Raw genomic sequence first — 72089 nt, forward strand, 5'->3', positions numbered from 1 at the left:
GGAAAGGTACTAGAGTGTTGTGTCCCCCCCCGGAGATATGGAGTAACTATATGATGTGTTTAAAGAAGTGTAGTCTGTGCATTTTTGACTTACTGAAACCATGTGCCAACATCTGCTGCTATTCCATGCTTTATTCTTAAAGAAATGTATTTTATTAAAACAATTTACAAATGATTAATATTCCTAGTATTGGAGAAAAGGCTATGACTTTTTTTAAAAACAAATCATTATTTACATACTCGTTTAACAAGGTATTAGACACTGCGATGTTTTTACAAAGGGAAGAGTAAAGGACTTCTGGATTGCTATTGTTATATGACACTTAGTGGACACTGCAGAAGAATAGAAAAAAATCACACTGATGACAAGGTTTCTGAGAAGGCAAAAAAAAGTTGATTGAAATTTTTATTCAAAATGAACTATAATTAAACAAAAAAGCATTTTTTTTTGCTGGCATTACATCTTTTTAGTGTGCTCAGGAATAAGGTGTTTATACATTTTAGGTAATGCAAGTAGGATTTTTTTGGTCTGGCAGTGAATTATCTATCATGTCATTGTAAGTGTTTTTTTAGAATCTGTTGGCAAAGTCTTCTATGTTTAACTCCTGATCCTCCCATGCATGTGCAGAGCTTCCCTTGAACATCTTTGGTGTTGGCCAGTGGAAGTTTCATGATAGTGAGAAATGTGTAACGTGGTTTCTTTAAATGATTGTCTCAACTTGGAATTCTCATTTGTGGTGTTGATATTTAGTACTGTCTGTCTTTCCAATATTACCTGAAAATACTATAACTGAAAGGAATGGGTCAAGTTGCAAGAAAGGGTTTTTTTTGCCCCACTCATTATCTGCCATGTGCATTTGAGAATAGTTTGAGCACACTCAGTTTTATTGTTTCCCTATGTAAGAAATTACAGGCTGTGTGATTACCCAGTTTCTTGTTCCCTGGCATCTGGTAACTGCTGCCATCACCAAGCTTGTCACTTTATCTTGGTCACCCATCGTTTTGTTCCCTTTATTTTAGGACTGCATCTCTGAGAAACACTTCATTGATTTTTTTTTGGGGGGGGGGAGGGGGAGCAAGTGATATCTGAAGGTCACTTGAAGAATACATAGTCACCACAACTTCATCTCAGATTGTATTAGGAAGCCATGACTTCATTAGCTACAATTAACCAGTCATTGTTGACTAATTTATTCTTCACCTAGAGATGCCGTGTTTGTCTTTACCAGTCCAAGGAAGCCTAATTAAGCATTCCAGGTTAGATTTCCCTTTAGGAGAGATTTGAAATCCTCTGAACTTTTTCCTCCAAGTGACCTCCAGCAGGCCAGGATAAACTAGCCTTCAGAATCATGGGAGTGACTTTCTGATACTTTCAGCAGTTTTCTTCCGTGAATGCCCATAGCCCTGTCTCTCTTCTGCAGCCTGCGTCAGCTGCTGGCACTGGCACAAACATTGCATGGTGGCTCCAAGCATTCTTGCTCCTTCACGGCATACTCTGATGCTAGCTCTGACTCATGTCCAGCCATGGATTTGCCTTTCCACAGCCTGAACAAAGCATAGCATTAACTTGCCACATTACTTAACATTCTCCACAGGCTGATTCTGCAAATACCTCATAATGTGAGCAGTTTATTCATGTGAGATGCAGGAAATGATACTCATAAACATAAAAAGCTTGAAAACCCCTTATTTTTTAACAATTAAATATGAAATCAGAATATTTTTTATGAAGTCAGACTCCAAAATATGATTGATGGTAATAGATCAGATTATATGTCATCTTTGTGTGTAGTTTTCAAAGTCTGCGATACAATTTGGATGGATTCTCAGTTTTGTTCTTTGCAGCACATGAAAAATTATTGGATGCATTTGCCCTGTTAGAAGTGTTTGCCTAGACTTTCACAAAGCCTAAAGTTTAAATATTCTGCTCCTCTGAGTAGCCTGTACAACTTAATGTTCATAGAGCCGTACCTTATAATGCCTAACTATTAGAAAACACTGTATGCAAATGTAATTGTAATGAGTAGCAAGTATGTGTTGACATTTGCATTATTTTCTCAGGATGCCCAAGAAAAAATATGACTATGGACTCTTTGTATACTGCTACTACTACTGCTGTGGTTAGAATTGGGAAGCTACACTTTATTTGTCCTTGAATCTGCACATTAATCCCCAATATTTGATTGGTTCAGAAAAATGTGCAGCACATCTCTCAGTGGCCATCACGATGTTTCAAACTATGAAAGAAATGTGCTAGAACAGGTCTTGCTGCAGGGGCATGTGACTAATCTTGCTGTTTCCTAATCATACTCTTTCATCTCGGCTTTCATAAGACAGTATCATAAGAAGGTATGAAGTGAAAAGTTTGTGGAAATCTTTTTACATTCAGAGGTGGCATGAAAATATACATGTTTTGTTTTCTAAAGGTTTGAACTTTTCCTGCCCGTAAGAGATCTAGATTATGTATCTGATTTCTAAATAATACGTATTCTTTGTTGTCGTCTTAATTCCATCCTCCCTGACGTTCTGGGCAGGTTAGTTAAAGTCTCTAGGAAAATACATAGGGAGAGACACATTACATCCCAAGAGCCAAATAGCGCATATCTCAGAATAAGAAAGAACCACTCTTACTCTATGTAATGTCTGAGAGTGCTACTTCTGAGATAAATTGTTCTGGATTCTTCAGCAGGGTGGAGACTTAGGACCCCTCTTGCATATATTCCCTCTTTCAGACTTTGACTCTTCAATTCTATGTGTATAGTAAGCTCAGCTTCGGGAGCAATGGCTCAGGATGTTGTTATAGGGCACTCATCTGAGATCTGGGAGCTGTGGTTCAAACCTTTTCGGCTAAGAGGAGTCTGAAACTTTTATTTCCCATTTCCAGGAGGGGTGCTGTGGCTAAAAGCTTATTAAACAAGTTGTGCACGCCATCCTCCGTTTATGTTTTGCACTGGAGTTGATGGTACTGAAGTGAGTTAGGTGTGTTTAGATGTCCAGGTGACCAGCTCCCCCGTTTCATTAAAACAGGATTTAAAATATACAGGATCCTCTCCTTATGTAGGTAAGGAGCTCTGTGGCCCTAAAGGTGCCGGCTGATTTGAGGCACCTCCAGGGTTCAGGCAGACATTTTGAACTGCTCTCTGAGGCTTAGCTGCTTAAAGTGTTCCTAATTATGAGTGATGCAGAATTTAAAGAATCTGGAATATCAAGCTCACAAAAACTAAAAATCTAAATCTAAGGAGATATAAATATGAACTGCCAATAGCCTTAAAATTTTTTTTTTTCATGTACATAAAATATTACATTTTTTGCAGGGCACTCAGAGCCAAAGTCATACAGTTGTGCAGCAAGTGTAACAAACCTTTATCTGTAAAGAAGCAGCATATAGTATGAGTCCATGGGACAGGGTGATTAAAATGAACTAAATTACTTAGAAGAGGAGTGACTGGAAAGTGCAGCTGCTCCTTTCTGCCACCTGAGGTCCTCTTTTATCCCTGATCAGTAATACACTACTGATAACGCACAAGAATAACAGTTGAGATGTTTCATTACAAATCCAAAGGTGAAAAATCTTTCAGAAACATTACATAAAGCTGTTTGTATTGGCTTAGGTTTCAGTTACTTTCTGAAATCTGCATATGATTGAGAACTGTGATTGCTGCCTACTAAAAACCCAATTTATCTCTTTTCTTACAATGTCCTATACTGTGCTTTGTTGATGCTTTATCTGCTTTGTTAATGTTAAGCAAAATCTGCTTTGTTAATTGTATTTTCAATACAATTTTCTTTTCCTTCTGACTTTTAAAATGCCTAATGGAGTGTGGGTTTTGTGCCTAAAATTAACTTTCAAGCCTGTTTTAAGTGTGATGAAAAAAGGTATTAGAGAGAGGCAAAGGCTTTAGCAATTTGTAGTCTGATAACCTTTAGAATCAGAGAGGTTCCGGTCTTCCTCAAAGACCTTTCTACACTATGTTTCTGATAGTGAAGAAGATAAAAGTAACTATAGGCATACCTCGGAGATATTGCGGGTTTGGTTCCAGACCACCGCAATAAAGCGAATATCGCAATAAAGTGAGTCACACAATTTTTTTTGTTTCCCAGTGCATATAAAAATTATATTTATACTATACTGTAGTCTATTAAGTGTGCAATAGCATTATGTCTAAAAAAAATTTACATACCTTAAATAAAAAAATACTTATTGCTAAAAAATGCTAACCATCATCTGAGCCTTCAGCGAGTTGTAATCTTTTTGCTGATGGAGGGTCTTGCCTCAATCGATGTTGATGGCTGCTTGACTGACCAGGGTGGTGGTTGCCGAAGGTTGGGGTGGTTGTGGCAATTTCTTAAAATAAGACAGCAATGAAGTTTGCCGCATCGATTGACTCTTCCTTTCACAAAGGATTTCTTTGTAGCGTGTGATGCTGTTTGATAGCATTTTACCCACAAGAGAACTTCTGTCAAAATTGGAGTCAATCCTCTCAAACTCTGCCACTGCTTTATCAACTAAGTTTATGTAATATTCTAAATCCTTTGTTGTCATTTCAACAGTGTTCCCAGCATCTTCCCCAGGAGTAGATTCCATCTCAAGAAGCCACTTTCTTTGCTCATCCATAAGAAGCAACTCCTCATCCGTTAAAGTTTTATCATGAGATTGCAGCAATTCAGTCACATCTTCAGGCTCCACTTCTAATTCTAGTTCTCTTGCTATTTCCACCACATCTGCAGTTACTTCCTCCACTGAAGTCTTGAACCCCTCAAAGTCATCCATGAGGGTTGGAATCAACTTCTTCCAAACTCCTGTTAATGTTGGTATTTTCACCTCCTACTGTGAATCGCGAATGTTCTTAATGGCATTTAGAACGGTGAACCCTTTCCAGAAGGTTTTCAATTTATTTTGCCCCGATCCATCAGAGGAATCACTATCTATGGCAGCTATAGCCTTACGAAATGTATTTCTTAAATAAGAAGATTTGAAAGTCAAAATTACTCCTTGATCCATGGGCTGCAGAATGAATGTTGTGTTAGCAGGCATGAAAACAACATTAATCTCGTTGTACATCTCCATCAGAGCTCTTGGGTGACCAGGTGCATTGTCAATGAGCAGTAATATTCTGAAAGGCATCTTTTTTTTTCTGAGCAGTAGATCTCAACAGTGGGCTTAAAATGTTCAGTAAACCATGTTGTAAACAGATGTGCTGTCATCCAGGCTTTGTTGTTCCATTTATAGAGCACAGGCAGAGTAGATTTAGCATAATTCTTAAGGGCCCTAGGATTTTCGGGCTGGTAAATGAGCATTGGCTTCAACTTAAAGTCACCAGCTGTATTAGCCCCTAACAAGAGAGTCAGCCTGTCCTTTGAAGCCAGGCGTTGACTTCTCTCTAGCTATGAAAGTTCCAGATGGCGTCATCTTCCAATATAAGGCTGTTTCATCTACATTGAAAATCTGTTGTTTGGTGTAGCCACCTTCATCAGTTCTCTTAGCTAGATCTTCTGGATAACTTGCTGCAGCTCCTACATCAGCACTTACTTGCTGCTTCACCTTGCACTTTCATGTTATGGAGACGGCTTCTTTCCTTAAACCTCATGAAGCAACCTCTGCCAGCTTCAAACTTTTCTTCTGCAGCTTCCTCACCTCTTTCAGCCTTCATAGAATTGAAGAGAGTTCAGGCCTTGCTCTGGATTAGGCTTTGACTTAAGGGCATGTCGTGCCTGGTTTGATCTTCTATCCAGGCCACTAAAACTTTCTCCATATCAACACTAAGGCTATTTTGCTTTCTTATCATTGGTGTGTTCACTGGAGTAGCACTTTTAATTTCCCTCAAGAACTTTTCCTTTGCATTCACAACTTGGCTACCTGCTTGGCGCAAGAGGCCCAGCTTTCAGCCTATCTCAACTTTCGACATGCCTTCCTCGCTAAGCTTCATCATTTCTAGCTTTTGATTTAAAGTGAAAGATGTGCGACTCTTCCTTTCACTTGAACACTTAGAGGCTATTGTAGGGTTATTAATTGCCCTAATTTCAACATCATTGTGTCTCAGGGAATAGGGAGGCCCAAGGAGAGGGAGAGATGGGGAACGGCTGGTCAGTGGAGCAGTCAGGACACACACAACATTTATCGATTAAGTTTGCCGTCTTATATGGGCACAGTTTGTGGTGCCCCAAAACAATTACAATAGTAACATCAAAGATCACTGACCACAGATCACCATAACAGATATAATAATAATGAAAAAGTTTGAAATATTGCAAGAATTACCAAAATGTGACACAGAGACACGAAGTGACACGAAGCGAGCACATGCTGTTGGAAAAATGGCGCCGATAGACTTGCTCAACGCAGGGTTGCCACGGACTTTCAATTTGTAAAAAATGCAGTATCTGTGAAGCGCAATAAAGCGAAGCGCAATGAAATGAGGTATGCCTGTATATGGCTCCTCCCTCTCTACAAATTAGCCAGTACTTTTCACAGTCTACAGTGTTCTTATGTGCTTGATATTTTAACCATCAATTAAAAAAAAAGGCAACATGAACATAAAAATGGAAAAAAAGGACAGTCCTGCTTAGAAAAAATGCCCTTTTGATTTGTCAAGGCCATTGAAAATGACTGCGGTTTTTAATTTTGGTCTAACAGTAGTTAAGCTGGTTGATGCATTTCCCACCCCTCACCAGTTCTGGTTAATTGTTCCTCTCCTGTGTGTTGGCGGGAGCATTTGCATGTGTGGTGAGCCAGATCAGGAAATTGATCTGGCTGAAAAATAAAAACAACAATAAAAAAAAATTAAGCCAGTGTAGTTCTTTGATCTAATTTGCTGTCTTGCTGCCCAAATGCTTGTACTAGCACAAAAGAAAGGATGGCAGGAAGGCTAGGATTAAGGGGCTAATGCTGGAGCTGCTTACACTGTCTTCATCCCTGAGACGATGCTTGATGAACCATTCCCTTCCAAATTGATGTGCTTTATGGAAAATGAAGCATTTTTGCATTTTGTAAACTCAGTCTTCAGAAATAAAATGTGGACTTGATTACATAACATCTGGAGACTTGTATAGTAGTTTACAGCTAGTGTTAACAAAGGGGATATTTGTACCTTCTTGGGGCTGGAACTAAGGTGCACACTGTTATAATGGGCATTCTTCGTGTGGGGCAGTCTCTTTTGGCCGAAGCATACACTCCATTGTTTAGCAGGTAGAAGCAGAAAACAAAGTCTCTTTTGTGTTTCCCTATAGATTTCTTTGCAGATCTAATTTTAAGGGTCAGAGATTCTAGTTGTGCTTTCAACTATGCAAAAACATTCAAACCTTGTCAAGCTTACAGTATTATTTCCTTTACACTTATGGAAGTTACAGTCTATGGAAGGATTTGTAAAGCAAAGTAATATCTTTGATTTCTGAGTAACAGAGTCAGAAAAAAACACATAAACCTTTATTTAGGTCCAAATGGCTTCAGATACAACCAGACAGCGAGTGGTTTTGTCCTGCCTTTCTTTAGATGCGTATCAGTTTACCGCTACAGAGGACAAGAGAGAAGATTTCGCCTGACCCAATGAGATATTTTTGTGAAGACATTTTCATTATGAACTAGTGTTTTACACACTTTTTACGGTCAATGCAGACAAACAGGCACCTCTAAAGGCATTGTTCCTCTCAATCCAAAATTAAAACAGATCAGATGACTTGCAACTCAGTGGTGCCCCCACTGAGTTTAAGAGCTTGGGGTGACAAGCACAGATGTAGGATGTTTGAACCACATGAGAAACTAAAACTTGCTTGTACTGCTTTATTTTATCACACAGATTTTTGAACCAAGGTGGTAATGTAAAATATCTGACAATTGCTAAGATAAAGATAAAATGTTGGAAATAGGAAAAGTGTCAGAGATGAAAAGGCAGGAAGTTCTGGAGAAATAATTTCAAGGACAGAGAGTGAACAACTCTAGAGAAGAATCCCAAATAATGAGGTCTTGTCCTATTCTGATACATTCTTAATACATGACTTTTGAGGAGATAATTCATTTTCTTACTGACTCCATTTTCTTCTCTGTAAAACAGGAGTTAGCAACATGCATATTTTATTGCAATGTAAATTAGCTGCACTTGTACATTTTGACTGGTTCACTGAATATGGTAAAGGTCATCTAAGAAAACAAGTGTGATCAGTTCATGCAAGACTATCCTAATGCATTTCTTCAAATAGCAGAATTACTTTAAATCTGGCATTTACTTCTGAGTCCTTGATTTTCTTTTAACTTAGCCTCTCGGAAGTAATTTACTTTCTTTTTTATAGGTAATTTCAATTATCTTCAATTACACATGCAGTGCTGTAGCAATCTTTTTTCATTTGCGTTTCAGCCGCGAGTAGAGCAAGGGAAGGCTGTTATCCCTGAAAGACTGAGATAACGAGCTCACATGCTAAGCAGCAATGACCTGCTAGACGTCTTTTTCCTCCTCTGCCTCAGAGATGGGGAGCTCCTTCCCTGTATGCTGCAAGGAGGAAAAAGAGGGGTGGGTTCATGTGCTGGTCTTTTAGGAGAGGGAACAATAGGGGGAATGAGCTAGTCTCACCTAGATCTTTCCTACCTGCATGCAGCAGCTGCTGGCCCCTGCGTGTCCCCACTATAGAGCCTGCTGCTGCTTTAAGGTTGACCTGACACTTCTGTGCATTCAGCTTGCTTTGGCAGGCTGCCATTTTTCTCCTTAGAAGCAGGAGGGAGATGACAGAAACCGTGAATTCTTTTAAAAATAGTTTGTAATTTGGCTACACTGAAGTGTCATTTCACGAGACAAAAGCAGGGCGTTTCTCTCGCCCCAAAATTGTCTTCCCGGCCCAGCTGCAAGTACCTGCTGCAGCCGTGCCCGCGCGGCGCCCCGCTGCACGGCGGCGTGTATGCACGTACGCCTACCGCAGCACTGCCGGGACGGCACGGGCCAGTCCGCGGCGCGCAGGGCCCCGGTGAAGCGCCACCGCGACGGTTCCCGGTTCAGTCCGGAGGGGAAACCGGTCGGAAACCGGCCTCCGCCCATCGCTCCGCGGGCGGGCCCGCTGCTCTCGGGGCCCAGGAGCCCGTTAAACGGCGCGTGCCCCGCTCGGGCCGGAGCCCGCCGTCCGTTAAACGGGCTCCAGACGCGGAGGGGGCGGTTCCTCGCTCGAGCAAGGCTGCCGCGGCCGCCGGCGGAGGTGCCCTGCGGGGCGGGTCGACGCGGCACAGCCCCGGCAAGGTCTTGCGGTGGTCCCGTGGCCCCGCCCTCCGTCTCCATTTACCCAAACGCATCAAGCCGTGGGCGTGGTCCTCACCCTTCGGAGCCAATCAGAGCCACGGGTGACACAAAGTGGTGTTCTTTGCACGCGCTTTCAAGGCCAGGAAAAACTGGCACCGGCAAAGTCCAGTCAGAGTGAAGGGAGGCGGGAGTGCTTCAGCTTTTTGCCCAATAGGAAGGCGAGAGCAGGTGGGGAAGGAGGTGCGGGGCCGGTAGGAGGAAAATGGCAGGTGCCTGATCCAATAGAAGAGCAGAACTTGCGCTCTCGCAGGGCAGCTCGAGCCAATGGGTGGTGCCGATGGGCGGGGCGGGAGGTGTCCGTGCTTGGGCTCTGTGATTGGGAGAGAGGGACAGAGGGAGCCGGGCCGGGCAGGGCAGTGTGCGCTGCACGAAAATGCACTCGGATGCCGCCGCTGTCAGTGAGTAGCGGCGCGGCCGGGCTCCGGCCCATGCTCTCTCTCCCGCCCCGTGGCGAGCACCCTGGGGCACTGGCCCAGCCTCTCCGCCGGCGGTCGCYGCCACCCGCGTGGGGGCGGCTTCTCCTGCAGCCCGCCAGGGAGGCTCCGCCGAGTGCGCGGACGGGGCTCCCGGCCTCGGGGGAGGGCGTTGGGGTGGGCACGGAGCCGCCGACGGGGTGGGCGTCTGTGGAGGTAGTAGCCCCATGGGGAAGCTGGGCGCCCCGTGGCCCTCGGTGGGCTCCCCCGCAGGGCGAGAGGGGTCGAGGGGGAGCGGGGGGAGGTTGTGAGATGGCGGGGGCTGGTGAGGGAGCCGGGGCCGGTGGGGGCTGGGGGCGCTGAGCGGCTGTGACGCAGTTTCACCGACCCAGCTTGCAAACGCAGCGAGCTGGTGAGGCCTTGGTGGGCCCTCGCGGCTGGCCTGAGAGGGAGACGGGGGCGCTGAGGGGAGAGAGGGGTGCGGGCTGCGGGGCTGCCCGGCGGCCTCGTTCGGTGAGAAGTGGGGGAGAGGGGGACGGTTAATTTAACGGATTCCACCGGGCCGGTGCAGAAGAAACGGGCTGTGAAGGGGACTGGGGACCGCGCTGCATTGTGGGAGGTGGAGTCTATTCTGCTGCCGCCCCGCGCGGCGGTGCTGGGGCGGGGATGCTGGGGACTACAACTCCCGGCGTGCACGGCGGCGAAGGGGGGCGGGGGCGGAGCCCGCTGCCCCGCGGGCGGCGCGGAGCGGAGCGGAGCCGGGGGCGCGGCCCCCGCGGGAGCGCTGGGCCGCGGGCGCGGCCGGGGGCGAAGGCGCTTGGCTGCGGGGTGGGAGCGGGGCGCAGGCGGCCCTGAGCGAAGCTCGTGTGCCTGTTTCGGGGGAGCGTAGGGAGGGCTTTGTCTCTGACGCATGGTTTCTGGCTCTGTTGTCAGAGCGGGCAGGACCGTGTTTCATGAACAGGTTGCCAGGTGAGGGTGGGGATTGCATCCCCGCCTAGGTGTAGGGTGGGTGAGGAACAGGCTCTGTCCCCCTCTGCTAGAGATGAGCCCTCATCCTGAGCGCAGGGCTGTCTCAGCAGAATGACGGTCTTGATTTCTGTGGGATCTCGCAGGAAGATGTCCTCACTGTGCAAGGAGCTGCAGCTCGGAGACACTTAATTACTGCAGAACTTACCTTATGGAAAAGATAATGAAAATTGAAGCTTTGATCATACATTAATGACTGATGTTCTGACTTTTGGATAAAGTCCTCAAAGTAGTTATGGGAAGAAATGCTGCATAAGGCCTGGATTTTCTTGAATCCTCTTGTGTTTCTCAAAATGAGAAACTGGACAGGGACAGGCTGCTAAAAGCTCAACTCATAAGGCTATATAATTTCTTTAGTAGTTCTGATTTATTTTACTTTTATGTTTAGAGATCGTTATATGTTGGTGGTTGAGGTTGCTATGAAAGCACAAATAACTCCCTCATGTTGGAAATGGAAGGATAATTATTCTAGAACATGCCTTCTGTTCAGGCTCTTTAGAATATGCACTATCCAAAAAAAAGGTGTAGGCCTTTATTATGCATGTGTAAGCTGCAGTTACAGATACTCCCACGCTCTCTCATGTAGGGTGTTGAAGACTATAGGGTGATCATTTGTATCTTTTTTTTTTTTCCTAATTTCTCTGCAGAAAATGAGAAGAGTAGTGTTTCTCATCCCTCACCTGTTACAGACTTCCCTTTCAGAATGTCCTTTGAAATAATTGGATTTTTGACCTTAGGCCATTTTTTTTGGCAGTTCATGGCCTTGTGTATGTGGTATTTTAAATAGAAATGTTTTCCTAAATTAACTTACTTCATTAGCTGTAACTAGCTTTTTTCTTTTTTTCTCAGTAGTAGAGATGTTTGAAACAAGAAGTGTTTGTAGCACATCTTTACAAATATGGAAGCTGGCTTATCACTGTTTCTGGATTTTTTTTTTTTTTGAACCTTCTTTTTAGCCCTTCTTAAATTCTTCTCTGTTCTTGCTATAGAAACTCTGTTAATCCTTTTTTGCCCTGTCTCAATTTTTCTTTCTGAACCTGAATATATATTTTCTCACATAATGTGAGAAGCATCGATTTTCCTTTTCCCTTAATGCAGACTTTTGCTTAAAAGTTTCTTGCAAGTCCAGTAAGTATAGTCAGAAATGTCTGCTATGTGCAAGGCCATACAATGAGTTCAGTTAGGCAAGTAAACAGATTTCCTCTTATTGCTTCTCTTCAGTCTTTTGTGGCAGGATGAGATTCTATTTGTGTTATTTTGGCACTTGATATAAATTTATTTTTGTCTTTGAGTAACTTCTTGTGCTAACTTTTAAATGAATTATTAATTCTCTATACATTCTCTTTACATTTTTCCCTCACTTTGGGGATATTGGAAAAAAAGACTTGTTTTTTTTAAAAAAACATCATTTCCTAGTTTTGTGTGCATCTTCAAGCACAAGAGGAAGACTTGCGTAGATTTGTCTGTCCTGTGCTTTCCAAAAAGCACTGTATTAGGAAGTACCATACATCCCATGAAAATGCACAACTCTTGTATCCAGTTTAAATATTTGAGCATGTAGGGGTGATGTGATATTCCTCTGCAGTAAGAAAGACTAGCAAGGACTTAAAGCAGAAACCCTTTTTGAGGTTTAGAAGCGTGCACATTTAAGGGAAGCATTTTTCTTATACTATCCATTAAGAAGTTTTACTTGAAATCATAGGCCTGAGTTTTAACAGAATTTCTCTTTTGGGCTCATAAAGAGATCAAAAGTTACTATCTTCTTACTCTTTTTTTAATGTATATTGTTATGGTCGGAGCTACAAGGCTTTAGTCTGCCCTCGGGAACCAGCTGGTGTGACACATGCTTTTGCRTCACTTGATGCAGAAGTGTGGCTGCACAGACCCTATTTAGTTTGGGACTGTCTACTGCAGCTGCTCATTACTGCCCATTAGCTGAAGACTACTGCTTCCATGCTCTACTGGTAAAGTGGTTTGCAGGAGCGCTCTCTAATCCACTCAGTCAAATTTATCTGAGTTAGCTCTTGCCACTTTTTTAAATTGTCTAAACTAACATGGTTGATTTTTGCCTGAAGTGGATTAGAGAGTGCTCCCATGACGGGTGCAGCTGGCAGAGCTGTGAGAACTGTAACCTTTGGCAGGGAGGAAGAAACCAACAGCTGGGGCAGTAATATCTTTGACTGGCATAACTGTTTGTAGGCTGTTGAAGCTCCATAGTGATGTATAACAGATCCGTATAGTGCTGGATACCCTGGTAGTGCGTACTTGATCTGGACAGGGTTGCATTTCTGCTGAATTAGCTAGAGCACAAGATACAAAGTTTTTATTGGCTTTATGCCCATTGTAGGATGACAGATGACATCTAATCTGGCATGAAGTTAGAGTACTGTGGACAAACTACTCTATGGCTGCAGCACCTGCTGTTACAAAATTAACTTGTTGACCTTTTTTGAATGAATTTGATGACAGAGTGAGATTTAGACAGATCAACAGTTTGCATCAAATGGCTGTAAAATCTTGATTCTGTATTAAAAACCTTGTAGGTAGACTTACTGTGTTCTTGAATTGTAGACTGAAAGAGGGTCAGTTCACAGCTTGAGTAACATGAATCACTGAAATGCTATTTGGTTTGGTAATGTATGCTTTAGAAATGGATTAAAATTAGTTCTAATTATCCACTGCTTTTAGTCATTCTTATCCAACTGTGGCCAGTCATTCCAGCTTTGTTTTATTCTGGCAAGAATCTCCATTAGGAATGCTTATCGAATATATTTAGTCAGTACACAAGTTGTGGTGTTTAATAGTTTAAATCACTCTTTATTTTTGCTTCAGAATATTTCTAGTGTGTAGTAATGTACCCAAATTTGCAAGTATGGGTTAGGATACCGTTGGCATCAGCAGTAGTTCCGAACTTGGTGATGGTTGGTGTGCACATGTGTGGGAGGAAATGTGCCTGCAGCACTGCCCCTGTGTTGCTCCTCAGGCTAGGATGGATTGTCCCACTTGTCTTTCCCTTTAATTGGATGCCCTCACTGTCCAGACTGGGATTTACTTCTATTTTCTTTCTTATTTTCTGTATCAAGCCTTATGCTAAACCCTACTAAATCAGGGGAGAGCCCGCTTTTCTAGCCCTTTCTAGTTTGCCGCCTCTTACCCCAGGTCTGCTCTTGTAGCATAGACGGGGAGAGCTGTGCCTTCTGAGGCTCCAGTGGCCCTGAGTGGAGGCTGCTGCAGCCCTGGCAGATTCGGCTACAGAAATTGGAAATGAGTCCTTATTCTCTGACAGGAATGCAGAGTCAGCTCCTGGCTGCTGTGTATTGCCCTTTGGGAATCTCTGGTTTTGGGTGCATTGTTGTGTTTCTGTGCAAGTGAAAATAAACCTTCTGATTCGCATCTTTCTCATGTTTTCTCCTTTCAATAATGAATATAGAAATTCTCCTTCATTAACATAGCTATGGAAGGCTTTTACCAATTCTAGATTTCAAATGCGTCCTTCTAAATTCCTTAATCTTTAGATTATCTTATTGTTAGGATAATTCTGTAAGTAGACTGTGGAGCAAATGATTATTTCTCTGGATAAGCAAACCTTGCTTAAAACTGTTTAAGGAGACAGTATTTTGAACCATTATTTCCCCTATCACTACAAGTTTACTCCAGTTCTATTATTTGAAAAAGGATTATACTAAATAAAAGTAAAAGCATAAACACTACATTTTATTTTTCAGCAGTGAGTCTGTCTAGTACATGTTTTCTCTTTCGTTATTTTCTGAGAAACTGATGACAAATTACCCAAGATATTTGTACTGAGTTAAAAACAGTCAGATTTATTTTATCAGTCACAAAAACTACGACAGCTACTTGCATACTTAATTTTTTAATGCAGAGTTGTATCTGTAGCATTAATGACATATCAGTCTAGTATAATACTTTCAGAAATATGTTTACTGCAAGAGTTTGTATGGATTTTCCATTTGCTCAAATAAATACACCAGAAGCTTTTAATGGAAACTTGGAGTCTACGACTGAGTCTGATTTAATACTATTGCTAATTTTGTAGTAGATTGTAATGCAACCAGTAGCTGTGGTTTGTTCCAACTCTTACTGTTTTTCAGTTAGAATCTTATCACATGAATTCCTTCTATTCTTTAAATTTTCTATCTTGTCCAAGCTTTAAGATGATAATTTTGACAGCAGGAACTAAGTTTAAGTTTTAGCTCAGACATGTACTTGTCTATGTGCATGTAGGCACATAGGTGGAAAATACTCTACTTTAGGTGTTCAGTTGTGGTTTCATTTGAATAGTTTTACAACACATGATTGCCACCCATCAGAATTACAGCACAATCAGTTTTTTCAAAAAATCTGACCTAACCTTTTAAGATTGTACATTTTGGAGAGGAAACTTGAGTGCTCAAGTTTCACTCACCTATACTATTCACTTATCTTAAATATTTTAATTGCTTTTGTTTGCTTGTTCATTACATTTCTTAAGTTTGTTTTGTTGAGGGGAGTATAGAATGATTTTTTTATCTTCCAGTTTGTTACGGAAACAAGCCCAAAGAGCTGTGCATTCTTTTGCCTCTCCATAACTGCTAGATTCTTAGTGTAAATCTTAATGCTAACACTTTTTTAAAAAGTTATTTTTAAGCTGTTTGCTTTTTACATTTATATTGTATGATCATGACTAATTGACTAACCTAGACTTTAACACTTGCTCTGTATGCTAAACTGCAGACAAGGCTTAAATCCCATGCTTTTGGATTGATTCTGGCATTTCTTTTCTTTCCCATTTTGTGTGATACTGGATTTGCAATTTTTTTTACCAATACTTTTTAATTTGACTGTTACATTCTAAACTGTTACAAAATATTTAATGGCATTTGGAATTTTAGTTGCTTGATTCTTGTTAAAAGTAAGTTAACATCTACCTGAAAAATAGAAGTTAATCAACAAAAATAGATATATTTGTTTGACATACACCACTCCTGTTAAAATCCGTACCTTAGGAAACATTTCACCATATCTTTTTTCAACATTCACAAAGCAAGTAGCTTTCCTCCTTTTGGTCCCAGCTCATTAAACTGCATGGTATTTTGCTACAAAATATTTTCCCTTTTCTGCAGGAAAAACAGAGTAGTTTCTGACCAGTTCACGTGTTTTGAAGCTCTTCCATTCAGGTGAAAAATATCTTCGCACATGATGGCTTTCCTTACGTGAAAACTCATGCAACCTGCTGTTGAGTAGGTAGTTTCATGTGGTATGTCTACTCATAGTGGGGCTTGAATGGACAGCTGTTTTGCTTTAACAGATTGCTGCTGACAAAAGAGACAGTTTTGCACCCATCTGTGATGTCCTTTCCTGTCTCGCTCTAACTCTGCTTATTCGTCCCTGGTGATCTGGTTCAGACCACTGAACTGGCAGGATTTTGCAGGGGAATAAGATTCCTGAGAGCGTGCTGGGCTGACCAAGGGGGTCAGGCAGGCACTAGAGGGAAGCCCAGCTGAGAGGCTGCATAAGCAAATTTGGAAGTTGGAGTTGGGGGAGAGAGTGTTTCTGAGCCTTCCAGCTGCAGCCAGCTGTTAAATCAGCTCACTTGTCCTGTCCTGTAGACTGTGCGATTGTCCCTTTGCTAATTTGCAAGGTGATGCCAGAATGGGAGATATTCTTTTCCAGATTGTGGTTCTTCAACAACGTTTTCCAAAATACGCCGTTTCAAATGGCATAGGATACTTGCTGCATATTGCTCGCACTATGGGTATGCCTACCACTGTGAGCAGTTCAGAAGGTGACTTGAGCTGTAATTTAACTTCCTAATGTACTGGCTACTGCTCAACTTTGCTTTCATAACAGTAACCAAAATAAAGAATCCCGTTTTCAGGTTTGAGTAGTATCCCTACTTTGCAAGCTTACCCTGTAGAAAAGAGAAAAATTTGGACTGTCATTTCATTCTAGAATTAAAATTATTTTCTTTTACAATAACCTCAGTATTCATGTGAATAAACCATTTTTGTGGAACTAAGATGTGATGGCTGTTAGATAAGAACTGTAAAATATATTTGTGTAATCCCTCTAAATCCTTTATGATTATATAAACTGCTTTTTAAGTAACGGCTTAAAATTGTAAGGATATTCCCAGTGGATATGTGAAACAAACTACTATGAATGATGTGTTTGAAAGTCCCTAGGACTTTTATTTTAAGGGCAATACCTTACACGTAGTCTTAGTTTTAAAATATTTTGTGTATTACTTTTAAATGTACTATCCAAAATTACTGTTTAATATTAATTTAGAATAGAATAATTGCTCATTATTCTCAGCTTGTTAACTCGAAATATAACTGGTTTCTCTGAAGACTCATGTTCTTTGTGGATCTTAGGGCAACTGGGAAAATCTTTTAGTTCATATTCTGAAAAGCTTCACCTGATCTGGCAGTTAAAAAAATCATAAAAATCATATTTTAATCTTAATCTTCTAGGAATGGCTCTTGTCCTTTTTATTTTTATTTATTTATTTATTGGTTCTTGTTGTCATGTCAAATTGAATAGTTGGCCAAGTAACTCAGCTTTGTTTTTTGCAGCATGGTTCTGCTTAGTATTGTTTGACTAGCAAAAGTGGAACTTAATTGAGCATTTAATATGGAAGAAAAATCTAGCACCCTGTTCAAGATCATCTTACCGTATCTTGATAACAAGATATGGATTGTCTTTGAATTAATAAAGATGAGTATATCTGAAGCTGGGAATTCTGTCTTTGGTACTTCTGATTTCTATGTATTTTATTGCTATGGTGATGAACTGTGAAAGTATGTTAAGAAATAGACAGTGACATTAGTGAGATGACCTCTCTCTAGCTGACATAGTGAAATGAAACCTGTGATTCCTAAATGTATCGTTTGAAATTTTTTTTAGCCGCTGTGGTGAGAGAGTTCCTTATCAATATGTGTAACAAGTACGCCTTACAGCAGGCAGTTCCTGCCAGTACACCTCTTAATTGTATAGCAGTGTTGTCCACTGTCCTGGGGATCTGATATTTAATGTTAACTATTGTTTGTCCTCAGATTCTGGGTCATCTTCAGTGCATTTTGAGAGCATTCTTTGGTAATGCTAAGGATGGAAATGTGAGAATTACTTTTTTGACATTACTTATGTCATGTATCAGCAAATGGGAAAGCCAGATTAGATGTCGCCAGGTAGAAATGCTTTCATGTGGTAACTGATAGCAGTGACACTAGGCATATATAGCTCTTTGTGTATAGATGAATTTTGCTTGCAATACTATGCTTGTTAGATAGTGTATGTCTCTAGCTATTTAATGAAAGCATTTTTGTGCACAAGTTCTAGTGTGGTAGCTAATTAGATTTAATTTAAATATAAATGTTTTATAGTAGTTAGCTGGTTTTGATCTTCTCAGATGGTCTGTGTCCAGCTTCTTGTTGGCTTGCATGCTCTGTTGCTGGATCACATTTGATCTTTTTGGAAATCACCATTTTTCTAGTTTTGTTCCTAACATATTTCTAGCAAAAGTATGGAATTTAAACGTAGGGGAAAAATTAGACTGTCGCTTTTGCAACTGAAGCAAACTCAAGTGTTCTATCTCTGTGCATGCAAGTAACGTTAAGGCTTCTTACAGGAGGTGTCAGAACTTTTTTATTTTGAATTTAGCTGGTTTTGATCTTAGCAATTGCTGTATTGTGACTTTTGGCTCATTATACAAAGTCATGTTTCAGACTTGTAAATGTATTCCAGTCACTTAGTTTTGCAAGGAAATTAGTATAAACACAGGTACATATATATTAACAAACTAACTTAAAACAGTGTCTTTAGTAATGATTTTAAATGTGACAGGGCAATTAAACTGTTTTTGGAATAGATGGAAGAGAAGGACTGGGTAGTATGAAAGATCTGTAATAATGATTCTCATTTTAAAAGAATATAAAAATGTTGTAAATACTTAATGTTTCATTTTTAACATAATTTTTAATTGGTTATAATTTTATTTCGGTGGGGATAATCCATATCTTAAGAAAAAAAGCATATATAAGATTTCTTTTGCAGATTTCATTTACTGGTTTTTGTTGTGTGTTGAAAATGTTGATGTTGAAAGAGTTGGTTCAGCTTTTATTTTATAGTCTTCTGATGATTTTATTAAATGGACAGAATGTATGGAAATTTCAGTTGCTGGAGCCAGAAATCAGAAAAAATAACATTTTATTTTTCCCCACTCTAGATTTTCAACTGAACTCTCACCTATCAACACTGGCAAATATTCACAAGATTTACCACACCCTCAATAAGCTGGTAAGGACTTGCCATTTTCTTTCAACAGAGTAGCTGGGGCTTTAGTCCAGAATATATTTGTGGTTGAACTCATTAAGTGAATACATTTTTAAACACTGTTACTGTCTTTTTGTATAGGAGGAGAATGAGTAAAGGGATGGCTGTGGGTTTTGAAACTAGTGAATTAAAAGATAAGTAGCAGTAATAAAAACTGAACAATTATACTCCAAGGGTCAGAGTGGAGCCTTCACTGCAATATCGGATTTAATAGATGTTGTTTCTGTGTAAGGTTTCCCAGATATATCAGGTAATTATAATAATCATCACTATACAATTCCTTACAATTCTTGTGGAAATGTATTGAATGAATGAACTGTCCTCTTATGCAGAATGAAGCAAGAATTTTTGAAAACCGTCCCTGCTTGTTGGCTGTGCGTTTACATTTTATTTTTATTGCAGCCGTAGCTGGAAATTCGTATATAGTTTCTGGCTGTACACTGCAAATTTAGTGGGAAAGATGCTGTCCAAAAAAGAGGGTAACTGGTTTCTGAGATTTCAGTCAGTTTTCAATGAGTTTTCTTGAGAACACTTTGTGTTCATTTTTAAACACAGTCATTTTTATAGTAAAGTTAAACTTTCTATTGCTGACATTTATTAATGGAATTGCTTAAAACAGCACTGCAAAATTCTCCACCCAATGGATAATTATTTCTACTCTTCAAACCTAGTTTGATTATATTTTTGATCAAACATGTTCAAAAATATTTTTTAAAATTACTTAACAGGTCATCCTTGAACTTTTTACATTTGCAAGGGTAACTTTTTAGATGAATATGAACTGAAAACACAAGTGTTCTACAGTCTTAGCTAGATACTTTTCAAGTAATGAAGATGAATTCATTAATATATCAACTAAAAGTTAAAAACATTACTGAGAAGTGAAGATTACTATGTCGTTTAACTGTATCATTCCTTTTCTCTTGCAGAATCTGACAGAGGACGTTGCTCAAGACGATCACCAGACAGGTATTTAATAGGGACATAGAAGAAATATATTTAAAGATGCTTCATAAAAGAAGTCTCACTAAAATTATTGAAACTAATATTTTAGAAAGCTAAAGGAATTTTAGAGACCAACTGTCAGGATTTTTTTTAAGTTATGTCTTCAAATATGTCTTCAAAATGAATTTTCATGCTTTTAATTTCTCCATTTGTGAAGAGCTCCCATAGGTTTCAGTGATATCTGTCATTTTGCTATTTCTTAGTATAAGTTCTTTAGAACACCTTATGGATAACTTCTCTCACTCCTTGAACTCAACCCATTAGACTAGTAGGATATTATCCATGTTCTTACAGTGTTTTGACTCTTGAAAGAGCATTAGTGAGAACAGAGCAGAAGCAAGACCTCTTTTAGTTATTGTGTTGCCTGTGACCAGGTTTAAATGCTGTGCTCCAAACAACCCAAATATTTCCTTGAGTAGTTTTGATTCAGAAACTTGTTCCTGTTTCTTGTGCAGATTTTCAAGAAATGTTGGAGGGTTATTTCTTGATTCCAAATCTGTTTTCTAGTTAGTAAACTGTTGTAGGTTTTGAGGCCTCCATCTCAGGTGCTTGGTACTAGCTTGCTGCTATTCTTGATTCACCAGCATTTGTGCTTTGTGACTTGATGCCTTGCAACTTTTGTTACCTCCTTTGTGCTTGTTACTTATGAGCTGGCGTATTCCTTGAATTCCTTTATCTTTGTTTCAGGCATGATACCTATGGGGAAAGGAAAATGACTTACTGGCTTAAAGCCCTGATCATTCAGCAGAACAGTTCTTTAAAACTGACTGTATCTGTCTTACCATCTGTCTAATATTTTCTCTATCCTGACGTGCTAGCTGTGTTTGCAGATGTTACCCTGAGCGCTAGAGAAGAGTGTAGAGTGATGTCAACTCTTCCTCTATACTGCTGGGACACGTTTATAAATCTAGCACACTCTTGGCCTAGGGCAGTGAGAAGAGATGCACAGCCTGAATTGTCTGGGATCTGACAGGGCTCACTTCAGACTTGTACACCATCCTCCCTATGTTGAAAGGTGATTTTGTTTGATAGTTGAACCATCTTGCCCTACTCTGAAAGGGTTCTATCAAATACTTTCCCTTGGTGTGCTTAGTGATTTGTAAATAAAAACCTCTGCACAAGAGGGTTGAGGCATGTAGTTTCAAGAGTCTTGAAGTTTTTATTGTCCATATGTTAGAGCTCACATTAGAGCTCACGTCCTCTTGCATCTCCGGATGAAGGTCTCAGAATTTTCTCTGTAACGGTCTAGATGCTCAGTACAAAGCCAGAGATGTAATGATTTCATGTATGAAAAGATGTTCGGTACAGATGTTCTGTAATCTTTGTTTACTTTTGATTACAAAAATCTGTTGTGAAGCATGAAAACCAATGTTTTGATGTAGTTCCCTTCTGTCACTGATCAGAATGAGTAGGAATGCTTCAGGTGTTTGGAATTTGTCTCATGTCTTGCCTGGCACTTTGGTCCTAAAGGTCAATATAAGAAATTGACCTCAGAGCTCTCATTCTCTTGCTTGGAAGATGTTTGAGCATGTTGATTTTAATGAACTGCTTTATTCCAATGTTCATGGTTATCCTATTGCCTACATGTGTTGTTTCGATTAAGCTGTTTCAAGAGCTTAAACATGTCCATTAAATGAGCTTGGGCACAAAATCCCGGTAAAGAATGTTATTTTTATAATAGTTGCAGAAGATTATAATCCTTCAAACCAGGAAGAAGTATGAAATGAGAACTGAAAGTAGGGGTTGCTACTGACTTGGCTCCTCATCTTCTGATTTCATTTCAGTGTTTCCTATGCTTTTGTCCTGTTTTTTATCTCTTTGTAGAAAAAAGATGAAGCCACACTGCTTGCATAACTTCAAGCCTTGAATTCAGTCAGTGTGTGCTTGGTTTTCCTCATAAGAGGACAAGTATTCATGCAAGGAGTTATTCTGGCTTTCTGTGTATATAGTGCAGAATAGTCACTTTATTTGTGGTCTTGAGTGTCCAGTTCATGTGAGACTTGACACTTTTGGAACATCTTGATGGAGAGCCCTATGTAAATCTAAAGAAAACTACTTTTGCAAATTGTTTAATCCCTACATGCTTAAAGTTTATAACTTATATTTTCCAGTGTTATGGATTGCAAATCATGCTGAGGAGTGTCAGATCCTATTAATTTTGTTATGTAATTTATAGAGCTGCATAGGTGCTGTAGATTATTTGAGGTTCTATGCCAATAATGCATTTGAAAGTCATGTTAATAATCTGTCACAAAATATTCCTTCAGTGTTGCCAAACTCATATAAAGATGACTTTTTGTCTCAGAGATGTTTGTTTATACTCTGAATCTTTTGGAGCAAGTCTGATCCTTAAAGATTTTTTTTTTTTTCCTGACATAAGTGTCCTTGTTAATATTAATACAGTATTGGTCCTATTTTGGAGATCAGAAATACATATGTTTAAATCTGGTTGAGACCTCTAGAAGCTATTTAGAAAAACGGAATATTTCAACTTTAGGTCAACATTTATAATGAGCTTTTAATGGGATCATAAATTTATTTCAAAGCAGTTGTTTCAGAGCTAACAATAAATTTACTGAATATCTAAATTACTTTAAACAAATTATATCTTTTGTAAGTATTATCCAGATCTTCTTCCAGAACCTAAATCTCTCGGAGCCCAAGATAGTGTTTTCCGAAAACCTTCAATGATTTGGGAGCAAACACAGTCCTCACTTCAAGATATCAGTCACAGTTATGACTGCAGTCTCATAAAACATTAGCATTTGAAAAATAAGATAGATAGTAAATGTGGTATGGACCTTTGCCTTATTGGCCTCATCTAGCAGTAAGAATCACAGTCATGTTGTGAAAACAACTTCTTTTTTTCTACTATCTATATGCATTAACTTGGAAGATTCTGTCTCGCTAGAATTTGAAATAGTTGCTTTTCTGTCAGGACTGCAGAACTAGCAACTTGTTAATAGTTAAAGTTATTATTTGATTATTAAGCTGTGACTTGTTCAGCTATCCTGACTAAAATGTCTTTTAAGGTAAAAATTTCCTGTTGTCAGCTGGCTGTTTTAAAATAAGGAGATAATGTCTTCAACAAAACAAAGCTTCACTGCTGTCCTTGGAGTAGAGCTTGTGGAACCTTTTGCCTTTACTCTTTATTTTATTTTATTTTTTTCCTTTTAGAGAAGAAAACACTCTTGAGTCTGAAACAATTCAGTAGTGTGGAATTCAAGATGGAGGAGATAACATTTTTCTCAGTATACAGGCTTTTACAACAAGATTGCAAGTTGTGTTTGATGTTTTGATGAGTATCTTGGTTTTCTCATCTTGTTTTTGAAAAATCATGATTAACCCTGTTCATGGTGGTCTTGTTATATCATTAAGTGAGCAGCTATGCCTTTCCAATTGCTTCAGCATTCACAGTTTCTAATTAGTTTTCTTTTGAAACATCCCTCAAGCTACTTAAGCGTCAGAAGAGCAGGATTATTCACAGGCATTATCTTGAGAGAAGGTGAAAATTATATGTCTGTAAATCACTTCTCTAAGGACGCAGTTTGTAGGATTCTTATTTATTGACCACTTTTTTTGGTCTGTTTTTTTTGTTGTTTAGGAGTGTCCTTCCCTTGTGGTGCGTATCTTGCATATTGTTTTAAATTTCGTGGATGAATTTTAGCTCTGGAGTTCATATTTCTCTTTGGTAACTTTGTCTTCTGCAAATTTGGAAGTATTGAATAGAACATTTGGCATACAGCATTTATACTCAGCAGGCTTTTGGTTGATGGTGGCCTATTCAGCAGCCATTCGGAGGCTCTACCTTGCAAATGCTAGCTTCAAGTGTCAAAAAAACAGTGAGAACTAGGAGGGTTCTGCCATTCTTGAGTTGAGACCCAGCAGTAAGAAACTATGAAGAAAATCACATCAGAGAAGCTGCTCTTGGTAAGTAAAGTTTCTGTCAAACTTCACATGAAGTCAGAGGGAGCTGTGTTTACAGATGATCAGGCGTGTGGCAACAGAGGTTAGTTATGAAAAGCCAGACCTAGAGATTACACTTCAAATTAGAAAGAATTGTGTAAAAAAAAGATTAATATTAATCTGTCAAATAAGAACTTGCCTGGAACAAAAAACCCCCCCAAACTGTTGTAGTTTTTAATCCTCAGATAGAAGTAAAAGATAGAAATATCCTGCCTGTTTAACTTTCAAAATCTGTTACAGGGAAGTAATAACTGCTCTTCAAACTGATTCTAATGACAAAAGTAAATATTTTTAAAGTAATGTCCTTATACTATGATTTTTAGTAGTATGTAGATCATTCAGCAATTAAATCACAGTGAAGACTTGTTCTAAAACTCAGTTACTAAAATCTTAAATCCTTAAGAGCATATGCAATATGTTTGTTCACCTGGTGTCTTTTTGTGTCCTTGTGGGTGCATGTGCATTTAATAGCTACTTAAAAATTTCTGAGCTATCTCTTTTCTTCCCTTTCCTGTCAGTTTGAGAGCTACAACTAGATACATTCAAACCAAGAAAGGGCACAGGTTTTTCGTGAGAGTCATTGGAGTAATTGGGGTATGATGAATTCTACTGCCAGTTTAAGCCTTTAAATCAAATTTGGAGGTCTTCCTAAAAATGCCCTATCATTTAATGAGAAAAGGACTTCATGCGGGATTTCTTAGGTATCTGGGGCTGCAGATCTAACAAAATGATTCTTCCATTCTAGAACTTTTTTTTAACCGTCTTTTGCTGCTTCTCTTCTTACTGAGACCTTGCATATTTCTTTATCCAATAAAATTACAAAGCACTAGGAGGACTAAACTAGACAAGCTGGGTTTTTCTGGTTTTTGGGTGGTAGTGGTGTTACATTTTACCAGTATCCAATGCATATGGCCACATGTTTTTAAATGTCTTTTTTATTAAAAAAAAAAAAAAGTATGAATACAAACAATTGAATCAAATTGCTCTCAAAGGAAAGGAGATAGCTACGGGTTGTATTCAAGTACTCAGGCTCATATATATTTTCCAACACTAGGTGTTCATTAACATGCATTTTTCATTTATTAAATTTAGTGTGTGTCTTACTTTGTTCATAGGTCTGAATCTGTTGGCAGTCTCTGACCATCTGTTAAGTTCTACTGTCATCTTAAGTGTTTTTAGTTTGTGTAGGTTTTCAGATAAATGCTTACTGGCAGAGTCTTCAGAAACTTGATTTAAAGAGCAATAAAGGATCACACTTTTGGTAACTTGCAGGAATACAGTTTTGCAGTATTAATTTGCAGGCATGACAAGATGGAACAAATGACATTCAGCAGGTTAGGTTCCCTTAGTTTCTTTAGTCTGGGTTAGTAATTTTTTTTGTTTTGTTTTAGACAGTGTCTGTTTTACCTGTTTCAACTATTTCTGATATCGTTGAGAAGATGATGAATGCCATTACTGTTAATTTCATTTTGTAATATGTTCTGGACAGTGCTTCTAGAAATGCATTTTTCTGAAACAGCCATTCTGATGTTTTCATGTCTTGCATCACTCTGCGATAGGAGTTTATGGGATATAATGCTTGGAGGTTTTTTGCTAACCAGTTAAATTATAATTTGAACGTACAGTATGCTTAAAGCTTTCTTTCTAAAAGATAGTCTTAGTGTAGGTGTGGCCATGCTTTCCTGGGAGGATGTGGGGCGGGCCAGGGGTGGTGGTGGTGGTGGTGGGGAGGCAGTGCTTGAAGGAGGAAAAAAAAAAAAAAAAAAGGAATATGTAGGAAGAATTTTTGAATTGGAGAGAATATTTCTTGAACGAGAGAGATTTATTCTTAATAAACGATAAAGGTAAGACCAAAGAAGACATGCTAAGTGGGCAAGCTTTATTAGTTGAAACCAAATTAGTTCATCTTAATATGAAAAATAATTTGAACATCTTGCCTAATATTGGAAAAATACATATTTTCATATGCATACTGTGTATGCATAATAGCTTCAGTGCATGTTTTAAAAAAATACATGTAGCAAAGCCTGTGGGGCTGTAAGGTTCCTTACATCTGTTTCTCCTATAACAGGAGAGAGACTTTCAAAGATACGAAGAATAGGTAAGCATATCAGTTTTTAGGTAAGCCATCAGTTTTTGTTGGGAATTGGGCCTCTAACTTCAGTCTTTGGCCTTAATGTCAAAAGTGGATGAAGTTTTATTGTTTGCCTCTTTCGCTGTGATTAAAAACAAAAAAAAAAAAAAAAAAGATTTTTGAGGCATCTTAATAAACAATAAAACACAGCTATACCTGGATGCTGCTGAAGCTAAGAGAGGGTAGATTAGGCATGCTGGAGTTTTTCATATTTTCTTGCAAGTTTCTTTGGCATTGCTTTGTGTCTGGATTTTATACCTCACCTTTCTCTTCCTTTCCTTTCTAAATTCTCTGCATAACACTTAGAGCTTTGATCTGATAGCTCTTTGCACTCCTCTTACACCTTTTTCAGGTGTCCATGTGGTCCTCAGTATATGAAAGTAGGAAAAATTTTGCCTTGAGTGTCAGCCTATTGCTTTTATGGGACAGCAAAGCCCGTTAAACAACTTGCTGCGATCAAAAGGGCTGGTTCTGTGCTCTTTCTTGTGCTAATACACAGAAAGTTGCTATTTTTTGGCTGTGTTTAATTAACAGGTTTGGTGAGCAGGATTGGCACAGTGAAGAGTCACCAGAGCTGACAAGGGAGAAGCAGGAGCATGCAGCTGAGAAAGGGGGAGGGAAAAAACTGCCTTTTGATTGCATCAGTGTCTTAAATTTGCTGTTTCCTACTTGTGGAACTTCACCTTTTGAGTGAATCCAATCCAAATGATGCAGCTACTTATTTTTTTCCTAGCAGTTGCTGAGTGTCTCACCTTCTTCCCCCCCCACACCCCAATCCAACCAAAACCCTCCCTACCCCTTGCTCTCTATATCACAAAAAACTTTGAGCTTAAAAATAAAAAGATTCTGTTTTCTGGAGGTATGGTGCTCTAGTTTTTGGGACAGATCTGTGTTTCAAAAAGTAATGAACAAATCTTATAACTTCTGATTTGAATAAATGACTGAAAATTAGGATGTCTCTCTGAGGATTGAAGTACTTCTTTGGTATATTCTTAGTTCTTCCCTTTTGTTAGAGTGAAGTAGCACTAGCCTTTAACTTAAATCTGATCATAGAAAATCGTATAAAAGTAAGATAGGTTTTTCTCTTGAAAGGAGACCATTTCTTCTGTAATTTTTGAATCTGTTAACTTCCTCCCTCCCCTTCCCTTTGTAATATGCCTATTAGTGGCCACAGTTTAACTGGTCTGCAACAGTTTCATTACTTGTACTGGTGTTTTTAATTCCCTCTGTAGGAAGTCTTCGGTCTTGCAGTTCATCAGACTGCTTTAGTAAAGTGATGCCTCCAAGGAAAAAGAGGAGACCTGCAGCAGGAGATGATTTATCTGCTAAGAAAAGTAGACATGATGGGTATGTCATCTTACCATGAGCTAAGACTGATGGAATATCTAAAGATGATTAGCTGATACGATTGTGTGTTCAAATACTAATAGAAATGGTATTCAGATTTGATTGGATTCTCAGTGTGGAGCCATGGCCTGTGGTTGAACTACTGGATACGAATAAGCACATCTAAGTTCAATTTGTATTTCACCTTTTCCTAGTCATACAAAAAGCTTGTAGGGAACTTTGCCTTGCTTTAGTTCCCCAGCTGTAAAAATAGACGTACTTGTTTGTTCAAAATGAGCTTTCGATGAGTATAATTAATATCTTCCCATGACGATATTGTGTGTGTGTGTGTGTGTGTATATATATATATATATACACATAACATCTAGATTTGGCGTGCTCAGTCTACAGCCTGTCAGAAAAGGGAATGTGGTTTTAGCTCACTCTGAGCCACTGTCTTACCTGGAGTCCTAGCCTCTCCCTGTCTTGTTGTGGTTTTATACCGATTGTGTAATGGAAGGGTGAGGATTGTCCAGGCAAAGTGATAGCCACTGGTGGAGTGGTCATTGAGGTGGTACTACTCAGCTTCCCTCTTTCCTCTAGACAACACAAACACAAGTGGGCAATAACTGTGCATATGAGCAGTGTATAGTTTTGGCATAGGTGCTGCATAGCTGGCACTTCTGGAAATGTTGGACTTCCTGTGTATGCTCAGTCGGCCTCAATCATTCAGTATACTCCTTGTGTGCAGGACACTCATTACTTATGCACTAAATTCAGAGCTTCTTGGGAGTACAGGATGGCAAACTCCTACACAGTAGGTGCCATCATATGTTAGTAGAAGGGCTATAGTATGCAACTGTCCTGACATTGAAAGGCAGTGACATGTACAACCAGGAAGCTTGTTTGCCACTTTGTCACCCAGTAGAATTTGAGCTCTATTACATTCATGTATCACAGGTGACTTAGAAAACACATGCTTCCATAACAAGYATCTTCAAAAAGGTAAAAAGATGTATTTTTTTCCTAACTCTCAGCCTGAAATCTGATTGTAATATCAGACTTAGGCTGGGTGCTTTCCTTTTTATTCACTAGCACAAGTAAGAAAAATGCTGGTAGCCAAATTAAGCCTCTGGTTATGCCTCTATAACTCCACTGTGTTAAATAGGTTTGCACAACTGTAACTGCACTAGCATTTATTAAATGACCTGTTGATGCAGAAGAAGAAAGATTTCGACTCTCCCTTTCATTGCTTTGCATATGCAGTGCTAGCAAGAAAAAAAGCAGTACATCATCTTAATACTTTTTGCTGCTTTTCAGAAGTAATAAAATACAAGAGCTAACTAGTTGACAGAGGAGAGACACTACAGCTTATTCAAAGATAGGCATACAGTGTGGAAGTGAAACAAGAAAAAAATGTTTATATCATTGGAGTAGAGATGTTCACATAGTTTAACTCTCCTTTTGCTGAGATGCAGACAGGAGGACAGAACAAACAAAAAAACCCCAAGAGTGTAAGGCTATTTGTAAGCAAGAGATACAGATTTGTTTAATCCAAGTAATAAGTAAATGATGAGAAGCTAATTTCTTACTCTAAGCAGTATCAGTAGTACGTACACACATTTTCAACTTTTTGAAAGCATAATTTAAAGACTTTTGTTATATCTGCCTTTCAGCTTATTACTAATAGACTTAGTCTTCGTTCTGCTGTCATCTAAGGCTTTCTTAAGAGACCCTTCAGCCTGCTTTTAGAAGTAGAGGTAAAACCAGACCTGCTGGTCATGAGCAGCAGGGTAATATCCTTCTCTGTAATGTGGTTCCAGTTTTTGTCAGTCTTCCTTCTTAGCTTCCAAAGATTTGGGGTCTTCCCCAGCTTTTCTGTGTATAAGTTTCATTTCTTTTGTTTTACCTTCAAGAAAATTATCAATTATTATTTCAGCATGACTAGCAATATGAATTAATCTGCTGAACTTTTAGCTCAGTCTTAGAGCTATGTTTTCCTTCCAGGAAGGATTTCTTAAGATCTGGCTTATGCCTCTATAATGTTCCATGAACAAGTTGGGCAAAGAGCATGCTATCTCCTACTTCCATGCTTGTTTGTTGGACAGAGCTCAAGCCTGTTGTGTTTGGTTTTGGGAGGTCAGGCTTCTCAGTGTGTCAAGCCGAAATGAATCTGAAAACAGGAACGACTATAGCAGTGTACTGTGACAGAGCTAGTTATTTCCGATGACATTTCCTCTTACATTGTGGACAGAGAATGATAGAAACCGTAAGAGTTGTGCCAGTGCCAATATATGGAATAAGGGACCTGTGCCCTATTCTTTACCACTGCTGACATTTTAGAGACAGAGTTCCTAGAAGTTGCATGCTGTTAAATTGGGATAAGTCTTTAAGGGACATTAGCCTGTGTGGATTCTGTATTGTTAAGCAAAACAGTCACCTTCTGTACATTGCTCTTTAATGACAGGTAGAAGTACAAAGAGTCACAGGGAAGGTAAAGCAAGTTTCATGTAAAAGTAGTTGCTGGGAAAGAGTATAGTCCTCACTGTGTAGTTATCTAATTCTGTGTATTAGTTTGCCGCCTCTAGCCAAATACAGAATTTTGCAGAATTTTTCCTGAGGGAAAAATGAACTGTGTAACATATGTCTTTTTTTTTTTCTTTTCTTTCCCCCTTTCTGATAGTCCCATTTAAAAAAATTATTCTACTCCTTATTCCAGTATCATGCTTAGGGGAGAAGTCTTATAACGATGGATATCTGGACCTTAGAATGATGAAGAATGAATGCTTCCCTGAAAGTCGTGTTTTCAGGCAATTAGATCTAGAGGTCTAACTCATTTTGGATGTGTGTATGGACCACATAAGAGCATATTTGTATGAAAAAGTAGATTAACTTTATTGAGCTCTGTGCTTTGCAGTGGAAAAATGCATGTTTTGAAAACACAGTCAACACAATATTATTAATACTGGAAAGTAGAATGGGAATGGGAGTGTAATAATCTTGGAAATTTTCAGCACCTTTAGTATTGAGAGGTTTTCTTGGTTTTCTTTTCAGGAAGGTTAATCTAGCATTGCTTTTCCCCTGCCTTGTCCCAGATTCTTTCCTCTCTCTAGTTAGTAAAATGGCTGTAAAAAGCCATAATAAAAAAGAAAAAGCCAGAAGCTCCTTAAGGGAATATTAGTTTATAATATAGGGAAACATTTAGTGAAGTCAGCTGTCACTGTTCTGACATTCAAACTCTCAGTGTCAAACTAATAAAGATGAATATTCTTCAAGTGAAGGTTATTCTGAACCACTGTAACTGCATATGTGTCACATGTAAGAGACAAATGCATACTTTTTCTCCCTAGGCAATTTGTTTCCTTGCTGTATCTGATGAGAAGCACACTAGGGTTGAGAAATGGATAGGGTAATTTTAAATGTGAAGGCAGAAATTCAGTTTGCTGTTGTCCGGTAGGCATATGCACAGCATATGCTCTGGGAAAAAATTCTGCCTGTACCTTTTTAGCTCTGAGGATGAAGTTCTGCATGTATCTTTTTAGCTCTGAGGATGGAGAAAGCAAACCCTAGTGTTCCTGTTTGACCTTCAGTATTCTCTGAAGCAGTACAGATTGTGGTACCAAAAGTACCAGATATACTCATTGGCCCTTTCTTTATGGAAGGTTATTTTTCAGACTCTGAGCAATATATTCTTTCACTTGTGTCATGTGACTGAAACGGTACAGGTTTCTCTTATGGACCATCAATGCACAAGCGAGTTACCATACTGTAATGTGGTCAGTGTAATTACTGTGCATCTGTTTGAAGGTTCTAGTGTTGGGCATCCTGAGAAAAGTATGGGCCATTGAGGACTTGCCCTATAAAACTCAGATTGTTCAGTAGATGTTCTGTGCTCACAGAGTGTCCAGATTTACCCTGTGCACTCTGCCAGTTTGCATCCATCTGTGTTGCAAGAGCCAGTGTCCTCAGCACAAGGGCAAGGCACATCATCATGCAGTATGCACAAAGAATAGGAGAAGATACTAAGATACAAGGCAGATGCCAGATGGCTTTTGTGTCCATTTGTGCTCTTCCCTCTGCACGTAACATTTCTTGAGACAGTTAAATCTGTATCCCTCATAGTTCAGAGAACACTGTCTTTGGAACTTCCTTTACCCTGCACTGTCAGGCTGGGCTTGTTATGATACTGAGCAGAGTTGTCCTGAGCTGTAATCTCAGGTATTTGTTTAATTCTCCCTGCTCATCTCACTTCACCAAGCACTTCAGGGATTAGGAGTCTCTTGCCGATAGAACTGGCTGAGTCTAGAAGTTTGTCTAGATTGCTGGGGGGACAGCTTCTTTGGTATTCGGAATAAGCAGGGAGAGAACAGGCTTCTTCTCTATCCATGAGAGCCTACAAAGAGAGGTTTGCATTGGTGTTACTCGCCTCAGTTGCGTTCCTTTTCAAGTGATTCTTATCTTGCAGAGTAGATGGTCTCATATTGACTCCTTTAGGTTGAGAGAGTAGTATCTGAGATTCACCCAGCCATTACTGTTGTATGGTTTTATGCTTCTGACCCTGCATATTCTTCTTGTGTGATACGATGTCACTTGCATTTTTAATCAGTGTCTGGCTAATCAGCTTGTAGCAGAGACCAGGATAGCCTGAGACTATACTTTTCAATTTTATTTTCTGAATTTGTGAAGTAATTGCTCTTACCATCATGAGTTGAAGATCTTTAATCACTTTAGTTTCTCAGAAACCAAACTCCAGTGGTCAGATACTGACCTTTTTGAACAATGATAAGTTTGAGGCCAGAGTATTTTGCTCGAAATTACTTGGCCATATGTTGGGCACATCTGCTCTCCTTTGTGAATATTATTGTTTCCCGCAGTTGTTAAACACTGCCTTCAGACTTAAGCAGAGCAAACAGAGTTGCAGTCTCATGTCAATCATCTGAAAATTTACTCTACTTAGATACAGTGGATATACAAAAAGGGGTGCCTTTCTTTGTTTTCATTTTCCATTCCCCTTATACTTACTGTTATCGTTGGTGCCTTGGTTCAGGCTGCAATGTTAACTCTACCATTTGTAGATGCAGGAATCTTTTCCTGAAATAACTGGATGGCCTACAGCTCTGTCACTCAATTTATTTCTTAAGGGTTCCTTCCCAAATCCCTGACAGCTAATGCGTTATTGAATTATATGAATGACCAAGGAGGCGCTTGCAGAAGAACAAACATTGTCTTGTGGTGAATGTCTGTCTTTGGGAAACACGCTGACTTTGCATGTTCCAGGTCCTAGCAGTGCTCTTGTAGACTTCTTGGACAAAAATGTTGAATAGTTCCTGTTACAATCAGTTTTAAACTAGGTATTCCAGCTGGTGTTTTGTCATGTTTGTTTGCTATAAAATGGTGATATGGAATAATTAAACTTTTGCCAAAATTGCAGCATGATTGGCATGCCTCCTGTCTTTGGCAGACAGAAAAGACTTTTTTGGTTCTTCTGAATTCAGAATATTTAAAGTCATGTTGTGCAGGTCTTTCCTAATCACAGTTGGTTCTGCAAGTATGAGGATTAAGTTAAGTTATCAGACCTACTGGGCAGGGGGGGGAAGCTCCAACTCTGGCTTTGTACCTTCTGGCTTAGTGGTTCTACAACTGCAGTAAAACTTATTAAAAAAAAAAAAAAAGAGAGAGAGAGGTAATTCAAATAGAAAAACAAGTCTTCCAAATGAAAAAGTAACTTTACTCAGTCTGTGATACCAAGAATCTTGAGTAATATGACATTTGATACAGGTATGGCTGGCATTTGTCTGCAGTTTTTCACTTTGTTGCAGATCAGTGTTTTTCAGTACAGTGTTAATTTTTCTTTCCATCTTGAAATTTCTTGAAAGCTTAATTTGTATTTGTCTTCCAGTTAGCAATTTATCATTTTGCTGTGGCCAGTACTACTATTCTAGTGCTTAGTTGCTTTAAAAGAACAATGACAATAACTATGAAATAACTCTTTGAATTACTGCCAGAATGATCCATGTACTGTTAATGTCCAGATACAGCTCCTTGTGGCTGATATGTGAGCTAGTTGGAAGAAGTGGGATCTGTGTACTCCAAGCTCTTACGCATAAGCTTCTTTTATGTGTCTTTCTAGAAGGACAAAATGGTGATGAAATCAACCCCAAATTAATTTCATCAAGTCATTTCAGAATTCTTCTTCAAGCAATTAGTCACTCTGGTGTCCTCCCACAGCAGGATTTGACACCATAAGCAGAGGGGCTGCATGCTTGGAACATTTCCAGAGCCTTTCTCGGCTACCTCCTCTGGGCTAAGCCCGTTTTTCACTCGGCTCTTTTCAGCCATGCGAGCCCAAGCTACGGCAGCAGGTACGGAAATGGATCAGGGAGCGTGTATGCAGCAGTGAACAACCACTTGGAGTGCTGAGTCTATTCCCCCTAACAAGCTGGCACAAATGGTATTGGCTCTGTTTCAGAAAAGTCTAAACAGCACAGAGTAACCCATCAACTCCTGTTATGCCTTCCACGTTTCAAATGCTAAATTCAGAAGACGAGTACTTCAGTGTCATTGCCTGAATGCAGTTGAAAGTCCCTAAGCTCCTTGTACAAGGAGAGCGTTACTCTGCCAACCATCTCTGGTGATGGTGGGGTCACTACTGATCTAGCTTTCAAATAACTATTTACCCCATGACGAATGGGGTTTGAGTTATTGTCAATTAGGACCTGTAACCTGTTCTCTGTGAGGTGTGGTTTGTTTGTGGTTTTTTTTTATTTTWTTTTATTTTTTTTTTTTTTTGCGTTTTCAACTTACTGGCTTTAGAAGAATATAATTGTGGGTCATGGCTATTTTGGCCTTTGTGCCTTTTATAGGATTTCAAGGAGGCAAAAGGATTATGTGCAGCTCTCTGTGGCTAATAAATAGTCCAAAGTGCGTGAAGCATGTGTACACCTGCAAGTAGGAGCTATGTTCACTGTGATATGGAATTACTGTGCGTTTAGACCCACAGCCAAGTTGCAGCCCATCAGTTGATTTTGGTAACTAGCTGTCTGTATGTGAAAATCTTACCTTCCACCAGTGCAAGGCATTTTGGGGTTGAACTTGAACTATTCTGTATTTATTGTACAGCAAGTTCATGTATGTGGACAATTACAGATCAGTTGAAGTGTGATGGACTGTTGAGAAAACATATTTAGGTTCAGTGACTCTTAGTCTGTTAAGTGGTTCCCCAGATGGCTGGGTATGAGGACAAGATGTTGAGTAAACTGGTTAATGAAAGAAAATGTGTAGCTGTTTAAAATGGCTATTGACTAAAAGGTTGCTTTTAAAAATTTGATGAATGAATTATTTGTTTCTCTCTCTTTTTAAGTATGTATAGAAAATACGATTCGACTAGAATAAAAGCAGAGGAAGAAGTCTTTTCAAGTAAGAGATGCTTAGAATGGTTCTATGAATATGCAGGTAAGGGTGACATACAAATTTCCTTCTGACAACAGCTTAATATACACTGGAAAGTAAAAATTGCGTTAACTGAGCTTTTCAGAACTGAATATAGAGGCATTTTGGTAAAACAGGTTTAAAGACGGAAACTTTTCTTATGTTCTGTGTAGCATGAAGTTGAAGAATTCAAGGTACAGTTTGTCTTGTTGAATAAAAAGAATAGAGAAGATGTGTATTTTAAAATATTTTAAAATGTGTATACTTTACTACTCAGATCTATAGTTAAAGCTGTATTTCTGTCCAAAATGTTCTCTCTCTTGCTTAGAGGTCTTCTCACCTGCCTTGTTAGCACTGAGTAGTACAGACTTATGCTGTCAGGGAGGGTCTTTTTTAAGTGAAAGGTAGTTTATTTCGTTCCTGCGAAATCTGTTGGTTCTAATTTCAAGCATAACAGTGAATCAATTCATGTATCCCTGAATAGTCTTGTCTTTTAGTAGTTTTCCATCCTGCAATATAGCAAAGGTAGACTAAATTATTTATTCCTTTTCTTGTATGTGAAAACTTTCTTCAGGCATTAGTTCTAAAATTACCCCTTATGATCTGGGGTCACAACAGATGATCCTCGAATAGTGAAGTCACTGGTTGTTGTTTGTTTTCATAATTTTACACGTGCTTTTCTGAAGGGAGGAATTTGAAATATGGGGAAAAATGATCTTGTGACTCTAAAGAAGACCACAAGGAAATGAAATAGGTGGTTGATGAAGGAAATAAGGTCATCTGGCAGTTTTCTGATACTGTCTTGGATAACATTGCTCTCAGCTCATTCCCTTTAGTCTGCTTTCTACATATAATGAAGAGTGACTTAATTTGTTATAATAAAATTTTCTTCTAAAGCATTACATAAATCAAACCAGTCTGAGATCTCTTGTCTGTGGCAGTCTATTCAGTCAGACAAGGCAAATCTAACCTCTTAGATTCTGTGGAACAGTGTGATTTTTTTTTTTTTCTTCTTCTTTTCTTTTCACTGTAGCAACAGGGATAACTCATTCCTGTCATGAGTTCAGTGGAAAGAAAAGACAAAAGCAGGTCAATATGAGAAAGAACTTTTCGTTTTCTGTTGGCTACATATGCCAAGATAAACCAGAGGAAAGTGGAGAGTATGACTTTGTTCACAGTAGCAAATAATATTCTCAAAAATGGATTTTCAAAGGATAATCTCTTCTGTGTGCTTTCTTAAGTCTTCTCTTGTATTTATGCAGCCAGTTGGTGCTGCATTTGTTTCTTTCCCCAGTGTCTTTGCATTACAGAGTAAGTCTTTTTAAAGGCTGTTGTGTACGTTCAGAGAAGTGTTGGTGGGAGGAAGTGATGGGAAGATGGGAAAAGATATAATTAAACCTTGTTATATCTAGAATAGTAGGTCACCTAATAATAAAACATAGGTTGGTTTTCCTTTTATAAAACTTCTTTTTCTTCCACATTTGGTCTTTATATTGGTTGAAAGTAGGCGTTTCAGCCTCCTGTGCTGCTTTTTCCAAAACAGGCCCTTTTTAATGTGCATAAAATAAATTGAACAAAATAGTCTAAATAGTTATAACGTACTTCAAAAAAAAAAWAWATATATCTTGCACAATATACTACTTTCATGATGCCTGTATAATTTTTGAATGGAGTATTGCAGACATTATGAATATCTTGATTTAATAGCATCTGTTTTAGCTTTTGAAACTTTTCTTCCTTCTAAGTCAGCAAAGAAATAGCTATGTATAATTCATATCTTCCTTCCCCCTGCAGTTGCTAAAATTCATGTAATATGTGGCCATGGTATTATTGCAATATGAATAAATGAGCATTTTTATTTTCGGCTTTTTTTGTAAATGACATTTTGTAAAGATATTTTATAAATGAGACAATGATGAAGGGTGTTCTGGGAATGCATCAAAGCCTGATAATAAGGAGGGAAATAGTTATCACATGTCAAAACAAAGGAAGCTAAACTGTGTGGAAATTCAGGCTGTACTATGTGATTACAGTTCTTTTATGCTGTAAAGGTCTCACTCTCTGAATTTGAACAGATAGGTAAAATGCATTTTGTTTGCAGGTACTGATGACATTGTAGGGCCAGAAGGTATGGAGAAATTTTGTGAGGACATTGGAGTTGAACCAGAAAATGTAAGTTCAAGCTTCATTCAAAATCTTCCTAGTCTGTTACGATGTTGGTGAGCCAGTTTTATATCTCTTACTTTTCCATCAAGAATTAGAATTTTGTAAATGGAAAATTTGAAGAAGTAATTTAAAATAAAGGAGTGTAAAGCAGAGATGTTTATATGAATGCTTGGAAAGAAATTGCCTTCATTTTAAACAAAAAACTGTTAACTTGTAAAATCTCAAACTTTCCTTTGCCACTTCCTCCCTTCCTGCCTCCCAACTCCTGTGAGGATCTTTTCTGAGGCCTTATTGGAAGTTTTCTATAACAACAACAAACTAATGTTCTATCTGCATTCTCTAGGGGAGAAAGGGATTTCAAGTAGCAGAATATTGTGAACAATATTAGCACTCCCATCATGCCATTTCAAAATCCAAATGGATCATGATTTGTTGTGCCTCTTGCAGGCTTTTTCCTAAAGCATAATGTGTGCTTATGCAAGTCCCATCTTTTGTAGGATTTGTATGTAGAGCATCATCCATTTAGGTAAAATGAAAATTATATTTTTCAAAGATTTATTGGAAATATAAGATGGAATTTGCTAATTTTGAAGTTCATTAGTGTAATAAACCTTTGCGGTTGATGCAGACCTTTTGGAAATATTAAGCAGGTATTCTGATTTTGCCATTAAAAACTGTTTATAGCTGCATTAGAATGAGCTAGGTAAATGGCTGGTTTGCAAATTTAAATGACATTATTTTTTCTTTTCCTCCTAGTCTGCAGGGAAAGTTGTCCTGCAATTTTTTCCATACATATATCAAAAGTGATATCTTGAATTCATGAATATGATACTAATCTCTAATATCACTTTTCCAAATAGTTTCTTGCCTCAGCTCTGTATGTGAGCTGTGAAAATGATACCGACATTTCTTTTTGGGTAAAACTTTTCTTTTTGGGTAGAAGTATTTATGAATTAGACTTTGTTTTGATGTCTTGGATATTTTGATATTGTTAGTTCATCCACTTGGTATCTACCTGAATTATACTGCATGTTCAGACTTCTAAGATTAGATAGGATGACAGTACCCAGGAGTAGCTGAGTTCGGATGGGATCATCATCAACTTTAGAGCAATTAGATTTCACCAATCTCTTGGGTTGTACTGGTGCTAATCAAGGTAGGAATTTGACAAATGTCAAAAGTAACTTGTTCTTAGATTGGTACTTAGATTTTGTAACCGGTTTGGGAAACCTTTTCCTTAGCTTTTCTTATGTTAAATTCACCAACCCATCTTCCTCATGGTTGTGCTGCTCACTGGATTACCACAATGACATTCTGTGCATGTTCCTTTGAAGAAGAGAAGGTGGCTACTGGTAACTTGGATGTATGTTGGCTCTGTATCTTTGCACTGTTACTTTCTTTTCATTGGATTAGGTATGAGAATTGAAGCAGTTAAGATTGTGCTGGTGTTCTATATTGTATAGCTTCAAATGGGTGTGAAGGTTACTGAAGTATTCCAGTGTTTTGGATATAGCATTGCTGTCTTGAACCGTTACTGACTGTGATTTCACTTTATGAAGGACTGTATGCTATAAATCTGAACATACATCTATGTGAAGATACCCTTTTAAGTTGCTTAAAAGCTGAGTTAAAAGTTAGTGTCTTTTCACAAAATTAAAAGTATTGATACTACAGCAGAGTCCATGATGGTAAATATTATAAGGAAATAGTAAGATAGTCTCTTTCTCTAAAAGGGTCTTAACTGTTGCTGCTTGACCCAACTGTACCTGCATGTGATAGACTGGAGAGACAGCAATATAGAAGAGAGGTGCAGAGGTGATGGGCATAAATATTTATGTATAGACAAGTTGTATAGTCATATTTAGATGATTTAGCTTTTCCAGTAGCAAAAATCTGAACATCCTGATTATGCAAGTAAGGTATTTGTAGCCTACTAAATAGTAACTATTTAAAAAATGTGTGTGTGTGTATATATATATATATTTTTAATTCTATTCAGTCTTGATGGGTTTTTTCCTCTCTTAGGTAGTTATGCTTGTATTAGCATGGAAGTTGGACGCACAAAACATGGGTTACTTTACGTTACAGGAATGGTTAAAAGGAATGACATCACTACAGTAAGTGCTTTGGAAAAACCTCCAAGTCTCGTATAGTTATTTATTTATTTATTTTAACTTAATTTTTTGAAACATAAAACCTGAAGCAGAGAGCTCTGCTTTGGAGTAGTAGCTATATGTTTTTGCTCCTATTTACAGAGGTATGGCTCACTTAGGGACAACTTTAAACCTGACAGCTGCATGTTAAATACAGTTGGCTTAAAATGTCTGCAGTCTTGAAAAAACAAATGTCATGAGGTTTGATACTGTTTATCCCCAAGGAGAATGGGACATCTATCTTTGTTACTGGATCGGACCTATTTATTTAACTTCCTAAGCTTCAGAGTTATTGCGTAAATGTTAAATATTGGAATGTTATTAGAGTATGTGCAGTTTAAAATCCTATATAATACATCCCCTTTTAGTGACCACACATTTTTGTGTTCTTTTGAAGAATTGCTTTCTTCGGTTGAGATCTTACCATCATGGGATAATTAATATAAGTGTAGTTATATAATTACATGTTTGACAGAGAGCTGGGGAAGAACTGTGTTTTAACTTATCTTCCAAAGCAGAATCATTACAACTGTGTAGGAAACTCTGTCAGTGAAACTAAAGAAATACAGTTTCGCTTCTGCGCTCTGCTGGCTGTTTGCCTTGTGTGGAAAAGCTCTTAGTTTAATCTGCTGGGGAATGTGTTTTCTATGAATCCAAACAAATTTTTATCAGTATACAAGCATAAGCTTTTGCTAGCTTATCTAAATTCATTTCACACCCTGGGTTAAATCAAGACATCTTACACAGACAGACTCATAAATGTGTCTTGCATTTTGTACAGAGCAATGGGAACACAAATATGTTAGAGATTCTTTTTCTAAAAACATCAGACACCAATATAAGAATGTAGACTATAAATTCTCTTCTTTATGTTTTTCTTGTAGATGTGATACCACAGAAAAATTGAGAAATTCTTTGGATTACTTGAGATCTTTGTTAAATGAGCCTACCAATTTTAAACTTATTTATAGATACGCATTTGACTTTGCACGGGTGAGTATGTGGAAGGCTAGCATCTGAAATTAAAACTTTACTTTCATAAATAATAAAGAGACCATATACTATTTCTTTTCCTAAGATACCACTCATGATTGCTTCTAACACATGAAAAAGTTTGTCTTAAATAAGTGTATGCAAAATATCAGAAAAATGTATGGGATGCTTGATGGTCAGTGAGTTAGTGTTTTAGATTTTGTGCAGAAGACGTGTTTTATTGCCTCTTTGCTTCATGCTATTTTATGATTTTGAGTAAATCATTTGGGCCCTATTCTGTTGCATATTGGAGCTTTACCATTTACTTTCTTTGGCTTTACAGTTATTCTGCTTTTTTTTCTTACTGTTTGGATCTTGTGAGCACAAACATATTTAAAACTGGAAGATATTTCAGACAGTTCTGCAGGTAGTAAAAATTAATTAATTAACATGATAAAAGCTGGATATCCTGTAAATACTGGTTTAGAAAACTGTAAGAAAGTCAGTAATAATGTTCTCAGTATTTGTTAAATAATATCCTGTTATCAGTCTTCCTGCTATAAAATATGAATTGCTAGATTTGTACCTGATATTAGAAACTGTAATATGCATAAGACTACTCCTGCTTAAAGGGAGCCATAAAAAAAATTGAGTTTCCTGAATTAAGCATGTATATTGACAAGAAATTTGGACATTCACCTTCCCTGCATGATGGATCACAGAGGATTTCATATAAAAATGATCACAGTTTGTTTGGCAAAACTGAAGATCCAGTTTTGATGCAGGAGAACCAAAAGCACCAAGAAAACTGACAGCAAAAAGGTAACATAAGAAAAATAACAATAATAGATTGAACTGCTAGCTATACTGACAGTTTAGTCTGTCATAAGAAATTCAGATTTGTGATACATGAGTGCTTTCTGCCTGTCAGCATGCAGAGATTCACAGTAGTTCCCTTCTAACCAAGGAAACCTACAGTCTGGATATGACAGCATGCATGGAACTAGTGTGAGAGAAACAAACCCATATCAATTCCTTAATTCCTCCTTTGCTGTATGAAGATTTATTCTGCTAATTTTTCTGGAAGCAAAATGCAGATACAAGAAATAACAAACATTGCCAAAGAAGTTGAAGATACTGATGAAATATTTTGAATTGATTAAAAAAAAATCCTTTTTACTAGTAGCAAATTGTGCCAGCAGAGAGGGCCTGTCAAAGAGAAATGAAGAGACTTAAGGCAGGTGGGTGGAGTGTTTTCAAGAGGTACTAAACAAATAGATGTGACATACCATGCTGTTGAGAAAGAAACTGAACATTGAGAGATGTGACATCTCTTGAAGGAGGAGGGAAAAAAAAAAAGAAACTTCAGAACTGCAAGTCAAGGTCATACCAGCTGGGGAAATGCTGAAATTCTACCAGATTAATAGAATTATTGAATTTATACTGTGGGGCCAGGGTGAGTCTATAGGAGAATGGCATACTGTACAAGTGGGAATGAATGCTAACAAACATTGATATAACTATCTAGATATGGCAGAAGAAATTGTACATCATGTTAAACAGAATAATGGAAGTGAATGATAGAAAAAAGCTGACAGGAACATCTTTGGTTTTGATTCAGAAGATTGTGTAATTTCCACCCTATGGATAATCATTTCAGGGAAGCATTCAATGACAAAAAACACTTGTCCTAAACTTCCTAAGTTTTGAGAGATAATTTGAGAGTGTCTGTTGTGATTTGGTATTTTAGAGTTAGTTTGTCAATAAAAACAAGTGTCATCTAGATTTTATGCAGCATGCACAATTTAAATCAGCATGGACTTAAGGAAGTCATTTAAAACACCCTATGTTGGTATTAAGCATAAATAGATTCTTTGCCTCTTGTTTGCCATGGTCATTGCTGAGTTTGAGAATGTACAGAGGCAGGTATTTTATGGCTTAAATAGGACTTCTATCTGAAATATTAAAAATATCTCAGACTGTCTATCATGAATGAAAAACAAATGCTGAAATGTGTCAGACTTCTTCTTCAATGTTTCTGCCATATCCAAGAAAGAGAATGCAGATATCCAGGATGTATGATAAAAATGAAACCAAAGCATCTGTCATGGCAGATGTGCCATTAGGCAGCTGGAGTTGTGTATAAAGGACTCACCTGAACAAATTGTTCTGAGCAGTAGTTAGAGAGGGGGAATGCAGACACTTAACAATGTCAGGCATGCAAAGAACAGCGCAGCTGAAGTAAAGGCAGCAGAGCCTAGCTTCATTAACACTTGAATGTGTGGTAAGAATTCAGAGTATAAACAGTATTGAAAATAAGATATATGCTCACAGAGCAGTGTGAGTTCTGCTTAAGACGTTTGTGACAGCACTAAGGTGTAAATAGTCATTGGAAAGGGGATTAGTTTTGTAACTATTTGATGCTGGAAATAAGTGAAACAGTTATATGAATGCAAAAGTGTCTGCAGGTTTCAGGTGAGTGATGAGTTCTTTGCATCTCCTATGTATGTTACTCCAGCATTGTTACTAATCTAAAAAAACCCTTTTTTCATCCTGGAATTTACTTTATTCCTCTAGGCTGAGTTGGGTGAAGTCTCTTTTGCATTTTGTGATCAGAATATAAAACAGCTTGTGTTGTTTTCAGAGTTGCAGGCCTTCCCACTTTCCTTACAAAAAAAATGTGCACTAAATGCTGTCTACGCAATTTCAGAAGTGAGGTGTATTTTGAATGAAATGAGTTTCAAGAATAGGGAATAATGTTGTGGTTAAGACAGTCAGTTGTTAGAGAACTGGGATTTCTTTCTAGTTCTACCACATCCTTCCTACGTCACACAAGACAATGTAGTTATGTTTTCAGCATGCCTTTTTTCTTTTCTTTTCTTTTTTTCTCTCTCTCTCTCTTTTTTTTATGAAGATGTGTATTCTATAATACAACTGCACTTGCACAGGTGAGGCATTGGGCTCAGTTGTCCTTGTCTTGTACAGTTCTATTAGGTGCTTCCTACATTCGTGTTTTTTCTGGTTCACTGAAGTAATTTAGATTTTGCAGTCTGCAGTCATGGGGAGAGGGAAGGAGGGGGGGAATATTAGGGCCAATGGTGGCCAAACACTTTTATTTTTTGTGATTCGTCCATTTCTGAATTTGTAGCTTAATACTATACTCAAGACATAAAAGGGTAGGGTTTTACGTCCCATCTCTCACAAAAATTTAAACTATTTAAAATATCAAAATGGAGTCTTATTTATACACTGATTACTTTTGAGATGTGCAGAAATTGTACGATCAAATACATTAACTTTTCCACAGGTTAGATATAATGAATTTGCTAGGTACAAATGACACTTTTCTTTTTTTTTAAAGAAAAAGAAACAACACATCTAAGCCTTAACATGTCACTGCTATGCTGAACTCAAACTGGAACAGTTCTGAGAGGAGTCTTCCTGTGCTAGCTCTTACTGTCTTATGCTCCCTCTGCTAGTTTGATGATTCATTTAATCTAAACTTTATATAATCAATAGAATGATAGCACAAAGAAGCTCCTGGGTGACGCTCACATAGTCAGTGTTACTTGATAGCTACTTATCACCTACTGACAGTTGAGGTAGTAGTATCTGTACCTCAGGAAATATCTGTAGTAATACTATTTTAAGAGACCTACAGCTATGCAAAAGCATATGTACAAACATGGATATTGGTCCAGTGGCCATGACTTTCCAGAAAGTGCAGAAGTCACAAGTAGAAGTAGATGCTTCATCCACAGTAGGTTTTCTCAAAGAACTGTCTTTACTATGGAAAGCAACCCCTCTCTGTAGTAAGTCATTAGCTGTGAGGAAAAGTGTAATGTTTTACTAGGAAGTTGTGTTTTAATAAAAAACAGTATTAGATACTGTTATTTATTAATGTGTTTTATGAATGAATGAACTGTGGTCTGGGTATTGGGGGAAACAAAAAACACTGAGATTGTGGTTTTTTTCCCCTCTTTTTGACCTTTTTTTCTCTTCATACAGGAAAAGGACCAGCGCAGCCTAGATATCAATACTGCCAAGTGCATGTTGGGGCTTCTTTTAGGAAAAACATGGTCTCTTTTTCCAGTATTTCACCAGTTTCTAGAGGTATGAAGTTTGAAACGGAATTACATTTTTTTTGTCTGTCTTCTCTGATGTTTTATTGTAATGAAATGTGCAGTAAACAACTAAGAATGGGTGTTTATATCAAATTTTTATCCCGATTTAGATTATACTGACCCCCAAAACTGCACTTGTAACTGATATCTTTCCTTTCTTCCTGTTCACCAAATCCCTCTGTAGTTAATGTTTATTTAATACAGGACAAATTATAGAGTGTGTCTTGGATTTGCTTATAGACTGTCATTTAATTGCTATACACTTGTCCACTAGAAGAAGTCTTAACTAGAAACAGAAATTACTCAACACTAATTTGACTTAGTGGTTTGTTTATCCCTGTTTGATTTTAGGTGACAGAGATTAAAATCATAATTCATCGCAAACCTTAAATTTTCTGTAAGAATGTCTGTAAATCTGAGAGAGTTGAAAATATGTTTTAGTAATTTATGTTTCTTGCCTTAAGCAGCAATCAAAATATAAAGTTATCAATAAGGATCAATGGTGTAACGTGCTTGAATTCAGCAGAACAATTAACCTTGACCTCAGTAATTATGATGAAGATGGAGCCTGTAAGTACCGCTATACATTGGTGTTTTAAAATAATTTATTTCTGAGTTTAATCATTCCGTGTCCTCTTACAAAATTTTGTAAAATATAGTTATTTGATCTCTCTACAGGGCCAGTGTTGTTGGATGAGTTTGTGGAATGGTATAAAGGAAAACAGATGACATAGGAGTTTAACTATGCACAACCACTCAAGAGTCACTGTTACCACAGTTAATGTCAACCATTAGCCATAAACTGCTGTTTGTATCAAAGTGCATGCTGCTTTTCTTGCACTGTGTCCCTCTTGCAGGGAACTTTTGGTGTTTGCTATTTGACAAGCCAGCTATGCTTGCTGTGTAGCATTGTTCTCTTTGAAGGCTGCTTTGCATTCTGTATTTACACTACAAAATAGTGAACTTGCCAGCGTCTTCACTGTGATTGCGTATATTGCTGTCTAAATTTTGTATATGTGTATAAAAAAACCTTCACCTAGGGATTATTTCTGCAGAAATGTATTGTAAAAAATAATTTTGTGGCATATTTCTAATCACTTATATGTTCATTGAAACTTTAGTTATTTTGTTTTTCTTTTGGTCTCAAATGTAGCATTTCAGAAAATGAAATGGACAGACTGCTTGGACGTAGTTACCATGAAGAACTGTTGTCAGTTTTAATGTTACTGTTTGAGATGCCAATTTCTGAGGGGAGAAGATATGCTGTGACTTTCTTCAGGGGAATTCACCAAACATGACCTTTTGCTTGATAGGAATGAAACATCAGTGTCTTAAAAGAAAAAAGATATACACACACACACACACACACACACACACATATATAAAAACACTGTAATAGTTGTACATGCCACAGATTATTTCTATTTGAAGAAGAAAGTACTGACTTTTTAATGTTAAAACTGCAGTAGTTTCATTACAGGTACAAATGAACAAATTAAAGTACCTTTTAAAAATGGATTTTAGACTTTCGTAAATTCCCTTTGGCATATTTCTTTTAAACTTTGGTGTACTAAGTGTTTGGATTATGTTGTGATCTAGTGAAATTAAGTTTTATCTAAAAATCAGTGGTTGGGGGAATAAAGTCTGCTCAGCCCCAATCTATAGTTAATATAGGTTTGGATCTTTCTTTGTAATATTAATCTTTCCCATGGTCTATAACTTTGGTTCTGAGTAATTAAAAATATTATATCAAGTAGTCAAAGCATTACTTTCATGCTGGGGATTGGAATTTCCTAGCAGAATGTCCATTGCAGGCAATGGGCACATTGAACACCAGCATTAAATGACAATACTTTTTAATAGGGACCACTTCCTGTTTCACATATTTCTTTATCTGTTTAGGACAGTTTTAGTGATTATTTGGGAAAAATGAGTGAATGGAAAGGTGTTTAAGTTCTATATTTTTGTCACATTGGCTTTGCCTTACCCGTCTTTATTAAATAATATTACTGTTGATTTTTTTAGGTTCTTGAAGTATCCGGTGCTATTAAACTTTGATCCCTGAGGTTCCATATTATTTCATGGAACATTTAACAAAAAGGGACCAGTGGATATTTTGGAATAAAGAATAACATTACTTTTCTGTAGAACTATTTTAAAAGGTATTGGCAGTTTTGGTATTTCTTTAGAATGCAATCCGGGGGGGGGAAAAGCATTTTAGGTTGAATGTGAAATTTTCAGCTGCATTGAAGGTCCTGTTCTGCCATCCCTGAAGTCAGGAGCAACTGTCATTGACTTGACTACTTTCAGGATTAAGCCTGCTTTATCAAAAGCACAGTAGCTTGCTGCCCTGGACCAGGAGGTTGTAGTTCCTTTGCTACTGGTGGTCAATTTATGTTCACATCTTTCTCTCTCTTTTTTTTTTTTCCTCCTCTCCCTCCTCCCCCCTCCAAATTTAGCTGCCAAAGAAAAAGTTGTGTGTGTTTGTGTGTATCTGTATTTACTTAAATATACCATATGTATGTATATACAAAATCTAAAGTTCCATGATGTTAAGAAAATACTACCTTTCCCCATGAAAGAGTCATGTTTGAATTTCTATGACACTAAATAAGTAGCATTCTTTAATAGTGGTAAAACATACATAATCATTGCTTTTTCATGTACTAAATCACATAACATTAATTCCATATTTGAAGCCAGTTTGCACAATATATTAATTCAGTGGAGTGTGATATTTAATGTTTACAAGTAGTGTTTACTAAAACACACGTTTTATTAAGACTTCTGATGTAAATGTGTATATTACTATAGTATAACCGTAAGGAAAAAAACAGGGAGCTGCTGGTTTAGTTCTTAAAAAAATGAACTTAGAAGCAATATAACTTGTAACATTAAGCTGAATTGTGGTTGCTAAAATCCTAAGTGAAATACTTCAAGTGTTCTTAAATGTTAAGTTAGTTATTAACTCTAGAAAATGGTTTAGCACAAATTGGCCTGAATACTGCTAAAATACAAGGCTGGTTACGTAAGAAGTTTTGTATGTGACAAATAATTTGGCTTCCAATAATGGAAGCAAGAGCCAAAGACACTTTTAATCTATTACTGTTATCAGTATAACTTTCATGTAACAGGGTCAACAGAAATCTGTTCAGTTCAAACAAGTATTCTTTTCCCAGTTTTTGTTAACGTTTAGCAGAATACAAAATTTAATTGAAAACAAGAAAAAAATGAAAATAGTCATACTGTATAGATTAACATACCCTTCAGTTTTTCTTTGTGTACAATTGGGAATGAGGGCAAGGAATAATGTGTTTGAACATGGATCAGACAGATACTGCAGATGTTCTCTTCCAGTTGTAAGCAGGAAGAATCTGTGCTCTTCAGTGGGTTTAACACATGGATTTTCATAAAATGAATCACAAATGCAATTACAGCTAATTGATATCTTTGCTGAAATTTACAGAGATCAAAATGAACTAAAGCTGACCCTTGCAGCTTAATAAGCTTCCATACATTATCTGTCCTTTTGTTTGTGCTATATCTGCTGACAAGCAGAGAGACCTTAACATTGCCAACTCTTGTATTTTGGAGAAATTCCCTCTCCTTTTTACATTGTAGATATTTAACAAAGCTACTTAATTTACCTTGTATTTAATACAAGTTTGCTGTTTGCTTTTTTGTTTGTTTGCTATGCCATCAAATAGTTGCTGTATTTTTTTTTTTCTTTTCAAAAGTGGTGTACAGAATATCCTGACTTCTTGAACAGGACACTGAAAGGTCATTGTGGCAGAAGTATCATGAGTTTATGTTAATTTTTCAGGGGTAAAATAACTGTCCTTATAGCAGAAACTTAGTGGCCTATGTGTAATTCATGCTTGATGTTTAGGAGATTCTAAGGTGCAAAGACAGTTAGTGAAAGGAAAATAGCATTCAGATACTATAGTAGTGGATACTTTAAATTGATAAATGACAGACATTCAGAACTCTTTATTAATAGAATAGTAATAGGGAATATTAACTACAGAAACATTCCACAAATTAAGTTTGTATATATTTCCCTTTGCTGCAAAATAGTATAAAATAATGTAAAATACTAATTTAGTTCTGTGTTACTATTTTTTTCTCCCCCCCCATTTTTCCCCCCAAGGAAGGCTATTTGAGGAAGATGGAATTTATTGGAATGCTTTATGTACTTCTTGAGTTTTCAGTAAGAACCTACATTCCTACATTAAGGTTATCTTTAAACTACAATAAATGTTTGGGTCACCTTTGTGTGGGCTTTTCTAACATTCGCAGGGGACTGGAGGCATCTCCCATTTTATCGCAAATACGGACATTTTATTTCATCACAAATATGCTTGCACAATTGAAATGAGCTTTAGCTCATCGCTACTTGCTTCACATTCACCAGTTACATTTTTTTGGAGGGCAAGAAACAGAATTCAGTTTTGTTAAGGTTTTTCCAGATTTCTGTTGACCCCTGGTCACAAGTCTAACAAATTGTTAAATACTTTTGGAATTCATACAGACAGCTTTAGAGGTTAGCTTGTGCCCTGGTTTTAATTATAACTGCTAAAATACCTCTATAGGCCTTATATTTTATCCTTTCATATTGTTATAAAAGTGTATAGAATCCATCCATCAACTAAGTAATTGGTTGTCTGTAATTGAGACCAAAATGTGGGGTGTTTTGGGGTGTTTTTTGTTTTGCTTTTTTGTGTTGTCACAAAATAGTTTCTACTGACACTGCTGTTGTAGGAACAGCAGTTAACCTGTAACTGTGAATGCTGTGTTTTAGTTATTTGCATATTATATACATAAGGTGCACTAAACTCCTGTGACTCAGCCTGACTAAAATGCTGTTATGCCAGCAAACATGAATTCATCATGAGTTCATTTTTAGGATTTTTGCTGGTGTTGATGTAAAATGGTATCACACAAATAAACAGTATTTGTGATGGTTTCTGAAACTGACTTTAGATTTTTCTGTGGTTCATGCTTTAGAAATTCTCTCACCTGAATACACCTCACAACACGTGAGAATTGCTGTATAAGCTAGCTAGTTTGAATTTTTGTCTAAAATGCATATTTAAGAAACACCTGTATAATGCAGATTTTTGTGTTTTTAAAATGTGTTGGATTTTAATGTTTAGTCTACCTTTTTCACTTAGTAGCAGAGAACTTTCTTGTGCTGCAAAGTTTTGTTAAAAGAGAAAATATACAATCTTCTGATTCTTACATTCCTAATACTAAGGCAAATCAGTATTTGAAACTTTGTTGGAAATGGGTGCGTTTCAAATACAGGGTGTGCGTGTGTGTGCGTGTGTGTGCGTGTGTGTGAGAAACACTGTTGTAATACGAAAGCTTTTTTCATGCAGAGTCAACTTCACCAGGAATGTATCTTCAGATGGAATTTTACAGCAAGCATCTTCATAACCCGTTCATCTCTTAAAGCATACATAAAGAAGATTCTGTAAGTTTTTTAAATGCAATGTTGGAAGAGAAGACAGGTGGTCTGGTAGTATTAAATACTGGTAGTATTTCATGTGATATTTTGCTTTGGGCTGTTTGTGACTTCAAATCCTTCTATTTTTCTTACCTTTTAACAGAATTTCTTTCAATTCTTTGACTTGTAATGGGCTGTTTGGTTGATCTTTATGAAGCAAAAGTAATTGTATCTAAGCAGAGCAGTAGAAAAGCCGCTAGCAGTATGACATGAAAATTGCAGCTTTAATGTCCGTAATATATTCACAACTTTAAGGGAGCAATTAGTTGATCTTGCTACTTAATATTATTTTCAGAGGTGCAGATTTTTTTTTTGAGTAGAAAACAGACCTAAAACATTGCAAAGAGTGTAAAGAACAAGTTTAAGCAATTGTTCTTTGATTTTATTTAGTTGGTTTTTTTTCCTTCCACTGTTTGAGCAACTAGTCCTAAGGCTTTCCACTCAGGGTGTTACATTCTGAGGTACTGCCTGTTCCAGAGAAGCAGGCCTTCAGTGTGTTTTAGCTGGTGTTGGAGTCTGGGATTGTCTTCACCAGTTCTCAGAAAGTAGGTGTTGCTTGTGTTAGTCAGAGGTGGTGAGTCACAGTCTTCTATACCACAGGAACCTTCGTATTATTCCCCAGATGGATTATGATGTTAGTTGTGTGTAGATTAAATGTGAATGTCTTTACTTCATGTTCAAGGGTTATTTGCCAGCCCAATTGTCAGCATACTTTGGAAAGACTGAAATGCTTTGTGCCTACAACAAACAACCTGATAATTATCAAAATATCATAAATATGTGATTGAAAATATGAGCTTTGTTATACTCTCATTACTGTATCTGAAGTTCTCAATCTGCTCTTAAGATTTTAGGGTTTTTTTCCTAAACTGATTCAGTGTATCAGGGAAACTATGTTGTTTCCAGCCTTCAGCTCAGCATTTTGTTGTCCTGTAAGAAGAGTATGTCAAGACTATTACCAACATCCTGTCAGCTACACCTTTGATCTTCACTGAAGAATTCAATACAGCATATGCTCGCTTAGCCTACTTTTTTTTAAATGAAGCTTGTTCTGTGACATAATCTGTTTATCCACTGTCATCTGTGATAGTAACTTAAGCCTTATCTGAACATGAGTTTTGCTGCCTGAAGTTACTGATGAAGCTGAAGTTCAGCTTCCCTAGAGCAGATGCAGTTGTACCTCTCTGCAAGTATAACTACTATATTGTGTGTGTGTGTGTGTGTGTGTGTGTGTGTGTGTGTGTGTGTGTGTCTTTATAATGTTCATTTGTTCTAGTATGATTGCAACTGTTTTTGAACAGTGTAGGTATTTTTGAAAATTCTCTGTAACCAAATCAGCTAAATGAGTAATTTTCAGTACAACCAAAATACAGCTGATTGGTATCAGCTGAAATGTGAAGAAAAATGACCATGGATAGAATCTGAAAGAGATTCAGTGAGCAGGGGGACTGTGTAGCTATTGGGTACTGCAGGACTTGGAGAACTAAGATGATCAGAGAGGACCAGAATCTTTAAAGCTCCCTGTGTGATGACTGTTGGTTGGGAGTGACAGAAAATATAAAAGGTTTTGTATTATTTCTAAGAACAGTTGCTAATGACGTGAGGAGTGAATATGAAGAAGAAACAACTGGCTATTTGGATTTGAATGAACATAAAATAATAAGAGTGTTTGCAGTGATCAGTGGCAAAAGAAAAGTGCAAGGTATGTGAAAGTAAGTTTCAGACAGAACATCAATAGTATTCTGACAGTAGGGTGAAATACTTTGTCACATGCTAAAAAAATCCATAATGAAGGAGCAAATTGCTGTCTCTTTGGATATGATAAGGAAAGCACACAATTTTTTGTATAACTCTTTGGCATAAAAGGCTCATACAACTCACTGCATCTCAGAAGCTATGTACTGTACATATCTCCACTGCAGCATGATGGTGGTCAGAAAAAAGGTGAGAAAATAGTTTTTCAATATTGTTATATTAAAAGTATACTGAACTGTAGCAGAAGCAGATGACAAAACATTGCTGTATATTAGTCGGCACAGTTACTCAAATACATTGTTTTTTCCATCATCCATGGAATTAACTTATGTATTCAGATTTTTTAACTTCTTAGCAGCCAGTGCAGCCAAAAGATTAACTTGGAGAGGTCTGCCAAAGCAGTGTCTGAAAACTCATGCATACCATAAAGAATAAGTCTGAATTGTTTTGATGCATTGCCTTTTTAAAGTTGCTTTGGCCACAGTTAACTTGTGTGCAGTGAGCTTTACTGAAAGCTGATTATGGATGCTAAGAACAGTGGTGGTGGTGGTGGGGAAATACTGTTCCGTTTTCTGCTCTTAGCAGTTATGTAGCTGTTCTTGTGAGGAATTAGCCTGAAACTTGTGCCCGATTCTCTGCTTCTAGACTGCCTCTAAATAGTATGGTTGTTTTTATACAAAAACAAGCGCTTTGTAATATACAGAGTAGCAGCCTTAGCATTCAGCAGAAGGTAAGGTATTATATAGATATTGAGGCTATGTGGGGATTAGGAGAGAGAAATTACAGTGGAAAGGGGTACACCATTTACAGGTACATATAAACAAGGAATGAGTTGTGTTGGGGAAAGATGTTTTTATTTCAGAGTTGCTGTCTTTTTAATTTAATATTTCTGGGAATACTATGATTTTGCAGATTTGAGTGTTTTGTCTTCTAGTTCTTGTCTACTCAGTCTGTATGAAGAATCCTGGACAGTTGTTAGTATAAAACTTTCTTGTGTTTGAAAAACAGAAATCAAAATCACACCTCTAAACTCTTGAATAATTTGACAAATTATCAGTTTCCTCAAAAGATGATTTCATTCTTGTTTCCTGAACTAAGGACTCCTAAAGAAGGAAGGAAGCCAGTGCCTGTGCTTCTGACAACTTCTTAGTTATCAGCTCATGTACCACTGAGTACTGGAGCAAAAAGAACACAAATCTTCCAAGGACTAATGGGAAAGCGAGATGATTTGTGCGGATGCCAGCAGATTCATTGCTTGTAATTGAGTTACAGATGTTACTGATTTCAGTTATTTGCAAATACTATAGTGACCTAAATCAAATCCATGTAGCACTTACCTGAAACTGCCATGTAATTTACTTTTGAGTTATGTTAGAGACTCTGTTGAGAAAATCAGCCAGGTTAATTAAAAGTATATATTTTATATATAAATGTACGTGTGTGTGTGTGTATGCACATGTGTGCATGTGTGTGTACATACACACACACATATAAAAAAAGCATAGGTGACTACCTGCCTCTGGAAATGTATAACTGATAATAATTGCCATGTTAGTTATGTGAAATAAATTATTTAAAAGAAACTTGAGGGGCTAAAGAAAATAATTTTCAAAAAATAGAAATATTATCAGCACTGGTCTCCTTGAGCTACTTTTACTTGCATCGTAATTTTATTGCAGTACTTTTTTTTTTTTTTTTTTTTAATTCCCAGTCTGTGACACTAACAAAAATTGTTAGGTTCTGTCAGCATCCTTCTGTTCTTTCCGTGCTTTCTCTTTAAAAATACTTTCAAAAATGTATTGAGCCATTAGACCTGCTCCTCTTCTGGTAGAGGTAAAATGTGTCCCTTCTATTAAAGAGTTTTTTTAGTAAATTCACTGTGTTTTCCTAAAAAGGCTCTCCCTGAGTGGCAGGACAGCCCTGTGCAGTTGGAAACATTTCCTGAGTAGCTGAACCTGGACCTCTTCCCTTTTATAATGACATTCCCCTTCATGGACTCTGTCAATGAGATGTGCATGTTTAAAGGATCTTTAAAAAAAAAAAAAAACAAAAAACCTTCAAATAAAATTTTCTCTGAATATTTCAATACATTGTTATGTTTTTGCTTAAAGAAGTTACTGTGTATTGAGCTATTGATATTTTAATTCAGCAGCTTTCAACTGTTCATGATTTACTCCTCTCTGTGAAATTCTAAAGGGAATATAGGATCCCTTTTTATAGAGAATTAAAACTTAATAACAGTGGGTTTGCTTTTTTTTTAAAATCCCTTCCTATATCCTCACACCTGCACACTCAGGTAATATACTGTTTTTAATTTATAGTCTCATGTCAGTAACTAGATCTGTATAAGTTTTCTGCAAGGTTTGAGTTCTATTCTGTTATTTTTAGGAGGGTTTCATTAGTAGAGCAAATTTCACCACTGCATATGTCTTTTGCCAAGTTAAAACTTTTTTTTTTTTTTTTTACAGTCCTTCAGGGTTCAGTGATGCTTCGGAAATAGTGTCTCGGTATTTTAGTTAGCCAGCTTCTTATCATATGACGCACATAATCTGGATCTGCTGTTTCGTAGGTAGGAGTGTGCTTATTTCAAACCTGCCTTCTGTGATCATTGTTTTTAGAATGTTGTAAATAGTTCTCTATACCTGAACTGTTCCAAATATCTTTTTTGTTAACAGTTTGAAGTTTTTCTTGAAGAAAGCAGCCAAGTGCTTTCTTCTTATATAGTACATTTTATCTAGTAATCTTTAAATGTTTTACAGCTATTGGTTAATCCTCAACCTGCATGGACAATAGAGTAACCTTTTAAGATGATTAAAGCTGTCAAGAAGATAAGGCATGAAAAAGGTCAATGTTGAAAATTCAGTTGGTTTGAAGTTACGCTTTGTTTGCAGTTGTCCCTAGTAAAGCTTGAGATTGCTACAGCAAAAAGACGGAGGAAAGAATTTTTTCATATTTAGTTTTTACAGTTCTGGTGTATAAGCGGGATTTTGATAACTGGCTTCCTTTTTCTTTTCTTTTTTTCCTTTCTTTTCATTAATTGGCATGCTCTGACTTGGGCTGTGTCTGAGGAGGGCTCCTAGGTTGCATCAGCTCTGAAGTAACAGGAAAAGCAAAAGCAAAGAAGGAGGGAAGTAGGTATGTGAAAAAGGGGCAGCGGTAGGAGGCATTCATCTGAGCAAGTCTGTGTATATTGCTTTGATCTGCACAAAACTCCCGAACTAAACATTATTACTTAGGGCACAAAAAACAGTTGGCAGCCTTTTTCTCTATTTTGTTACATGCATGCATGCATGCATGCACCTACTCTGCCCCTCTTACTCTACATACTGGTCCTGCTTTCTGTAATGGGTTCAAAGCCTTAAATGCTAGAGACTTTTAAGAATACTGCAACTGAATACTGCTCAGACTTATTTTGCATTTTAGACCACTTAGCTTGTCCAGTAGGTAACAGATTTCTCTGAGGATGAGGGACACTGTCAGTTAATGCGAAGCTGAACTGTTTCCACAAGATTGTTGTTCCATCTGCTGGGAGACTGCAGCCTGCTCGCTGTTGGACTCTGCTCCTTTTGAGTGGAAGATGAGCGCTTGATAACTTCAGATTGTTCTCTGTTGTCAGCCATCTGTTAGGTGCAGCAGTCTCTCCTCACTGTTTTTGGTACAAAAGCTCAGTGTGGACTTTACAGTATTGTTTTGTGCTTCACAAAACAGAATGGGGTTTGCAAATGGGTCCAGATAGAAACTAACATAGTTCAGTCACAATCAGTGTGTTTTAAATTTTGTAACTTCTTTCAAAAAGGGGCATCAGGACTGGTACCAGTGAAGCCAGCTTTCCTGCGATTTTTGTGATTGACTTTGGGATCAAAGCAAGTAGGAGGTCTGGAGAATTACAGCATTTGTAATATTTTTCTTATTCTTTCCTGCTCTGTCACGCTCTGCCCTTAAAACTCTTGCAGATTTTCTCTTGTTTACCTATCTTCACAAAACTGTGGCGATTCGGAAACTTCTAATCCACAAATCTGGTTCAAAAAGCAGAAGATAGTCATACATACTGTTTGACTGTATAGGAGTGATTCCCATAGGAAGAACAAGATAATAGTGATAATGTAATAAAAATTTAGCAGTATTAAATTTATTTTAGACAAAGAGAAATAAAACAGTGTATATCAGAGACAATTTCCAAAGGAAACTAATCTCAGTACCAACACCAAAGTAAACATAGAAAATTATTATAACTTAATGCAAGGTTTATTACAATTATAGGTAGTTTACTCCTTTTGAGTATCCTACAGTGGTTTTTTTTTTTTTTTTTTTTTTAAACAAGTACCATTCTAAATACAAATCCATGGCTTTTGGCTTATGTGTACACAAATGTTTGTGTAGGCCTGAATTACCCTTTGGCTTTATGGTACCTATGTGTTTCTAAATTGGATGCCTAAATTAGATGAATCCAGACTTCAGAGCATAGCATGCAGCTACATTCATCTGATTGTTTAGCCTTGTTCCTTAACTTGCTTTTCTGAAGCTAAAAGCAGCTTATTTTACTGGGGGGGGGGAGGGGAGAGGGTATAAAATCAGTATTTAGCAGTTACCCGGAGCCATAGAACTTCACTTGAAGACACAGTTATTTTTGCACCTGCTATATGACATCATCATTGTGGGAGTCCTAGGTGTTGTGGTTTTACATTTTATACCTCATTTATTGCAGTTTGTTGTTCTCCTGCTTTGCAAAACATTAGCAAATCCATCAAATGCTCTTTTCTTCTTAACAAAAAAGTGACCCTGAGCTACACTGGTCTTATTTTTTTGATCGAGTTTTTCACTTGAATTTTGGAGATTGACAGCTATTGTAGAATTGTTTTCCAATTCTGTCAAAGTAGTATCATCCTCCATCTCACTGGAATCGGTCTTTCTGGAGATTGTATTTCCTCTAGTCTTTTGTGGGAATGACCATAAACTGTATTGTACGCTTTCATTAAAGAAGCCTTGTCGGGGTGGTGAGGAATATGCATTTTCTTCACTCTGATCCAACTGGGAATAATTTTCTGTGTTGAAGACTGACTGTGTTTGCCCAGAACAGTTAAGATGATGCAAATCTGCCATAACATTGCAAGACTGCCTTTCTTCAGGCAGGCAACAACTGGTGCTATCCTGTGTTTCTGTATACTCATCACATTCTCTTTTATTAAAGCCTTTTTGCATTTTCTCTGCACAAGTCTTAGGCGTTTTCACTTGCTTCCCCTGTGGTAATGAGTCTTCTTTCTCAGCAGTAACCATAACACATCTTTCAGTTGTGCTTTGAGGCTGAGATTGAAGAGATGATTCATTGATGGCTGTGTTGGAACACAGTAGCGATGTTTTTCTAACGATTTGATTCAAACCAAAATCAGTGGGAGTAAATGTAAAATGATTGTTCTCAGATGTATTCATGTTTCTTCTTAATGTAATATCCCCTTCCCTGTGATTCTCTTCAGAGGAACTCCTCTCTCTGTGCTCTTCTGCACTGATCTCTGCTGCGTTTTCTTTTTGTTCAGGGGGACTGAATCTCTGACAGTGCTGGGGTTGAATGGAAAGCTGGTACAGCCACAAGCCTGCCTCTGCAGAAGGAGTATTCTCTGTATGCGAGGCATATGTGGGAGAATGTTTTGATGAAACTAACATCGTATCATTATAACTTGTATTTTGTTTGCAGAGAGAATCAGAAATAGAGTTTTGAATTGTTGACTCTGGATTGGTAAAACACTTAAACATATCAGGAACTTTTTGACTAGAAAAAGTGATTGTGTCAGAATCTGACACAGTTAGATGATCACTACATTTGTTAGTGTAAGGTGATTCTGTTTCAGACATGATAGTATCTGATCCGTAACTAACAGTGGTTTCAAAATAGGCATTGTTCATGTTTTCATCTTTTCTAATATGCTGAAGTTCAGCAGCGAGGCTTGGAGACTCTGGCACTGTTGAGAACTTACCAGTTTCATTGTTTGTACCAGCTTTTTCTACTGACGACTGACAGCCTGGGAGATTGTTGCTAGGTTGTCCCAGTTCAAAATCTGCTAAAGAACTACAGTCACTCATTGTAAATACAGTCCCTTCATCTGAAGAACTATCACCAAATATATCTGCTAAATCATCTTTTTCATTACTGCCTTCTGGTTTATAATATTCTATAAGAGAATTTTCTCTTGTTAGGTAGGCACTTAAATTCTCATTATTTATACCTTTCTGGCAGCTGTTTGGTAAAATAAAATCTCCTGCATCACTGATTTTATTTATTTTACCATTTACACCAAGCTCTTCATCGCAGTTTTGTGTTCTGGGCACAAATACCATAGCACTTAGGGGCTCATTATGTGGGATCATTTCTTTCCGTTCAGGAGAATCTGGTGTAGCCTCCGTAATTTCAGACTGCAGCAGATCGGATTTGTTAGTTATCTCACTGTTCCCAGAGTCTTGTGCATTTGTATGTGTTTGTGTTCCAGAAAATGGAAAGCCAGTCTCTCCTGTGAAGGGTAAATCTAAATCTGAAGATTCAGTGTGAATTGAGTAAGAATTGGCATTCAATCTGCTGGGTATGGGAGGGAAACTGCTCTTCTCTGAGTCTTCATTATTTGCATAATTTGAATCTTTACGTAATGAAATGTCATTGTTTGTTAATTTTCTTGGTGTTATTTCATTGCTGTTTTTGCAATCCATTCTTATAGAAGATTGTCCATTGTGATCAGCATCTGTATAATTTTCATTGCTGATACTAGTTGCTTTGCTGTTTGAAAACACTGATTTTTGCTTTGCTTTGATCTCATTACTGCTTTGCTTCTGGTACTTTTCCTCAGTATTTGGTGCGTGTACATTGCTATAAATGACACTTTCATATGACCTAGAAGTTTCTGTAGGAAGAATACATGTGTTTTTTAAAGAATTTTCATCACAAATGAACAAATTATTCTGTGTATTTGTTGGTATGCTTGCAGAACACTCTCTGCCCAGAGTTTCATTTGAAAAAGCTTGATTAGAATAAATGTGTTCTGAAGCTGAATTTTGGTTTCTACGCATGAGTCTCCATAAGTTTTCAAGGTAGGGTCTAGCAAAGGCACCCAGACAAAAAGCACAAACAAATGTAATGAACACTGAGAGGCAGACTGCCAATGCAAGGTCTTGCTCGGTTTTTCCTTGTCTAAAAACAGTGTTAGTATCCCGGATTTTTCTGACCAAAGAAGTTGAAAGCTTTTCCTTTACCTCTATATTGTAGATGAGATATTTCTTCCTTGTTGCATTAAAAATACATATATAAAATCCTTCAACAGTTCTATCAGCATTGTATATTACTAAATTATTCATTTTATCCAGTGTCATGCGAGGAAGACTAATATCTTTTGAAATTCTGCCAGTAGGTGTCCACCAAGAGACCCCATTACCTGAAATAAAAGAAAACATGAATTAAATCTGCTTTAAAAGTAGAAAATACTAAGACTGAGAGGTCAATTTATTTCTATAAAGACATTCTATGACCATCTTTGATAAATCTAACATTATTTATTCTTATGAAATGTTTTATTTTTATCCCTCCATAATCACTAGATATTGGGCCAGATGTCTGTTAAATCATCTCATGTTTTCCTCCACACTTAAAATGCAGCACATACTGTGTCTTACTACCAATCTTTACAAGAAAAATAGTGTGGGTAGGAGGGGAAATCGCTGGAATTACGTAAGCATGTTCTGGGTCTTACCAGAAACACATGCTAATCTACTTCATGCAAGATCCATGTTCACAGCCAGCCCTTCTTCAGCATGGCATGGTGGCTACATGTAGCTACTAGGTAAAAACCTATTCCATAGTTAACTATCAGGGTTTCAGCTACTGTGATTTTTTCGTGTGGTTACTGCTTTGACTGGAGCAAAAATGTTTGAAAACCAAGGCTATTTGTATCTACCTATTGATTATTCCAAACTTCAGCTACTGCAGGAGATAGCTGCTTGTTGGCTTTTGGGAGTACATTTCAAGATTGTGTGTACATGTTTGCTTTTGGATCTGCTTGGGTTTACGGTTCATTTTCAGTGCAATCCAGTATGTTGCTTTTAATCCCATGATCATATTTTTCTCTGTGACTTTCCTTGAAAATAGATAAAGCAGGTGGCATATTCGATCGACCCTAAGTATTTTCATTTGGGGATAAAGCATTCCAAATGGAAAGGCTTATCACCTCTAAGTGCTGTTAGTCTGTTGGAGTTAAACTGTTTCGGCTTATGACACGTGACAAATACACCTCCTTTTTTAAGTTCTGTCTTCATTTTTCTTCCGCATAGAGAAAGTCTTAACTCTGTAGAATTTGTCATTTGCACTTCAAGTGCTCCCTATTAATTGCGTATGCAGAACTTGTTTACTGAGTGAACTGTGCTGCAGTCTTCGGTGGCTGTACTTCTGTAGAAGAAATATAATTCCTTTCCCTTTTACATGCAAATAATTTTTCATCTCATTTTGCTGTAACTGAGTACTAGAAACACTATTGCATCCCTTCTCATTTTTCTATGTGCCCCAATAGGACTGCCCCATAGCTATTAATCACAATATTAAGAAAAAAGCCTAATTGTCTCCTATATCCAAGCATTAATTAATTTATAACATAATTATACACAAAGAAGTTTAAGTATATACTAGCATCACTTACTAGTTGGATGCAAGATACGAGATTAAATTTAAGATTTTTGGTGGGAAACTGACTTTCCAATATTCTAATTGATGTAATACTTTCTAAGCAAATAATTTGCCTGTTAGCTTGTTTTTCAGTTCTTTTTGAACCAATTTCTTTTATCATTCTGCATGCATTTGGATTTTAGCAGTGTATCGATAGAGTCTGTTTTACATACCCCTTGTGTTATCCAAGTCACAGTTTAGCACAGACGTCTTTCCTGTTGGGATTACAGTTGTTTTAATTGAAACACTGTCATTGCAGTTTAAATGGAAACTTGAAAGAGGCAGGAGAGGCTTTCGTGAGATGTTGGCAGATTTATTGTATGAAATATTCCATTTTTTCCTTATTGAGTCAAAACGAATTAAATGTTTGAAAGCATTTAGTCTGCAGTTACATATCCGGGGATTATTTGATGAATTCACTCCAAGTTGAAATATGTTCAAATTGATTAGTATCTGTGGTAGAAGGGTTRTCAGAGCATTTCCACGGAGATCCACGACCTATTTGGAAATAATTCATTCAAAATTCATTCATTCAAAATTAGTTTATCAAGTCTTAGAATGGAATCTGAATTGGTATATTGTCAACAATAACTTTTTTTTAGTATAGCGAACATTTCTAAGGAAATGGGAAAAACTGTTTAGAATTTCAAGTATATTATTCTAAGCTTTTTGATTTAGATGAAGAAAGGATTGCACTATATTTAGCGCTCTTTCATTGTAGAATACTTTTATCTGTATGACTGGGAATATCACATGGTTCTCATCATGGAATGTCTATTAAATTATGCCCTTAGATGCAGAAGAGGTTTCTCTTAATGAAATGATGCAAAAGATTTTCAGTCATGAAAACACCTTATGTTTTTTCATGGCTCTCTGGTCTCCTTAGAAATGGCCTCTGTAGCCACATTTCCTCTGAAACTCGTCTGGAATTCTTCCTCAACTTGACTATGCTGAAGTTGATAAGGATCTGTGGTATCATTTTAGGGTTTGGGGTTTCCTGGAGGGAATGGAAGAGGGATGTATGTGTATGTATGTGCATATGCAGAAGGAATGGAGGACAAAAAGGATGTGCATGTGTGTAGGAAAGGGGAATGCCACAGAGAGTATGGTCCTTTCCCCTTGTGAACCTCCCTGCAGCTAGTTACCTATCTATAATACTGCCTTGATAGCACTTTCTTTTTCAAAGCCCTACTTGCTGTTAGAAGACCACTGAGATTTTGATTTAATCTGTTTGTGTGGTGTAGGGATGTGATAATGCTTATCTGTTCACACAAAAATAATTAAAAAAAAATTGCAAAATCAGAACAAACAATCTTATTAGTATTTTACCCCTTCAGTAGGCATCAGAGGAAGATAATGCTTTAATACTTTGGGGCAAAATGAGATGATACATATATGTTTGTGTGTGTATGTGTGTATATATAATATTTACATATACATGTACATACACTGAATCAACTAATGAGCAATTTATGCTTGGATTAAGTATGAAAGATCTAACTAAAATCTAGTGTGTACTTGATTAAGAGTACTTAAATGTATTCCTAAATGTAATGCTTTTCTGCTCGAGTCCCTCTTTCAACCTGCAGAAGGCTAATAGCCTACCCAGGATAACTTCCGTATTGACTTTCACGTATTTCTGTGTGTGTCCTATTTTTCTTTCCACACTGAAGAGATTAACAGGTCTGCACTGCACAGTGCAGTGTAGTATAGAGATATGGAGGCAGTTGAGTAACAATAATAGTTTGGCTACTGTAGCACCAGCAGCACCTTTTGGAGTTTATCTGTCTTGCCAGAAAGCAGTCTGCAGGGTAGATGCGTCTTTGTTCACAAAACCTAGCAGGAAAAGTAAAACTGATGTGCATGTATTAAATTGTAGAAAATGTGTTGTTTGGTCATTAAGATGGGTGGATGGATAAATGAATGAATGTCAGGACCTTTGTTAAAACAGGTGTCCTGCAGAAGGTAAAGTTATTGATAAAATTAAATTCCATCCTGTAGTGGATCCATAGCCAGTGACCATTGGTTTTCCCCCTCCCCCTGCAGATGAATAATCCAAGTTTTAAGTTAACTAGGTCCTACCTTGCTTCAACACATTGGCCTAAAGTACAGTGTATTAGTGTATATGGCATAGCATGCTTGCTACTTCGTATCTGTTGATATCTGGCCATATTCTGACTTTTGCCATTTAAAGCTGTCCCTGCTTTTTATATAAATCTGTTTATATAATCTGTAAAATCTGTTTACAAGCTTTTCATATCAGACAGACTGCATGTGCCCTGATAAGTTTAAATGAACATAAAACAGTATTGTGAGTCAGAGAGATGATGCTAAAAGGATGCCTTTAAAAATCAGACTGCTTTAAAATATCTACAAGAAAAATAAATCACATATTTTACTGTTCTCCAGTTATGATTGAAGTTTGTGCCATAGATAAATGGTTTTATTTTCAGAATGTATTTTGGATAGTTAAAAAGAGTGGTATGTCTATATATTAAAAACAAATATATGTTATAATACAAATAATGGTTATTTTCACCATTAGCTTTAATTTTTATAATTGTTTGCTAATATCATCTTTGGTGAATAGTTGATAATTAGTATCTTGAACAAGGGTTAATACAAAAACATGTAAACTAATATTACAACTGTTTCTAACCTGTAATTTGTTGAGATCCTTGAAGGCCTCTGGATGAATTTTCGTTATCTTGTTGTCTTGTAAGTAGATGTTCTTCAGTTGTGAACAGTTTTGAAAATCATTCAGATAAATCTGTAATATGTCATTGGATGACAAATGGACAGTTTGTAAAGACTGCAGCATTCCTAGTCCTAAGAAAAACAAAAATGTTTTACGTTTTATATTCTAATTTTCTAATTGCATCAAGCAACTTTTTAAAAATTCTTTGCAACAACTTTCCTTCAATTACTGTCCACTGCAGCCAGTGGCTGCAGGCTTTGATTTATCATGTCTTTTCTGTTCAATGGTGTTATCCCATTTATAAAGTTGTATAGCATCAACAGCAGGCACTTTAATATATTCACAAATCAATGCATGCTTTTTGAAATTCAGACATCCATAAAAGCAGTAACATGACCATGTCTGTACTTCGAGCACACTTCTTTGGAGAATTAGAGATGGGAAAGGAGGAGTGTGAAAAGGGGCAGAATATACCCTGTTTTTTAAATCATAATATGCTAATAGTAAATGAAAGGGAGAGATGTAAAAAGTGATAAAGCTTCTCCTATTCATTGCTGTCTTCAAGTTCGTGCACGTTTTTCATGTGTGGAATTACTTGAACCATATTCGTAGGATGTAAAGTTGACTGAAAACTAAAACTTGTTTGTGTTGATTATGGCAGCGTGCCTGTGAAATACTAAGCGTATCAGCTTATTCTCCAGCGTTTCCTGGTTATGATAGCATCTGTTTTGCATACGTGGCTGTTTTGAAAGCTAGGGATACCTCATTTTTCTAAGACACTGTGCAGGCAGCCTTTATAACTCCAGCCTGCAAATTCCAGTTGGAAGGCTGGCACCTCAATGTTCAGCATCACCGCAGTTTTGTAACATCTATATGTCACTCATGAGTGATTTTTTTGATTGTAGGGCATTGTTTAGAAGCTACTAGTTCTCCTTAAAAATTTTGTCCTTGGTGTCATCAAGTTTACAGGAAATCTTGAATTTCAGTTTGCTCTTTCTGCTTGCTGAGTAACTATCTCTGGGCTTACTGCAAAAGGCTGACAGAATAATTCATTCCTACTGTAAATGTAGAGGTAGGTAGTATGAAAGGCATTCAGAAATTCTGGCAGTTCCATCCATTCTTCCTTGCACCTTTATGAAGATTTGCAGGTTGCCTGATTGAAGCTACATTTGTGCCAAAAATGTATACTGGTATGGCACTGATGGTTTGCAGCCGGATCTCTCGAGTGTTGAGAGAAGGGTTTCTTTATAGTCAACCCCCCTACTCAGAATTTAAGCTTGAGTTTCTTACGACGTCTCCCGTACCAGCGCTTAAAAAACAGAAGGCTAATGAAGTATTTTGGAGAATGAAAATAAAGTTATGAACACGTATTTAAATGAATATGAAATTTAAATGCAACTTGGGAGTATCGTAGCATGATGTGTAGCAATTTGATTTTTGTTCTTAACATCTAGCAATTGGAATTTCTTACAGTAAAAGTGTAATCTTTCTGACCTGGTATGTATAATAATACATTGTTATATTTATATAGCAAAACAATCAAATTCTCATCAATATATTTTATAATGTAAGCTGTTTCTGTACTTTGCACAAGGAAACCTTATAGATACTTACATATACACTTAGCAACATAATGAAGCAAAACAGTTTACTGCATGCCAGAGAATTATTTGGTATCAAAAAAGGAGAATGATAGACCTTCTAGAGCCCTGTGCAATTTCAGGATTATTCTCTTTAATAACCTTTTGAGATATGCCTTTTTTTTTTTTCCTCTGGTATTTATGAAGTTCAAGGCTAATGAATATGATTGATATCAGAGATCAGTAAAATTCAACAAACGAATATATAGGGTTGGGCTGCTCATACTATAGCTTTTGCTTCATTTAAGCACTTTTTGAGCAATGTGAATTGTCTGTTTCTGAGGGCACAGGCTGTCATAAAGGGTATGCTGGCATACTTCAGTGGCTAGCAAATACTTCCTAAAAGTTTACTGAAGACTTAATTCCAGCTTGTTAATAGAAGGTGTCACTTTGGGTGTTCTCTTTTGAAAATATTAACAAAGAGATGGCAGTAATTGTTTTGAATTGGACAAAATGTTTTCCTGCATTTGTGAAATACTGAAATGGGAGCAAGTTTTTAAGAGTATTGACTTTCTTTTGAACAGTAGTATGAAATCCCTTATCCGTCGTTTTCTTGATGTTCAGTTTCACAGTAGGGACTTGGAACCTGGTGTTTTAATTCCAAACATTTTTACTTCCCTTTCTATAAAAGAAGAAAAAAATACTCCTTTGCCTCTCAGAGGATAAATTTGGTAATGTTTGACTGGCACTAAGGCATTATAATTACAAAGACTGTATAAAAAAACCAAACCAACTGCAAAGAACCATTTGCTCTAGTCTCTGTATTTGCACTCAGGTAAAACTTTCCCTTACCTTAAATATAACTAAATGAGATGGTTGTATTCTGAAATCAGTAAGATGTATGAAATTATATCTAAAATTAACTTATCTCTTGGGTGATGTGCTTAAAGGTTTTGAAATACTTACCTCTAGGAATTGTATTAAGATTGTTTCTTTCAACTGATAATACTTTCAAAGCAGGCAAGAGATGATAGGCTTCTCTGTACTTTTCGGACGTGTGTGCAGGTGTAGGTATGTCCAGTGTGAGGGTGTTGATGGCATTACCATTGAGGTTTAGAGTTTCTAAAACTGGTAAATTTCTAAAAGTAGTAAAGGAGAGTTCAGAAATCATGTTGTTACTGAGATTCAGGTGTTTCAGCATCCATTTTTTATTTCTGCCATCGGTGCACAGGAATGTTTTAATGTTGTTGTAACTTAAATCGGCTGTTATCACTGTTTGTGATATATCTTCTGGAATAGCAGATATTCCAGTAAATGAACAATTCACTAAGAACTTCCCATCCCACCAGCAGTCTGAATGATGAGAAATATTGGAAAGAATCTGGTGTGACTTGGTTTCCGTCGATCCAGGAAGGTTAAAGTAAAGGAGCACAGCTATGACGCTCAAGTGAAGGCTATCCATAATATCTATATGTAAGATGTAAAATTATGGTAAGTTCAGCATAACTACAATCAAATAGAAAGTAGAAATACTTCTAACATTCAAAAAACAAAAAAACAAACTTAAACAAATACCCAAACCACTGCCAATGTTCTGCCTTAAACATACAGTTTTGGAGTCTTAGGTATTTTTCAAAAAGCATATTCAGAAATTGGTAATCTTCCCGCGCCCTCCACTTCTCCCCAAAACAATCCAAACTTTTTCTTACTTTTTCCCGTCCTTAACTCGAGAAACACAGCTCCTCAGGAACTCAAGAACTGAAAACAATGGAGACTTTTGAACTAACTTCTGGTATCATACACTATTATCACTGAGCAAAGTCCACCAGTTATAATGTATAACAAATAGATGTGGAATGGTTTTCATACTTTCAGTTAATAACTAGCTTCACTGTCGATAACACAACATATCTTTAATGAGACCACAATCTTGCAAGTAACACTTCTAAACCACAGTTGTGTCTTTGTTTTGAAATGGAACAATAAATTCTAAGATGAGAAATTCAATTGTCTTTTACTTATTGAAACAACCACCACCTTTACAAATGCAGAGAATTCTTCACATGTAAGTTGTTTTAAAGTACTCAGTGCTGTATTTTATACAGGCAGGTAGTCTGCACTTTAAACACATCTAGACTCTCAAGTGCATCTGCAGGATTGAAATAAATGTGTGTTTCACACAGTGTTTTAAACAAGTACAGAAAAATGTATGTTAAGCAGTTAGAAGATAAACCACAAAAAATTCACAACATGGCATGTATGGCACCAACATTTGTCAAATTCTGTAGTGAAAGTAACAAAATACATTAACAATACATAAATAATGGCCAACAAATTAATAATTTATATTAATTGATATCTGTACAATTGGTTTTGCTAGGTTTTTGACTAAAAATCCACACTTCAAAAACAATTCTCCAAACCATAATTTAAACATAGCTTTGTGACAAATTTTTCAGCTATACTGCATGTAGTATTTTAATAGGAGTTCTGATAATTACAAGTAAAGAATCCAGTATTAGCATATAGGCATATCAGTACTAACCTGACAAGAGCTATAATGTGTTCTTTATAGTCTATTTGATCAAGGCAGTATTTGTTATTTACCATGACCTATTTCAGCTTTGGGAGTTCTGCTGATACTACTATTAGTAAGAGAGCAACAGTTCTAAAAATGTCACAGTTTCTTTCCTCCACTTAATTGTAACAAATACTAATAAGGGCACCATTTAGAGCAGGAAAGATGTATGCATGCATGGTTTCAGCAAAATCTTTATTGACATGATTAATAAATACTAACTGTAGTAAAACTACAAATGCAATGTGCAAAATGTGAGCACTTTTCCATTATCTTTACTGTGAGCAATGAAATGACTTCTGTTACATTTTATTCCATTTTTGTTCAAAATAACCCTGACCCCCAACTGAACATCAAAACTTTGCTGTGCCTGTATGCAATTTTAATGACATACTTCCCTCATATGACCCCTCTGACCTGCCATGTGGCATAATACCTGACCTGTAGATCCCCCCTCTAAAATCACTTCCACCCATTTAGTTCCTACTGACTTCTAGTCAAAGGCAGGAATCAAGACCTTAGATAGGAAGTTCTTTGCAGCAGGGACTGACTTGCCCTTTGTGGAATTCTCGTACTTGGACAGCTATAAAACAAGCCTAGATTGTAATTTGTCTTCCCATAACAAATGAAAAATTCAATTCTGAAGTTAATATGTAACATTTGTACAACTTTTATGAAGCAAAGTGGGTGCTTATCTGGAAAAACTTGTCAAGTGCTTGTCAAGTCACCTTTGTGGCCTCCATTAAGGTTACTTGATGCTACTGCAGAAAAAATATTTTAAACTGAAAAAAAACACATGGTGGGAAGGGGGTAATCTTACAATGAGCTGGTCTATTTTTAGTACAAAACACCTTATCTCTCCAAAGTAATTATAAGGCTATAATAGTTTCTGTAAGGTTTCAGTTCATCACATACAAAGTTTCAGTGTTGACAAATTCAGATGCACATTTACTGTGCTGTCATGGGATCCAATACCATCACATTTAGAATTACAGACCTGCAGTTTTGTTAAATTCAGAATTTAATTCTGAGGTTCTCAGTAATGCATTGGTACTGATATTCATGGAAAAAAGAGGCCTAATCTCAAACACTGCTGCTTATAGCCATGCCATGCTTTAGATTATCAGCTGTTAAATAATGAATTAATATATTGTTCACATTAAAGCACCCAGGAAAATACTTTTCTTTTGGGTAGTGAGCAAATTATCAGTACATATTAAAAAAATGTACTTTTAATATAAACACATTTTATAAATACTTCACATAAATCAAGCAAGCGTAGAATACTTAAACTTACACAAATATTATGTAGCTCGAGAAACACTCAAGTAATTACAATTTCCACTATTACCAGCTAGAATATTTCAAAATTAAAATTATACTTCCATACTCTATACTACTTTGCAAATATTATTGATGGTAGAGTAATTTTTTTAACTCCATGAGACTATATGGCAGAAGTAATGCAATATTTAAAAGTGAATCTGCCATTGTCTTTCTTTTAGTACACATATGGTAGACCACTTAATTTGGAGAGAAATCTTTACATCAACCTTTGGAGAGTAGAGGACACAAAGTCTGCCACTTCAACCATCCTAGACAAATCTGCTTCGAACAGCACATTGATGTTCCTGTTGAAGTACTTCAAATTGCAGTTTTGTTCTCAGCAATCTTCAAGGAATTGAGAGGCAGGACAAAAACCTGCTTTAGAGACAACTGAAGGCAGTCAATATAATTTCTAAGAGTATGTTGCCTTTAAATATATTCTATTGGTCCCAATTCAGGAAGGTACTTCAGTATGCATGTAAATTGAAACATGTTACAGCACCTTACTAAATTAGAGCCACTATTAGGACAAATATGATGAAATAATACTGCTGAGCATAACCTGTGTTTAAAAATATTATATAATCAGTGTTAGTATAAACTGCTGTAAAAACAGAAATGCTTGAAGGCATGCAGTTACTTCATACAAACAAATGTAAACAGAAGAGAACTCTCCTGGTAGTACTTTGTGTTCTAGTGTGTGGCTCCACATGGATTGACAGAAGTCTGACAACCCATGTTATATCCTGTCACTTGAACCTTGAACAGTGTTCCATCTGCGCACATACAGAGCTTGAAACGCAACCAGTTACCATTATTAAACTGTTCCCCATAAGAAGAACTTGGCAATCGCGATGGGCTGACCATCACAGTTCCATTCAGGATGATGCTGTTTTCCTATTAAGAGGAGAAAAAAAATAAAAGTACAACTTTTTATGTAACCAAGGCAGCCTGTTTTTGAAAAAGACAAGTTTAACCAATAAATCACATCATTAGGATGTCTGTAGAACTCAAAAGAATAACATTTTTTTAAATCTACAAGGGAAAGTTTCATTTTAAAATTAAATTTGTGAGTGACGTCCACCAATTTCTCAATTATAACCAGGAAAGTACTTTGCTTTTCCAGTGGTAGGTTGCTATTGAGAGAGACAACAGTAGTATGATAAACAGTTCTTCACTTCAGTGAGCTATTAGCCAACACAGTATATCTAAAAATCTATACATGAAATGGAAATCAGGGTTTGAACTTATATTTCCAGATGCACATATCTTTATTTCGCCCCTCCCCTTTAACATTTTTCCTCCTTTTATATGCTCTACAGTCTTAACCTCAAAAAGAGCTTAAATGAATGCTGATGAATCTTGCTGTGACAGCTCATGAAGGTACTGATCCTAACTGTACACTCTGCTCCTCTGTCAACAGTAGCTGTTTGCAATAAAGCTTCCAGAAGGGGATATGTATTTCCTTTGGTGTCTGTTTCAGTGCAGAGGCCCATAGCTTAGCTTTACTTACTTTGTGGGTTTGTAGCATCTTGCAGGAGTAAATCATTGTTACCTTACAACTATTGAACCATTAATTAAAACCAAGATAATAATCCACCTTTTTAAAGTCCTTCCAAATACACCAACTGCAACTAAACTTTTATGCATGCCAATTTAATATAAAATTTGAATCCATACAAAACTACAAGAATTTGCTCTCTGCCTATATTTGAAACTAAGCTGCTCAGATGCTGATCTGAAATACTTACTGCTTTAAGTTCCATGTTTCCTCCCATGCGAAACTCAATGGTCTTGCCTGTAATGAAAACTCCTTCGTTTCCACGGACAATGGCATGTCCATCAACCTTTATGTTTAGATCACTGGTTGCATTACTGGTAATCTAAGAACATAAAGAAAAAAACAAAAAGAATATTACAGATCAATGAAAAAGTGCCACTTGGGTTTGAGTAACTTTTATTACCTTAAAAATATTGTTAAATAATTTAATAAAAAATTTCAATGTATTTTGCACCCTCCTCCCACTATGCTTGTAAAGCTTCCGCCTATTTGTTACTTTCTGCACTTACATATAGAAACAAGAATTACCTAAGTTTGGAAGTATGCAAAATAGCTTATTGCTTGCATATCATTTGATTGCAATAAAAATATCAGCAATTTACATGGAAGAGTTATATGGGATATATAACTAACACTGGTAGCAAATACAACATTCCTGTAAACAGTGATCATGTAAACTTATTTTTCTGTATTCATTTAATTTGGTCTTCCATTTAAAGTTATAGTTGTTATTTTTGTCTCTGAAGCATACTAGTTAACTGTTAGCCTGCAGAGGAAACACAAAAAATAACAAGCTAAGTTCTCTTTTTTGTTTGTCCTTAATAGGATTGGTCACTGCTTCCCAAGACACACTTGACCCTCTGTAAATCTACTGACACTACTAATGTTATATAGTAGAACTATGGACTGTATTCTGTGTGTAAGCCTTTATTATGAGTGATGATATGCAAGAAATAAATTTTAGTCTAACATTAAGATCAATGCTTTTAATGCATACGTGCTGATATTCAGGCTCTTTAGTCTTCTGATCAGAACATGTTTAACCTGGAAGCCTTAAGCTAATGGAACTTCTATAATGCTATTACTGTTCTCTACACTTTCACTCAGACTTCTAAAAATCTGATTGTAATAACATTTATCACCAATGAAAAGAAAATGATGCTGAAATTCTGGTAGTTATTTTTGTAAGTAATTAGAAACAAAGCTTTTCAGAGGTACTCTATTTTTGAAATAGTTATCTGTGCACAGACACATAAATGCTTAATAAAAACATATACAGGCTTTCTAATCCTGGTAATGGAGTTAGTATGGTATTTTAGATGTTACACTCATTTAATAATATCAGTTTTAATTTATATTGGACTTTTAAAGATGACTTAGGTTTTCAAAGCTGCATTTTTTAGCTGTATTAATCAAATTTCTAAACATGCTTGCAAGATCAGATTACAATACAGACATTATTATTCTACAACGAAGGAAATTCTGTAATTAACTTTTGCAAAGAGTAAGTGATGGTTTATAAAAAAGGCATACCCTCTCTGTAGAAGCCTTTTGTACATTCAAGATTTTAACTCCATTTGGCAGATGAAACTCATGAGTTTCATAGTCTGTGCTGAACAAGGTGTTTTGTGTCCGTGGGTCAACAAATTCCATGCCAATGTCACTGGTAATGGATGTTTTGTCCTTCTCCACACTAAGCTTTGTTGTTCCTTGCTGAAATACAATCTTCAGAAACAAAGTCTTAAATTAATGATGTTTCAAAGGTAATGTTTATTCATAATGTGAGCATAATTCCATAGTGTGGCTCACAAACTTTCAATTCATGATATAACTTACAGGCTGATTATTTCCAGTAATCACCAAATCTTCATTACGTCTGCCTCCTACAGTGCTTTTATATAATGGATGTATAACGCCCATGTCAGAAACTTGCTTAAACCTCAGTAAGCCACTCTCATGGAACTCCATACTGTCACAGCCGTTGGGACCAATTCGAATCACAGCCCAGATAACAAGTGTAATCTGGAAGAGAAACACACATTTTTTAAAGCTTACTTTGATCATTCAGG

At 37.1% G+C, this 72089-nt stretch overlaps 3 protein-coding genes across 11 annotated transcripts in view; 1 reads left to right on the forward strand and 2 right to left on the reverse strand.

Moving 5' to 3' along the window:
• The first annotated feature begins 9582 nt into the window (after positions 1 to 9582).
• DCUN1D4 (defective in cullin neddylation 1 domain containing 4) lies at positions 9583 to 48102 on the forward strand. 9 transcript variants are annotated; one of them, XM_026078620.1, is made up of 12 exons: positions 9583 to 9672; positions 18941 to 19011; positions 19977 to 20016; positions 26090 to 26119; positions 27385 to 27499; positions 34839 to 34930; positions 37008 to 37078; positions 39098 to 39189; positions 40110 to 40218; positions 44206 to 44310; positions 44789 to 44891; positions 45000 to 48102. In XM_026078620.1, the coding sequence occupies exons 1-12, from the start codon at positions 9648 to 9650 to the stop codon at positions 45053 to 45055; spliced, it is 909 nt and encodes a 302-aa protein (XP_025934405.1). In that variant the 5' UTR covers positions 9583 to 9647; the 3' UTR covers positions 45056 to 48102. The 9 variants fall into 9 exon arrangements, with proteins under 9 accessions (XP_025934405.1, XP_025934407.1, XP_025934406.1 ...); XM_026078622.1 differs by having other exon boundaries at positions 44981 to 45071; XM_026078621.1 differs by lacking the exon at positions 26090 to 26119.
• An 8059-nt stretch (positions 48103 to 56161) lies between these two features.
• On the reverse strand, positions 56162 to 66351 carry LRRC66 (leucine rich repeat containing 66). The gene is made up of 4 exons (XM_026078633.1): positions 65522 to 66351; positions 62937 to 63106; positions 60451 to 60775; positions 56162 to 58997 (listed from the first exon to the last, which is right to left on the reverse strand). Exons 1-4 carry the CDS (start codon positions 66015 to 66017, stop codon positions 56278 to 56280), a joined length of 3711 nt encoding a protein of 1236 aa, XP_025934418.1. The 5' UTR covers positions 66018 to 66351; the 3' UTR covers positions 56162 to 56277.
• Positions 66352 to 66625: 274 nt separating this feature from the next.
• SGCB (sarcoglycan beta) overlaps positions 66626 to 72089 on the reverse strand; it is a 6547-nt gene continuing 1083 nt past the window's right edge. Inside the window, exons 2-5 of the mRNA XM_026078634.1 lie at positions 71857 to 72042; positions 71554 to 71745; positions 70211 to 70342; positions 66626 to 69356 (exon numbers count right to left, since the gene is read on the reverse strand). Coding sequence (XP_025934419.1) covers positions 69153 to 69356; positions 70211 to 70342; positions 71554 to 71745; positions 71857 to 72042 — 714 coding nt within the window. The 3' untranslated portion in view covers positions 66626 to 69152. The remainder of the gene's footprint in view (positions 69357 to 70210; positions 70343 to 71553; positions 71746 to 71856; positions 72043 to 72089) is intronic.

Source organism: Apteryx rowi, unplaced genomic scaffold, assembly GCF_003343035.1.
Source record: "Apteryx rowi isolate R43461 unplaced genomic scaffold, aptRow1 scaffold_481, whole genome shotgun sequence".
In the NCBI taxonomy this organism is placed as follows: domain Eukaryota; kingdom Metazoa; phylum Chordata; class Aves; order Apterygiformes; family Apterygidae; genus Apteryx; species Apteryx rowi.

Bases quoted from the DNA above. Each gene is read 5' to 3' on its own strand.
- DCUN1D4 (XM_026078620.1), top strand. From the start codon at position 9,648: ATGCACTCGGATGCCGCCGCTGTCA. The intron at 19,012-19,976 runs GTAAGGACTTGC...TTTCTCTTGCAG, and splicing joins ACCACACCCTCAATAAGCTG to AATCTGACAGAGGACGTTGC. The intron at 44,892-44,999 runs GTAAGTACCGCT...ATCTCTCTACAG, and splicing joins TTATGATGAAGATGGAGCCT to GGCCAGTGTTGTTGGATGAG.